The 72,089-nt window shown below is 42.1% G+C and overlaps 2 protein-coding genes across 2 annotated transcripts in view; both read left to right on the forward strand.

Moving 5' to 3' along the window:
- Nucleotides 1-3,162: 3,162 nt before the first annotated feature.
- On the forward strand, nucleotides 3,163-52,522 carry rcor1 (REST corepressor 1). The gene is made up of 13 exons (XM_042389469.1): nucleotides 3,163-4,640; nucleotides 4,747-4,806; nucleotides 46,478-46,558; nucleotides 46,737-46,789; nucleotides 46,866-47,027; nucleotides 47,142-47,260; nucleotides 49,132-49,210; nucleotides 49,318-49,368; nucleotides 49,842-49,988; nucleotides 50,504-50,581; nucleotides 50,680-50,737; nucleotides 51,855-52,114; nucleotides 52,202-52,522. The coding sequence occupies exons 1-13, from the start codon at nucleotides 4,442-4,444 to the stop codon at nucleotides 52,250-52,252; spliced, it is 1,398 nt and encodes a 465-aa protein (XP_042245403.1). The 5' UTR covers nucleotides 3,163-4,441; the 3' UTR covers nucleotides 52,253-52,522.
- Nucleotides 52,523-61,682: 9,160 nt separating this feature from the next.
- traf3 (TNF receptor-associated factor 3) overlaps nucleotides 61,683-72,089 on the forward strand; it is a 12,267-nt gene continuing 1,860 nt past the window's right edge. Inside the window, exons 1-13 of the mRNA XM_042388491.1 lie at nucleotides 61,683-62,047; nucleotides 63,843-64,005; nucleotides 64,535-64,700; nucleotides 65,600-65,651; nucleotides 65,740-65,844; nucleotides 66,064-66,228; nucleotides 66,343-66,423; nucleotides 66,508-66,582; nucleotides 66,700-66,792; nucleotides 66,888-67,028; nucleotides 67,131-67,308; nucleotides 67,623-67,966; nucleotides 68,089-68,280. Of these exons, the coding sequence (XP_042244425.1) occupies nucleotides 63,846-64,005; nucleotides 64,535-64,700; nucleotides 65,600-65,651; nucleotides 65,740-65,844; nucleotides 66,064-66,228; nucleotides 66,343-66,423; nucleotides 66,508-66,582; nucleotides 66,700-66,792; nucleotides 66,888-67,028; nucleotides 67,131-67,308; nucleotides 67,623-67,966; nucleotides 68,089-68,280 (1,752 nt within the window). The 5' untranslated portion in view covers nucleotides 61,683-62,047; nucleotides 63,843-63,845. The remainder of the gene's footprint in view (nucleotides 62,048-63,842; nucleotides 64,006-64,534; nucleotides 64,701-65,599; nucleotides 65,652-65,739; nucleotides 65,845-66,063; nucleotides 66,229-66,342; nucleotides 66,424-66,507; nucleotides 66,583-66,699; nucleotides 66,793-66,887; nucleotides 67,029-67,130; nucleotides 67,309-67,622; nucleotides 67,967-68,088; nucleotides 68,281-72,089) is intronic.

The following is a 72,089-nucleotide window of genomic DNA, read 5'->3' on the forward strand; positions in this document are numbered from 1 at the left end:
AGGGTTTGTAGCACTAACCCTGTACTGTGTGAAGGATCAGTGTTTATACTGTAAAGGGTTTGTAGCACTAACCCTGTACTGTGTGAAGGATCAGTGTTTATACTGTAAAGGGTTTGGTAACACTAACCCTGTACTGTGTGAAGGATCAGTGTTTATACAGTAAAAGGTTTGGTAGCACTAACCCTGTACTGTGTGAAGGATCAGTGTTTATACTGTAAAGGGTTTGTAGCACTAACCCTGTACTGTGTGAAGGATCAGTGATTATACTGTAAAGGGTTTGTAGCACTAACCCTGTACTGTGTGAAGGATCAGTGATTATACTGTAAAGGGTTTGTAGCACTAACCCGACATCTCTGATGTGAGTTTGTTGTCAGAGCTGCTAAAAAGCCGACAGCTGAGTTAAAGAAGGACTCTGCTGAGGGTGATGATGATGATGATGATGATGATGATGATGATGATGATGATGATGATACAGTGATGAAGGTGCTGCTATGATTTGGTGGTAACTGAAGCCTGGTCCACTGATAAGGAGAGTTTTTAAGGGCCAAAACTAAATTTAAAATACATAAATAATTATATAATTAATATATTAATATATAATTATACATTTAAATGGTCATTTATCCCCATAAATAAATCACAAATTAAATGAGACATTAAATATATACTGTTTAATTTATGTGTATTTATTTATATATTTATACATTTGTATATTTATGTATTTATTCGTATATTAATTTATTTCCTTCTGCATTTATTCACAGTGTAACTTGCTGCAGCGAAATAAATAAGTCAGTTATTTATTTAAGCATTTTATTATATAATTATTTATGTGTTTATAAATATTTAGTTTTGGCCCTTAATACCCTCCATACAAAGCAGGCACACATTTAAATACACTCATACTGGTACCAGTACTGATACCTTGACTTCCATACTGGTTCCTAAATGATACTTTTTTCAAAACCAATTTTATAAAATCCGTTTTAACAAAAAGAAAATTACATTGAAGTACAAATCTTAAGTTTCATTTTTCAGCTCCTCGGCATTTCTACACTCTAACTAAACCTATTTACTACAATCACTTTATATACTGTTGATGCCATCAAGCTAATGTTAGCACGACAACCGTAATGGTGCTTTAATCCCACTCTGACAGCTACTGTACATCCTCCACAGGTTCCCATTCCTGTCCAGCAGCTGAACAACAGACCATCTGTGTGTTTTCATCCAGTTTCAAATATATAAACATTTCTCTCTAAACACAAATGTGGTGTTTTAAACAGGAAAACTGTGATTCCTAATCAATCAACAGTCTGTTCATGAAAGGACACAAGTTAAATTAATTAATTGTTTTTTTTAACATAGTAGTCACAATATAAAATGTAATTCACACCAACACTACATTAAAAAATACCCCTTAACTGCACTAAAAATGTTGCCATTCATCAGAGAAGATCTTAACCAGTGTCCCCCCCCCCCCCCCCACTTAACGTACAACAGGTTTCCATTTGTGCTGTGATACTGCCATCCAGTGGGCACTTAAACAAACACACCACTTTAAATTAATATGTCAAGTATGATATTGTATACAAGCTATACATCCAGTAGCCTACAAAAAATCCAGATGTTTATAATGTCACCGTAAACACAAAGTGGGTCACGTGGAGAATCGTTTTCTCTCTTCAACGTCCCTTAAAAAGCACAAACTGGACGTGTTAATAGAGTATAACCCTAACAGAGTATTTTCTGTCATCTTAAGACGTACAAATTTGACATTTTAATACAAACGGCGAACTAGACGTATTGGTCCATATGGCTTGCCATATTCTGTTATAACCCAAACAGGTCATATTTATACAGTAAAGCAAAATCAACCATAACGTGAATAAACCTAAAAACCTCTCGCTTCAGTCTTTTAGTAACCAAACGGAAATAAATGAGGCTCAGTTTCAGGATGTGCAGAGAAAAAACAACACAATACATAAATCTATGAAGGAAATGTTTTACAGGGCAGAATTAGTGTCTAAGCTTGAAGGACACCTCCTTTATCTTACTGTCAAACCAAGTCGAGTCCATTTATTTATGGAGCACATTTAAAAACAACAGTTACAGAGAGATTCACATCATGGGCTCATTTGATTGATGGTTACAGTCGAACGAAAACTCAGGATCAACAAAAACAGCACAGTCACAAATAAAATCAGGTAAAATTACAACACAAACAGTGTTACACAAACAAGAAATAAATACAAACCAGTAAAAGCCAGAATGCAGTCAGACATGACGTCATGAAGATCATTAAGAGGCTAAAGAGAAGAGACTTCTTATAAAACCACTGACAACATTACTGGAACAGAAATACTGTTGAAATAAAGAACATACAGCTTCAGATGGTACAGAATGTGATGAGAAATCATCAGGCTCCGCTCTCATCACCAGCTGATATTCTTCAGTCCTTATTGGAAAATTAAAATGTAACTCATGTTGTGCAAGTTGAGCAGCTGAACCGCCAAAACAATGATCCTATCAAACCAACTCTTTAAAAAGACAGATCTGTTGTTGTATGAAACGTCATCCTTGTTATAAATATAACATGTGTATGATATATACAGTATATAATATGTCATAACAATGAGGGTTAAAATTGTGACTTGAAGCCTTCAGTGAACAAACACTGAGAAGTGACTTTACAGCAGCAGCAGGAAAACTTCACGGTGTTTTCACACCAAACGCGAGAAAACAAACAAAGTCAAAGTGCATCTATTTGCACCAGGAAACGTCAATTACGTGACACGAATGATGCGAAAACACAAAATTAGCAAGGCGAACATGCGAAATGTGAGTCATTTGCGTATTCACACGCGTTGAAAATATTCAACTGAGCAAAAAAACTGCACGTATCGCAGAGCTGGAGAGTCTGCAACACACCGGACCAACACACCGGACCACCACACCACACCGGACCAACACACCGGACCAACACACCGGTCTCTGCTCTAATCCAGAGCCGTTTACTGGCATGAAGAGTTTGTTTTTTAAAGCTCTGGGATTAAAAATTGATTTATCTTCACTTTTGCTTCTCAACTTAATTTAGCAGGAGCTAACAGTGGAGTCCCCCCCCCCCCCCCCCCCCCCCCCCCCCAGCTGCTGTCATCAACATCTTAAATTTTAAAGTTACACGGTATGTAGATATCTGTGTGTGTATCTGCTGTATTTATACTTTTACATCATGTTATTATGAGTGCTGATGGAGCAGCTGCCATGTTAGCACTTCTGATCTGAACTCCATTCAGAAAAGAAGCATTTTAACAGTTGTTTACTTGTCGTCTTGCTGACAAAAGATGAATTCAGACTTTTTACAAATTGGCATTATGATGTAGTTATTTCATCCTTTCCATTCGTTTATTGCAAATAAATCAGAGCAAAATCTGAGTTTATTTTGGGTTCATCCCACTTTAAGGTCTGTGGTTGTTGTCTGGGAAGTGCAGTAAATCAACAGATGTTTGGGGGGAGTTTTGTGTGAGGGGTTAATGCAGTTTATCAGCAAAACTAACAGAGAAGAGTAAATAATGTGTCTCTGAGTGTTTACAGATAAGTGTAGGTGTGACTTGTCAGCAGGAGGACTGAGCTTCAGTAACATCACTGTGCTGAATGTTAAACCTAAACCCAGTCAAACTCCAAGTGACACAAGGTGAAAATTCACTTCGGGTTCGGTGTGAACACACCGTTACAAACCTACCAACGAGATCATTTAACTGTTTTGTGGAAAAACTATATCAGACATGAATTATTATTCAAAATGGAGTACTTTATATACAAGTTAAACTATGTCTGAAAGAGTCTCTCTCTGTCACACACACACACACACACACACACACATACACACACACACACATACACACAAGTTTGCTTAAGTCACTTTTGGGGTATTTACATAGACTTGCATTCATTTCCTGGAGACTTACCTTAAGCCTAACCATAATCACCGACCCAACAGTCAGCCTTTTACCAATTGGAGACACAGCTTTTGTCCCCAATTGGACAAACGATCCCCAGTTAACTGGTCTTCAGTCTGGTTTGTGTCCCTGAAAGTGACTTAAGTCACAATCACACACACACACACACACACACACACACACACACACACACACCACACCACACACACGCACTGAGCCGCTGATCGATCACCGTCAGTCTGTTTGATCAGCTTCAGTCCAGCTGGTTCTGGTTGGTTCTGGTTCCGGGTTGGTTGTTCCGGAACTTTTGTGACTCGGTGTGAAGCTTGAATCCCGGGTTAACAGTTAGCTTAGCTTCGGTTAGCTGCAGGTCACGGGTCATTCCCGGAACAGAGTCTGCTGTCCGGAACACACAGTTAGCTTCCGTTAGCTTAGCTCCGCGGCTGCTAGCAGGTAGTTAGCAGTTAGCAGTTAGCCTCGGCATGCCGGCGATGCTGGACAGAAACCCGGAGGTCCCGGGGAAACGGAGGGGCAGAGCTCCAGCGGGCGGCGGCGGCGGCGGCGGCACCGGCCCTGGACCAGCAGCTCACCCCGGCGGGAAGAGCCTGTCCGGTAATGGAACCAGCACAAACAGCTGCTGGGAAGAAGGAAGTTCAGGCTCAAGCAGCGACGAGGAACATGGTGGGTAGCCTCGGACACTGAAGTACTACTGTGTACCGTGTACACTCCGAGTACTCTGAGTACTGGTACTAAGTACTGTTTTGTGTGTGTGTGTGCACGTGTGCAGGTGGAGGTGGGATGCGGGTCGGACCGCAGTATCAAGCCGTGGTTCCGGACTTTGACCCGGGTAAGAAACTACACACGAAGTGGTAGCCTCGAGCAACCCAAGCTAACTTCACGATAGTGAAACAGACCCGATCCCAGACTGTTCCCAGACCCGGTCCCAGACCCCAGTAAGGCTGTAGGTTAATAACAGTAGAACGGATTCTGGTTCTGTGATTGTAGGTTAATAACAGTAGAACGGACTCTGGTTCTGTGACTGTAGGTTAATAACAGTAGAACGGACTCTGGTTCTAAGACTGTAGGTTAATAACAGTAGAACGGACTCTGGTTCTAAGACTGTAGGTTAATAACAGTAGAACGGACTCTGGTTCTGTGACTGTAGGTTAATAACAGTAGAACGGACTCTGGTTCTGTGACTGTAGGTTAATAACAGTAGAACGGACTCTGGTTCTAAGACTGTAGGTTAATAACAGTAGAACGGACTCTGGTTCTGTGACTGTAGGTTAATAACAGTAGAACGGACTCTGGTTCTAAGACTGTAGGTTAATAACAGTAGAACGGACTCTGGTTCTGTGACTGTAGGTTAATAACAGTAGAACGGACTCTGGTTCTGTGACTGTAGGTTAATAACAGTAGAACGGACTCTGGTTCTAAGACTGTAGGTTAATAATAGTAGAACGGATTCTGGTTCTAAGACTGTAGGTTAATAACAGTAGAACGGACTCTGGTTCTAAGACTGTAGGTTAATAACAGTAGAACGGATTCTGGTTCTAAGACTGTAGGTTAATAACAGTAGAACGGACTCTGGTTCTGTGACTGTAGGTTAATAACAGTAGAACGGACTCTGGTTCTAAGACTGTAGGTTAATAATAGTAGAACGGATTCTGGTTCTAAGACTGTAGGTTAATAACAGTAGAACGGACTCTGGTTCTAAGACTGTAGGTTAATAATAGTAGAACGGATTCTGGTTCTAAGACTGTAGGTTAATAACAGTAGAACGGATTCTGGTTCTGTGACTGTAGGTTAATAATAGTAGAACGGATTCTGGTTCTGTGACTGTAGGTTAATAACAGTAGAACGGACTCTGGTTCTAAGACTGTAGGTTAATAATAGTAGAACGGATTCTGGTTCTAAGACTGTAGGTTAATAACAGTAGAACGGACTCTGGTTCTAAGACTGTAGGTTAATAACAGTAGAACGGACTCTGGTTCTAAGACTGTAGGTTAATAACAGTAGAACGGACTCTGGTTCTGTGACTGTAGGTTAATAACAGTAGAACGGACTCTGGTTCTAAGACTGTAGGTTAATAACAGTAGAACGGATTCTGGTTCTAAGACTGTAGGTTAATAACAGTAGAACGGACTCTGGTTCTAAGACTGTAGGTTAATAACAGTAGAACGGATTCTGGTTCTAAGACTGTAGGTTAATAACAGTAGAACGGACTCTGGTTCTAAGACTGTAGGTTAATAACAGTAGAACGGACTCTGGTTCTAAGACTGTAGGTTAATAACAGTAGAACGGACTCTGGTTCTGTGACTGTAGGTTAATAACAGTAGAACGGACTCTGGTTCTAAGACTGTAGGTTAATAACAGTAGAACGGACTCTGGTTCTGTGACTGTAGGTTAATAACAGTAGAACGGACTCTGGTTCTAAGACTGTAGGTTAATAACAGTAGAACGGCCTCTTGTTCTAAGACTGTAGGTTAATAACAATAGAACGGACTCTGGTTCTGTGACTGTAGGTTAATAACAGTAGAACGGATTCTGGTTCTAAGACTGTAGGTTAATAACAGTAGAACGGACTCTGGTTCTAAGACTGTAGGTTAATAACAGTAGAACGGATTCTGGTTCTAAGACTGTAGGTTAATAACAGTAGAACGGACTCTGGTTCTGTGACTGTAGGTTAATAACAGTAGAACGGACTCTGGTTCTGTGACTGTAGGTTAATAACAGTAGAACGGATTCTGGTTCTAAGACTGTAGGTTAATAACAGTAGAACGGACTCTGGTTCTAAGACTGTAGGTTAATAACAGTAGAACGGATTCTGGTTCTAAGACTGTAGGTTAATAACAGTAGAACGGACTCTGGTTCTGTGACTGTAGGTTAATAACAGTAGAACGGATTCTGGTTCTGTGACTGTAGGTTAATAACAGTAGAACGGACTCTGGTTCTAAGACTGTAGGTTAATAACAGTAGAACGGACTCTGGTTCTGTGACTGTAGGTTAATAACAGTAGAACGGATTCTGGTTCTAAGACTGTAGGTTAATAATAGTAGAACGGATTCTGGTTCTGTGACTGTAGGTTAATAACAGTAGAACGGATTCTGGTTCTGTGACTGTAGGTTAATAACAGTAGAACGGATTCTGGTTCTGTGACTGTAGGTTAATAACAGTAGAACGAACTCTGGTTCTGTGACTGTAGGTTAATAACAGTAGAACGGACTCTGGTTCTAAGACTGTAGGTTAATAACAGTAGAACGGACTCTGGTTCTAAGACTGTAGGTTAATAACAGTAGAACGGATTCTGGTTCTAAGACTGTAGGTTAATAACAGTAGAATGGACTCTGGTTCTGTGACTGTAGGTTAATAACAGTAGAACGGACTCTGGTTCTGTGACTGTAGGGTAATAACAGTAGAACGGACTCTGGTTCTAAGACTGTAGGTTAATAACAGTAGAACGGACTCTGGTTCTAAGACTGTAGGTTAATAACAGTAGAATGTACTCTGGTTCTGTGACTGTAGGTTAATAACAGTAGAACGGACTCTGGTTCTGTGACTGTAGGTTAATAACAGTGGAACGGACTCTGGTTCTGTGACTGTAGGTTAATAACAGTAGAACGGACTCTAGTTCTAAGACTGTAGGTTAATAACAGTAGAACGAACTCTGGTTCTGTGACTGTAGGTTAATGACAGTAGAACGGATTCTGGTTCTAAGACTGTAGGTTTAATAACAGTAGAACGGACTCTGGTTCTGTGACTGTAGGTTAATAACAGTAGAACGGATTCTGGTTCTAAGACTGTAGGTTAATAACAGTAGAACGGATTCTGGTTCTAAGACTGTAGGTTTAATAACAGTAGAACGGATTCTGGTTCTAAGACTGTAGGTTAATAACAGTAGAACGGACTCTGGTTCTGTGACTGTAGGTTAATAACAGTAGAACGGACTCTGGTTCTAAGACTGTAGGTTAATAACAGTAGAACGGACTCTGGTTCTAAGACTGTAGGTTAATAACAGTAGAACGGATTCTGGTTCTGTGACTGTAGGTTAATAACAGTAGAACAAACTCTGGTTCTAAGACTGTAGGTTAATAACAGTAGAACGGACTCTGGTTCTGTGACTGTAGGTTAATAACAGTAGAACGGACTCTGGTTCTATGACTGTAGGTTAATAACAGTAGAACGGATTCTGGTTCTAAGACTGTAGGTTAATAACAGTAGAACGGATTCTGGTTCTAAGACTGTAGGTTAATAACAGTAGAACGGATTCTGGTTCTGTGACTGTAGGTTAATAACAGTAGAAGGGATTCTGGTTCTGTGACTGTAGGTTAATAACAGTAGAACGGATTCTGGTTCTAAGACTGTAGGTTAATAACAGTAGAACGGATTCTGGTTCTGTGACTGTAGGTTAATAACAGTAGAACGGACTCTGGTTCTAAGACTGTAGGTTAATAACAGTAGAACAAACTCTGGTTCTGTGACTGTAGGTTAATAACAGTAGAACAAACTCTGGTTCTGTGACTGTAGGTTAATAACAGTAGAACGGACTCTGGTTCTGTGACTGTAGGTTAATAACAGTAGAACGGATTCTGGTTCTAAGACTGTAGGTTAATAACAGGAGAACGGATTCTGGTTCTGTGACTGTAGGTTAATAACAGTAGAACGGATTCTGGTTCTAAGACTGTAGGTTAATAACAGTAGAACGGATTCTGGTTCTGTGACTGTAGGTTAATAACAGTAGAACGGATTCTGGTTCTAAGACTGTAGGTTAATAACAGTAGAACATACTCTGGTTCTAAGACTGTAGGTTAATAACAGTAGAACGGACTCTGGTTCTGTGACTGTAGGTTAATAACAGTAGAACGGACTCTGGTTCTAAGACTGTAGGTTAATAACAGTAGAACGGATTCTGGTTCTAAGACTGTAGGTTAATAACAGTAGAACGAACTCTGGTTCTAAGACTGTAGGTTAATAACAGTAGAACGGATTCTGGTTCTGTGACTGTAGGTTAATAACAGTAGAACGGACTCTGGTTCTGTGACTGTAGGTTAATAACAGTAGAACGGATTCTGGTTCTGTGACTGTAGGTTAATAACAGTAGAACGGATTCTGGTTCTAAGACTGTAGGTTAATAACAGTAGAACGAACTCTGGTTCTAAGACTGTAGGTTAATAACAGTAGAACGGATTCTGGTTCTAAGACTGTAGGTTAATAACAGTAGAACGAACTCTGGTTCTTTGACTGTAGGTTAATAACAGTAGAACGGACTCTGGTTCTGTGACTGTAGGTTAATAACAGTAGAACGAACTCTGGTTCTAAGACTGTAGGTTAATAACAGTAGAACGGACTCTAGTTCTAAGACTGTAGGTTAATAACAGTAGAACGGACTCTGGTTCTAAGACTGTAGGTTAATAACAGTAGAACAAACTCTGGTTCTGTGACTGTAGGTTAATAACAGTAGAACGGACTCTGGTTCTAAGACTGTAAGTTAATAACAGTAGAACAAACTCTGGTTCTGTGACTGTAGGTTAATAACAGTAGAACGGACTCTGGTTCTGTGACTGTAGGTTAATAACAGTAGAACGGACTCTGGTTCTAAGACTGTAGGTTAATAACAGTAGAACGGACTCTCGTTCTAAGACTGTAGGTTAATAACAGTAGAACAAACTCTGGTTCTGTGACTGTAGGTTAATAACAGTAGAACGGACTCTGGTTCTAAGACTGTAGGTTAATAACAGTAGAACGGATTCTGGTTCTGTGACTGTAGGTTAACAACAGTAGAACGGACTCTGGTTCTGTGACTGTAGGTTAATAACAGTAGAACGGACTCTGGTTCTAAGGCTGTAGGTTAATAACAGTAGAACGGATTCTGGTTCTGTGACTGTAGGTTAATAACAGTAGAACGAACTCTGATTCTGTGACTGTAGGTTAATAACAGTAGAACGGATTCTGGTTCTAAGACTGTAGGTTAATAACAGTAGAACGGACTCTGGTTCTGTGACTGTAGGTTAATAACAGTAGAACGAACTCTGGTTCTGTGACTGTAGGTTAATAACAGTAGAACGAACTCTGGTTCTGTGACTGTAGGTTAATAACAGTAGAACGAGCTCTGGTTCTGTGACTGTAGGTTAATAACAGTAGAACGAACTCTGGTTCTAAGACTGTAGGTTAATAACAGTAGAACGGACTCTGGTTCTAAGACTGTAGGTTAATAACAGTAGAACGGACTCTGGTTCTTAGACTGTAAGTTAATAACAGTAGAACAAACTCTGGTTCTGTGACTGTAGGTTAGTAACAGTAGAACGGACTCTGGTTCTGTGACTGTAGGTTAATAACAGTAGAACGGACTCTGGTTCTGTGACTGTAGGTTAATAACAGTAGAACGGATTCTGGTTCTAAGACTGTAGGTTAATAATAGTAGAACGGATTCTGGTTCTGTGACTGTAGGTTAATAACAGTAGAACGGACTCTGGTTCTAAGACTGTAGGTTAATAACAGTAGAACGGATTCTGGTTCTAAGACTGTAGGTTAATAACAGTAGAACGGATTCTGGTTCTAAGACTGTAGGTTAATAACAGTAGAACGGATTCTGGTTCTGTGACTGTAGGTTAATAACAGTAGAACGGATTCTGGTTCTGTGACTGTAGGTTAATAACAGTAGAAGGGATTCTGGTTCTGTGACTGTAGGTTAATAACAGTAGAACGGATTCTGGTTCTAAGACTGTAGGTTAATAACAGTAGAACGGATTCTGGTTCTGTGACTGTAGGTTAATAACAGTAGAACGGACTCTGGTTCTAAGACTGTAGGTTAATAACAGTAGAACAAACTCTGGTTCTGTGACTGTAGGTTAATAACAGTAGAACAAACTCTGGTTCTGTGACTGTAGGTTAATAACAGTAGAACGGATTCTGGTTCTAAGACTGTAGGTTAATAACAGTAGAACGGATTCTGGTTCTAAGACTGTAGGTGTAATAACAGTAGAACGGATTCTGGTTCTAAGACTGTAGGTTAATAACAGTAGAACGGACTCTGGTTCTGTGACTGTAGGTTAATAACAGTAGAACGGATTCTGGTTCTGTGACTGTAGGTTAATAACAGTAGAACGAACTCTGATTCTGTGACTGTAGGTTAATAACAGTAGAACGGATTCTGGTTCTAAGACTGTAGGTTAATAACAGTAGAACGGACTCTGGTTCTGTGACTGTAGGTTAATAACAGTAGAACGAACTCTGGTTCTGTGACTGTAGGTTAATAACAGTAGAACGAACTCTGGTTCTGTGACTGTAGGTTAATAACAGTAGAACGAGCTCTGGTTCTGTGACTGTAGGTTAATAACAGTAGAACGAACTCTGGTTCTAAGACTGTAGGTTAATAACAGTAGAACGGACTCTGGTTCTAAGACTGTAGGTTAATAACAGTAGAACGGACTCTGGTTCTTAGACTGTAAGTTAATAACAGTAGAACAAACTCTGGTTCTGTGACTGTAGGTTAGTAACAGTAGAACGGACTCTGGTTCTGTGACTGTAGGTTAATAACAGTAGAACGGACTCTGGTTCTGTGACTGTAGGTTAATAACAGTAGAACGGATTCTGGTTCTAAGACTGTAGGTTAATAATAGTAGAACGGATTCTGGTTCTGTGACTGTAGGTTAATAACAGTAGAACGGACTCTGGTTCTAAGACTGTAGGTTAATAACAGTAGAACGGATTCTGGTTCTAAGACTGTAGGTTAATAACAGTAGAACGGATTCTGGTTCTAAGACTGTAGGTTAATAACAGTAGAACGGATTCTGGTTCTGTGACTGTAGGTTAATAACAGTAGAACGGATTCTGGTTCTGTGACTGTAGGTTAATAACAGTAGAAGGGATTCTGGTTCTGTGACTGTAGGTTAATAACAGTAGAACGGATTCTGGTTCTAAGACTGTAGGTTAATAACAGTAGAACGGATTCTGGTTCTGTGACTGTAGGTTAATAACAGTAGAACGGACTCTGGTTCTAAGACTGTAGGTTAATAACAGTAGAACAAACTCTGGTTCTGTGACTGTAGGTTAATAACAGTAGAACGAACTCTGGTTCTGTGACTGTAGGTTAATAACAGTAGAACGGATTCTGGTTCTAAGACTGTAGGTTAATAACAGTAGAACGGATTCTGGTTCTAAGACTGTAGGTGTAATAACAGTAGAACGGATTCTGGTTCTAAGACTGTAGGTTAATAACAGTAGAACGGACTCTGGTTCTGTGACTGTAGGTTAATAACAGTAGAACGGACTCTGGTTCTAAGACTGTAGGTTAATAACAGTAGAACGGACTCTGGTTCTAAGACTGTAGGTTAATAACAGTAGAACGGACTCTGGTTCTGTGACTGTAGGTTAATAACAGTAGAACGGACTCTGGTTCTATGACTGTAGGTTAATAACAGTAGAACGGATTCTGGTTCTGTGACTGTAGGTTAATAACAGTAGAACAAACTCTGGTTCTAAGACTGTAGGTTAATAACAGTAGAACGGACTCTGGTTCTGTGACTGTAGGTTAATAACAGTAGAACGGACTCTGGTTCTATGACTGTAGGTTAATAACAGTAGAACGGATTCTGGTTCTAAGACTGTAGGTTAATAACAGTAGAACGGATTCTGGTTCTAAGACTGTAGGTTAATAACAGTAGAACGGATTCTGGTTCTGTGACTGTAGGTTAATAACAGTAGAAGGGATTCTGGTTCTGTGACTGTAGGTTAATAACAGTAGAACGGATTCTGGTTCTAAGACTGTAGGTTAATAACAGTAGAACGGATTCTGGTTCTGTGACTGTAGGTTAATAACAGTAGAACGGACTCTGGTTCTAAGACTGTAGGTTAATAACAGTAGAACAAACTCTGGTTCTGTGACTGTAGGTTAATAACAGTAGAACAAACTCTGGTTCTGTGACTGTAGGTTAATAACAGTAGAACGGACTCTGGTTCTGTGACTGTAGGTTAATAACAGTAGAACGGATTCTGGTTCTAAGACTGTAGGTTAATAACAGGAGAACAAACTCTGGTTCTGTGACTGTAGGTTAATAACAGTAGAACGGACTCTGGTTCTAAGACTGTAGGTTAATAACAGTAGAACGGACTCTGGTTCTGTGACTGTAGGTTAATAACAGTAGAACGGACTCTGGTTCTGTGACTGTAGGTTAATAACAGTAGAACAAACTCTGGTTCTGTGACTGTAGGTTAATAACAGTAGAACAAACTCTGGTTCTAAGACTGTAGGTTAATAACAGTAGAACGGATTCTGGTTCTAAGACTGTAGGTTAATAATAGTAGAACAAACTCTGGTTCTGTGACTGTAGGTTAATAACAGTAGAACAAACTCTGGTTCTGTGACTGTAGGTTAATAACAGTAGAACAAACTCTGGTTCTAAGACTGTAGGTTAATAACAGTAGAACGGACTCTGGTTCTAAGACTGTAGGTTAATAACAGTAGAACGGACTCTGGTTCTAAGACTGTAGGTTAATAATAGTAGAACAAACTCTGGTTCTGTGACTGTAGGTTAATAACAGTCGAACGGATTCTGGTTCTGTGACTGTAGGTTAATAACAGTAGAACGGACTCTGGTTCTGTGACTGTAGGTTAATAACAGTAGAACGAACTCTGGTTCTGTGACTGTAGGTTAATAACAGTAGAACGGACTCTGGTTCTGTGACTGTAGGTTAATAACAGTAGAACGGATTCTGGTTCTGTGACTGTAGGTTAATAACAGTAGAACGAACTCTGGTTCTGTGACTGTAGGTTAATAACAGTAGAACGGATTCTGGTTCTGTGACTGTAGGTTAATAACAGTAGAACGGACTCTGGTTCTGTGACTGTAGGTTAATAACAGTAGAACGGATTCTGGTTCTAAGACTGTAGGTTAATAACAGTGGAACGAACTCTGGTTCTTTGACTGTAGGTTAATAACAGTAGAACGAACTCTGGTTCTGTGACTGTAGGTTAATAACAGTAGAACGAACTCTGGTTCTGTGACTGTAGGTTAATAACAGTAGAACGAGCTCTGGTTCTGTGACTGTAGGTTAATAACAGTAGAACGAACTCTGGTTCTAAGACTGTAGGTTAATAACAGTAGAACGGACTCTGGTTCTAAGACTGTAGGTTAATAACAGTAGAACGGACTCTGGTTCTTAGACTGTAAGTTAATAACAGTAGAACAAACTCTGGTTCTGTGACTGTAGGTTAGTAACAGTAGAACGGACTCTGGTTCTGTGACTGTAGGTTAATAACAGTAGAACGGACTCTGGTTCTGTGACTGTAGGTTAATAACAGTAGAACGGATTCTGGTTCTAAGACTGTAGGTTAATAATAGTAGAACGGATTCTGGTTCTGTGACTGTAGGTTAATAACAGTAGAACGGACTCTGGTTCTAAGACTGTAGGTTAATAACAGTAGAACGGATTCTGGTTCTAAGACTGTAGGTTAATAACAGTAGAACGGATTCTGGTTCTAAGACTGTAGGTTAATAACAGTAGAACGGATTCTGGTTCTGTGACTGTAGGTTAATAACAGTAGAACGGATTCTGGTTCTGTGACTGTAGGTTAATAACAGTAGAAGGGATTCTGGTTCTGTGACTGTAGGTTAATAACAGTAGAACGGATTCTGGTTCTAAGACTGTAGGTTAATAACAGTAGAACGGATTCTGGTTCTGTGACTGTAGGTTAATAACAGTAGAACGGACTCTGGTTCTAAGACTGTAGGTTAATAACAGTAGAACAAACTCTGGTTCTGTGACTGTAGGTTAATAACAGTAGAACAAACTCTGGTTCTGTGACTGTAGGTTAATAACAGTAGAACGGATTCTGGTTCTAAGACTGTAGGTTAATAACAGTAGAACGGATTCTGGTTCTAAGACTGTAGGTGTAATAACAGTAGAACGGATTCTGGTTCTAAGACTGTAGGTTAATAACAGTAGAACGGACTCTGGTTCTGTGACTGTAGGTTAATAACAGTAGAACGGACTCTGGTTCTAAGACTGTAGGTTAATAACAGTAGAACGGACTCTGGTTCTAAGACTGTAGGTTAATAACAGTAGAACGGACTCTGGTTCTGTGACTGTAGGTTAATAACAGTAGAACGGACTCTGGTTCTATGACTGTAGGTTAATAACAGTAGAACGGATTCTGGTTCTAAGACTGTAGGTTAATAACAGTAGAACGGATTCTGGTTCTGTGACTGTAGGTTAATAACAGTAGAACAAACTCTGGTTCTAAGACTGTAGGTTAATAACAGTAGAACGGACTCTGGTTCTGTGACTGTAGGTTAATAACAGTAGAACGGACTCTGGTTCTATGACTGTAGGTTAATAACAGTAGAACGGATTCTGGTTCTAAGACTGTAGGTTAATAACAGTAGAACGGATTCTGGTTCTAAGACTGTAGGTTAATAACAGTAGAACGGATTCTGGTTCTGTGACTGTAGGTTAATAACAGTAGAAGGGATTCTGGTTCTGTGACTGTAGGTTAATAACAGTAGAACGGATTCTGGTTCTAAGACTGTAGGTTAATAACAGTAGAACGGATTCTGGTTCTGTGACTGTAGGTTAATAACAGTAGAACGGACTCTGGTTCTAAGACTGTAGGTTAATAACAGTAGAACAAACTCTGGTTCTGTGACTGTAGGTTAATAACAGTAGAACAAACTCTGGTTCTGTGACTGTAGGTTAATAACAGTAGAACGGACTCTGGTTCTGTGACTGTAGGTTAATAACAGTAGAACGGATTCTGGTTCTAAGACTGTAGGTTAATAACAGGAGAACAAACTCTGGTTCTGTGACTGTAGGTTAATAACAGTAGAACGGACTCTGGTTCTAAGACTGTAGGTTAATAACAGTAGAACGGACTCTGGTTCTGTGACTGTAGGTTAATAACAGTAGAACGGACTCTGGTTCTGTGACTGTAGGTTAATAACAGTAGAACAAACTCTGGTTCTGTGACTGTAGGTTAATAACAGTAGAACAAACTCTGGTTCTAAGACTGTAGGTTAATAACAGTAGAACGGATTCTGGTTCTAAGACTGTAGGTTAATAATAGTAGAACAAACTCTGGTTCTGTGACTGTAGGTTAATAACAGTAGAACAAACTCTGGTTCTGTGACTGTAGGTTAATAACAGTAGAACAAACTCTGGTTCTAAGACTGTAGGTTAATAACAGTAGAACGGACTCTGGTTCTAAGACTGTAGGTTAATAACAGTAGAACGGACTCTGGTTCTAAGACTGTAGGTTAATAATAGTAGAACAAACTCTGGTTCTGTGACTGTAGGTTAATAACAGTCGAACGGATTCTGGTTCTGTGACTGTAGGTTAATAACAGTAGAACGGACTCTGGTTCTGTGACTGTAGGTTAATAACAGTAGAACGAACTCTGGTTCTGTGACTGTAGGTTAATAACAGTAGAACGGACTCTGGTTCTGTGACTGTAGGTTAATAACAGTAGAACGGATTCTGGTTCTGTGACTGTAGGTTAATAACAGTAGAACGAACTCTGGTTCTGTGACTGTAGGTTAATAACAGTAGAACGGATTCTGGTTCTGTGACTGTAGGTTAATAACAGTAGAACGGACTCTGGTTCTGTGACTGTAGGTTAATAACAGTAGAACGGATTCTGGTTCTAAGACTGTAGGTTAATAACAGTGGAACGAACTCTGGTTCTTTGACTGTAGGTTAATAACAGTAGAACGGACTCTGGTTCTGTGACTGTAGGTTAATAACAGTAGAACGAACTCTGGTTCTAAGACTGTAGGTTAATAACAATAGAACGGACTCTGGTTCTAAGACTGTAGGTTAATAACAGTAGAACAAACTCTGGTTCTGTGACTGTAGGTTAATAACAGTAGAACGGACTCTGGTTCTAAGACTGTAGGTTAATAACAGTAGAACAAACTCTGGTTCTAAGACTGTAGGTTAAAAACAGTAGAACGGATTCTGGTTCTAAGACTGTAGGTTAATAACAGTAGAACGGATTCTGGTTCTGTGACTGTAGGTTAATAACAGTAGAACGGATTCTGGTTCTGTGACTGTAGGTTAATAACAGTAGAACGAACTCTGGTTCTGTGACTGTAGGTTAATAACAGTAGAACGGACTCTGGTTCTAAGGCTGTAGGTTAATAACAGTAGAACGGATTCTGGTTCTGTGACTGTAGGTTAATAACAGTAGAACGAACTCTGATTCTGTGACTGTAGGTTAATAACAGTAGAACGGATTCTGGTTCTAAGACTGTAGGTTAATAACAGTAGAACGGACTCTGGTTCTGTGACTGTAGGTTAATAACAGTAGAACGAACTCTGGTTCTGTGACTGTAGGTTAATAACAGTAGAACGAACTCTGGTTCTGTGACTGTAGGTTAATAACAGTAGAACGGACTCTGGTTCTGTGACTGTAGGTTAATAACAGTAGAACGGATTCTGGTTCTAAGACTGTAGGTTAATAACAGTAGAACGGATTCTGGTTCTAAGACTGTAGGTTAATAACAGTAGAACGGATTCTGGTTCTAAGACTGTAGGTTAATAACAGTAGAACGGATTCTGGTTCTAAGACTGTAGGTTAATAACAGTAGAACGGATTCTGGTTCTGTGACTGTAGGTTAATAACAGTAGAACGGATTCTGGTTCTGTGACTGTAGGTTAATAACAGTAGAACGAACTCTGGTTCTGTGACTGTAGGTTAATAACAGTAGAACGGACTCTGGTTCTAAGACTGTAGGTTAATAACAGTAGAACGGACTCTGGTTCTAAGACTGTAGGTTAATAATAGTAGAACAAACTCTGGTTCTGTGACTGTAGATTAATAACAGTAGAACGGATTCTGGTTCTAAGACTGTAGGTTAATAACAGTAGAACGGACTCTGGTTCTGTGACTGTAGGTTAATAACAGTAGAACGAACTCTGGTTCTGTGACTGTAGGTTAATAACAGTAGAACGGACTCTGGTTCTGTGACTGTAGGTTAATAACAGTAGAACGGATTCTGGTTCTGTGACTGTAGGTTAATAACAGTAGAACGGATTCTGGTTCTAAGACTGTAGGTTAATAACAGTAGAACGGACTCTGGTTCTGTGACTGTAGGTTAATAACAGTAGAACGGATTCTTGTTCTAAGACTGTAGGTTAATAACAGTAGAACGGACTCTGGTTCTAAGACTGTAGGTTAATAATAGTAGAACAAACTCTGGTTCTGTGACTGTAGGTTAATAACAGTAGAACGGATTCTGGTTCTGTGACTGTAGGTTAATAACAGTAGAACGGATTCTGGTTCTGTGACTGTAGGTTAATAACAGTAGAACGGACTCTGGTTCTGTGACTGTAGGTTAATAACAGTAGAACGAACTCTGGTTCTGTGACTGTAGGTTAATAACAGTAGAACGGATTCTGGTTCTAAGACTGTAGGTTAATAACAGTAGAACGGATTCTGGTTCTGTGACTGTAGGTTAATAACAGTAGAACGAACTCTGATTCTGTGACTGTAGGTTAATAACAGTAGAACGGACTCTGGTTCTAAGGCTGTAGGTTAATAACAGTAGAACGGATTCTGGTTCTAAGACTGTAGGTTAATAACAGTAGAACGGATTCTGGTTCTAAGACTGTAGGTTAATAACAGTAGAACGGATTCTGGTTCTAAGACTGTAGGTTAATAACAGTAGAACGGATTCTGGTTCTAAGACTGTAGGTTAATAACAGTAGAACGGACTCTGGTTCTGTGACTGTAGGTTAATAACAGTAGAACGGATTCTGTCTCTGTGACTGTAGGTTAATAACAGTAGAACGGATTCTGGTTCTAAGACTGTAGGTTAATAACAGTAGAACGGATTCTGGTTCTAAGACTGTAGGTTAATAACAGTAGAACGGATTCTGGTTCTGTGACTGTAGGTTAATAACAGTAGAACGGACTCTGGTTCTGTGACTGTAGGTTAATAACAGTAGAACGGATTCTGGTTCTGTGACTGTAGGTTAATAACAGTAGAACGAACTCTGGTTCTGTGACTGTAGGTTAATAACAGTAGAACGAACTCTGGTTCTGTGACTGTAGGTTAATAACAGTAGAACAGACTCTGGTTCTGTGACTGTAGGTTAATAACAGTAGAACGGATTCTGGTTCTAAGACTGTAGGTTAATAACAGTAGAACGGATTCTGGTTCTAAGACTGTAGGTTAATAACAGTAGAACGGATTCTGGTTCTGTGACTGTAGGTTAATAACAGTAGAACGGATTCTGGTTCTAAGACTGTAGGTTAATAACAGTAGAACATACTCTGGTTCTAAGACTGTAGGTTAATAACAGTAGAACGGATTCTGGTTCTGTGACTGTAGGTTAATAACAGTAGAACGAACTCTGGTTCTAAGACTGTAGGTTAATAACAGTAGAACGGACTCTGGTTCTGTGACTGTAGGTTAATAACAGTAGAACGGACTCTGGTTCTAAGACTGTAGGTTAATAACAGTAGAACGGACTCTGGTTCTGTGACTGTAGGTTAATAACAGTGGAACGAACTCTGGTTCTTTGACTGTAGGTTAATAACAGTAGAACGGACTCTGGTTCTGTGACTGTAGGTTAATAGTAGAACGAACTCTGGTTCTAAGACTGTAGGTTAATAACAGTAGAACGGACTCTGGTTCTAAGACTGTAGGTTAATAACAGTAGAACGGACTCTGGTTCTAAGACTGTAGGTTAATAACAGTAGAACAAACTCTGGTTCTGTGACTGTAGGTTAATAACAGTAGAACGGACTCTGGTTCTGTGACTGTAGGTTAATAACAGTAGAACGGATTCTGGTTCTGTGACTGTAGGTTAATAACAGTAGAACGAACTCTGGTTCTGTGACTGTAGGTTAATAACAGTAGAACGGACTCTGGTTCTAAGGCTGTAGGTTAATAACAGTAGAACGGATTCTGGTTCTGTGACTGTAGGTTAATAACAGTAGAACGAACTCTGATTCTGTGACTGTAGGTTAATAACAGTAGAACGGATTCTGGTTCTAAGACTGTAGGTTAATAACAGTAGAACGGACTCTGGTTCTGTGACTGTAGGTTAATAACAGTAGAACGAACTCTGGTTCTGTGACTGTAGGTTAATAACAGTAGAACGAACTCTGGTTCTGTGACTGTAGGTTAATAACAGTAGAACGGACTCTGGTTCTGTGACTGTAGGTTAATAACAGTAGAACGGATTCTGGTTCTAAGACTGTAGGTTAATAACAGTAGAACGGATTCTGGTTCTAAGACTGTAGGTTAATAACAGTAGAACAGATTCTGGTTCTGTGACTGTAGGTTAATAACAGTAGAACGGATTCTGGTTCTGTGACTGTAGGTTAATAACAGTAGAACGAACTCTGGTTCTGTGACTGTAGGTTAATAACAGTAGAACGGACTCTGGTTCTAAGACTGTAGGTTAATAACAGTAGAACGGACTCTGGTTCTAAGACTGTAGGTTAATAATAGTAGAACAAACTCTGGTTCTGTGACTGTAGGTTAATAACAGTAGAACGGATTCTGGTTCTAAGACTGTAGGTTAATAACAGTAGAACGGACTCTGGTTCTGTGACTGTAGGTTAATAACAGTAGAACGAACTCTGGTTCTGTGACTGTAGGTTAATAACAGTAGAACGGACTCTGGTTCTGTGACTGTAGGTTAATAACAGTAGAACGGATTCTGGTTCTGTGACTGTAGGTTAATAACAGTAGAACGGATTCTGGTTCTAAGACTGTAGGTTAATAACAGTAGAACGGACTCTGGTTCTCTGACTGTAGGTTAATAACAGTAGAACGGATTCTTGTTCTAAGACTGTAGGTTAATAACAGTAGAACGGACTCTGGTTCTAAGACTGTAGGTTAATAATAGTAGAACAAACTCTGGTTCTGTGACTGTAGGTTAATAACAGTAGAACGGATTCTGGTTCTGTGACTGTAGGTTAATAACAGTAGAACGGATTCTGGTTCTGTGACTGTAGGTTAATAACAGTAGAACGGACTCTGGTTCTGTGACTGTAGGTTAATAACAGTAGAACGAACTCTGGTTCTGTGACTGTAGGTTAATAACAGTAGAACGGATTCTGGTTCTAAGACTGTAGGTTAATAACAGTAGAACGGATTCTGGTTCTGTGACTGTAGGTTAATAACAGTAGAACGAACTCTGATTCTGTGACTGTAGGTTAATAACAGTAGAACGGACTCTGGTTCTAAGGCTGTAGGTTAATAACAGTAGAACGGATTCTGGTTCTAAGACTGTAGGTTAATAACAGTAGAACGGATTCTGGTTCTAAGACTGTAGGTTAATAACAGTAGAACGGACTCTGGTTCTAAGACTGTAGGTTAATAACAGTAGAACGGATTCTGGTTCTAAGACTGTAGGTTAATAACAGTAGAACGGACTCTGGTTCTGTGACTGTAGGTTAATAACAGTAGAACGGATTCTGTCTCTGTGACTGTAGGTTAATAACAGTAGAACGGATTCTGGTTCTAAGACTGTAGGTTAATAACAGTAGAACGGATTCTGGTTCTAAGACTGTAGGTTAATAACAGTAGAACGGATTCTGGTTCTGTGACTGTAGGTTAATAACAGTAGAACGGACTCTGGTTCTGTGACTGTAGGTTAATAACAGTAGAACGGACTCTGGTTCTGTGACTGTAGGTTAATAACAGTAGAACGGATTCTGGTTCTAAGACTGTAGGTTAATAACAGTAGAACGGACTCTGGTTCTGTGACTGTAGGTTAATAACAGTAGAACGAACTCTGGTTCTGTGACTGTAGGTTAATAACAGTAGAACGAACTCTGGTTCTGTGACTGTAGGTTAATAACAGTAGAACGGACTCTGGTTCTGTGACTGTAGGTTAATAACAGTAGAACGGATTCTGGTTCTAAGACTGTAGGTTAATAACAGTAGAACGGATTCTGGTTCTAAGACTGTAGGTTAATAACAGTAGAACGGATTCTGGTTCTGTGACTGTAGGTTAATAACAGTAGAACGGATTCTGGTTCTGTGACTGTAGGTTAATAACAGTAGAACGAACTCTGGTTCTGTGACTGTAGGTTAATAACAGTAGAACGGACTCTGGTTCTAAGACTGTAGGTTAATAACAGTAGAACGGACTCTGGTTCTGTGACTGTAGGTTAATAATAGTAGAACAAACTCTGGTTCTGTGACTGTAGGTTAATAACAGTAGAACGGATTCTGGTTCTAAGACTGTAGGTTAATAACAGTAGAACGGACTCTGGTTCTGTGACTGTAGGTTAATAACAGTAGAACGAACTCTGGTTCTGTGACTGTAGGTTAATAACAGTAGAACGGACTCTGGTTCTGTGACTGTAGGTTAATAACAGTAGAACGGATTCTGGTTCTGTGACGGTAGGTTAATAACAGTCGAACGAACTCTGGTTCTGTGACTGTAGGTTAATAACAGTAGAACGGATTCTGGTTCTGTGACTGTATGTTAATAACAGTAGAACGGACTCTGGTTCTGTGACTGTAGGTTAATAACAGTAGAACGGATTCTGGTTCTAAGACTGTAGGTTAATAACAGTAGAACGGATTCTGGTTCTGTGACTGTAGGTTAATAACAGTAGAACGGATTCTGGTTCTAAGACTGTAGGTTAATAACAGTAGAACATACTCTGGTTCTAAGACTGTAGGTTAATAACAGTAGAACGGACTCTGGTTCTGTGACTGTAGGTTAATAACAGTAGAACGGATTCTGGTTCTAAGACTGTAGGTTAGTAACAGTAGAACGAACTCTGGTTCTAAGACTGTAGGTTAATAACAGTAGAACGGATTCTGGTTCTAAGACTGTAGGTTAATAACAGTAGAACGAACTCTGGTTCTAAGACTGTAGGTTAATAACAGTAGAACGGATTCTGGTTCTGTGACTGTAGGTTAATAACAGTAGAACGAACTCTGGTTCTGTGACTGTAGGTTAATAACAGTAGAACGGATTCTGGTTCTGTGACTGTAGGTTAATAACAGTAGAACGGACTCTGGTTCTGTGACTGTAGGTTAATAACAGTAGAACGGATTCTGGTTCTAAGACTAGGTTAATAACAGTAGAACGGACTCTGGTTCTAAGACTGTAGGTTTATAACAGTAGAACGGACTCTGGTTCTGTGACTGTAGGTTAATAACAGTAGAACGGACTCTGGTTCTAAGGCTGTAGGTTAATAACAGTAGAACGAACTCTGGTTCTGTGACTGTAGGTTAATAACAGTAGAACGGACTCTGGTTCTGTGACTGTAGGTTAATAACAGTAGAACGGACTCTGGTTCTGTGACTGTAGGTTAATAACAGTAGAACGGACTCTGGTTCTAAGGCTGTAGGTTAATAACAGTAGAACGGACTCTGGTTCTGTGACTGTAGGTTAATAACAGTAGAACGGATTCTGGTTCTGTGACTGTAGGTTAATAACAGTAGAACGAACTCTGGTTCTGTGACTGTAGGTTAATAACAGTAGAACGAACTCTGGTTCTGTGACTGTAGGTTAATAACAGTAGAACAGACTCTGGTTCTGTGACTGTAGGTTAATAACAGTAGAACGGATTCTGGTTCTAAGACTGTAGGTTAATAACAGTAGAACGGATTCTGGTTCTAAGACTGTAGGTTAATAACAGTAGAACGGATTCTGGTTCTGTGACTGTAGGTTAATAACAGTAGAACGGATTCTGGTTCTAAGACTGTAGGTTAATAACAGTAGAACATACTCTGGTTCTAAGACTGTAGGTTAATAACAGTAGAACGGATTCTGGTTCTGTGACTGTAGGTTAATAACAGTAGAACGAACTCTGGTTCTAAGACTGTAGGTTAATAACAGTAGAACGGACTCTGGTTCTGTGACTGTAGGTTAATAACAGTAGAACGGACTCTGGTTCTAAGACTGTAGGTTAATAACAGTAGAACGGACTCTGGTTCTGTGACTGTAGGTTAATAACAGTGGAACGAACTCTGGTTCTTTGACTGTAGGTTAATAACAGTAGAACGGACTCTGGTTCTGTGACTGTAGGTTAATAGTAGAACGAACTCTGGTTCTAAGACTGTAGGTTAATAACAGTAGAACGGACTCTGGTTCTAAGACTGTAGGTTAATAACAGTAGAACGGACTCTGGTTCTAAGACTGTAGGTTAATAACAGTAGAACAAACTCTGGTTCTGTGACTGTAGGTTAATAACAGTAGAACGGATTCTGGTTCTGTGACTGTAGGTTAATAACAGTAGAACGAACTCTGGTTCTGTGACTGTAGGTTAATAACAGTAGAACGGACTCTGGTTCTAAGGCTGTAGGTTAATAACAGTAGAACGGATTCTGGTTCTGTGACTGTAGGTTAATAACAGTAGAACGAACTCTGATTCTGTGACTGTAGGTTAATAACAGTAGAACGGATTCTGGTTCTAAGACTGTAGGTTAATAACAGTAGAACGGACTCTGGTTCTGTGACTGTAGGTTAATAACAGTAGAACGAACTCTGGTTCTGTGACTGTAGGTTAATAACAGTAGAACGAACTCTGGTTCTGTGACTGTAGGTTAATAACAGTAGAACGGACTCTGGTTCTGTGACTGTAGGTTAATAACAGTAGAACGGATTCTGGTTCTAAGACTGTAGGTTAATAACAGTAGAACGGATTCTGGTTCTAAGACTGTAGGTTAATAACAGTAGAACAGATTCTGGTTCTGTGACTGTAGGTTAATAACAGTAGAACGGATTCTGGTTCTGTGACTGTAGGTTAATAACAGTAGAACGAACTCTGGTTCTGTGACTGTAGGTTAATAACAGTAGAACGGACTCTGGTTCTAAGACTGTAGGTTAATAACAGTAGAACGGACTCTGGTTCTAAGACTGTAGGTTAATAATAGTAGAACAAACTCTGGTTCTGTGACTGTAGGTTAATAACAGTAGAACGGATTCTGGTTCTAAGACTGTAGGTTAATAACAGTAGAACGGACTCTGGTTCTGTGACTGTAGGTTAATAACAGTAGAACGGACTCTGGTTCTGTGACTGTAGGTTAATAACAGTAGAACGGACTCTGGTTCTGTGACTGTAGGTTAATAACAGTAGAACGGATTCTGGTTCTGTGACTGTAGGTTAATAACAGTAGAACGGATTCTGGTTCTAAGACTGTAGGTTAATAACAGTAGAACGGACTCTGGTTCTCTGACTGTAGGTTAATAACAGTAGAACGGATTCTTGTTCTAAGACTGTAGGTTAATAACAGTAGAACGGACTCTGGTTCTAAGACTGTAGGTTAATAATAGTAGAACAAACTCTGGTTCTGTGACTGTAGGTTAATAACAGTAGAACGGATTCTGGTTCTGTGACTGTAGGTTAATAACAGTAGAACGGATTCTGGTTCTGTGACTGTAGGTTAATAACAGTAGAACGGACTCTGGTTCTAAGACTGTAGGTTAATAACAGTAGAACGAACTCTGGTTCTGTGACTGTAGGTTAATAACAGTAGAACGGATTCTGGTTCTAAGACTGTAGGTTAATAACAGTAGAACGGATTCTGGTTCTGTGACTGTAGGTTAATAACAGTAGAACGAACTCTGATTCTGTGACTGTAGGTTAATAACAGTAGAACGGACTCTGGTTCTAAGGCTGTAGGTTAATAACAGTAGAACGGATTCTGGTTCTAAGACTGTAGGTTAATAACAGTAGAACGGATTCTGGTTCTAAGACTGTAGGTTAATAACAGTAGAACGGACTCTGGTTCTAAGACTGTAGGTTAATAACAGTAGAACGGATTCTGGTTCTAAGACTGTAGGTTAATAACAGTAGAACGGACTCTGGTTCTGTGACTGTAGGTTAATAACAGTAGAACGGATTCTGTCTCTGTGACTGTAGGTTAATAACAGTAGAACGGATTCTGGTTCTAAGACTGTAGGTTAATAACAGTAGAACGGATTCTGGTTCTAAGACTGTAGGTTAATAACAGTAGAACGGATTCTGGTTCTGTGACTGTAGGTTAATAACAGTAGAACGGACTCTGGTTCTGTGACTGTAGGTTAATAACAGTAGAACGGATTCTGGTTCTGTGACTGTAGGTTAATAACAGTAGAACGGATTCTGGTTCTAAGACTGTAGGTTAATAACAGTAGAACGGACTCTGGTTCTGTGACTGTAGGTTAATAACAGTAGAACGAACTCTGGTTCTGTGACTGTAGGTTAATAACAGTAGAACGAACTCTGGTTCTGTGACTGTAGGTTAATAACAGTAGAACGGACTCTGGTTCTGTGACTGTAGGTTAATAACAGTAGAACGGATTCTGGTTCTAAGACTGTAGGTTAATAACAGTAGAACGGATTCTGGTTCTAAGACTGTAGGTTAATAACAGTAGAACGGATTCTGGTTCTGTGACTGTAGGTTAATAACAGTAGAACGGATTCTGGTTCTGTGACTGTAGGTTAATAACAGTAGAACGGACTCTGGTTCTGTGACTGTAGGTTAATAACAGTAGAACGGACTCTGGTTCTAAGACTGTAGGTTAATAACAGTAGAACGGACTCTGGTTCTGTGACTGTAGGTTAATAATAGTAGAACAAACTCTGGTTCTGTGACTGTAGGTTAATAACAGTAGAACGGATTCTGGTTCTAAGACTGTAGGTTAATAACAGTAGAACGGACTCTGGTTCTGTGACTGTAGGTTAATAACAGTAGAACGAACTCTGGTTCTGTGACTGTAGGTTAATAACAGTAGAACGGACTCTGGTTCTGTGACTGTAGGTTAATAACAGTAGAACGGATTCTGGTTCTGTGACGGTAGGTTAATAACAGTCGAACGAACTCTGGTTCTGTGACTGTAGGTTAATAACAGTAGAACGGATTCTGGTTCTGTGACTGTATGTTAATAACAGTAGAACGGACTCTGGTTCTGTGACTGTAGGTTAATAACAGTAGAACGGATTCTGGTTCTAAGACTGTAGGTTAATAACAGTAGAACGGATTCTGGTTCTGTGACTGTAGGTTAATAACAGTAGAACGGATTCTGGTTCTAAGACTGTAGGTTAATAACAGTAGAACATACTCTGGTTCTAAGACTGTAGGTTAATAACAGTAGAACGGACTCTGGTTCTGTGACTGTAGGTTAATAACAGTAGAACGGATTCTGGTTCTGTGACTGTAGGTTAATAACAGTAGAACGGATTCTAGTTCTAAGACTGTAGGTTAATAACAGTAGAACGAACTCTGGTTCTAAGACTGTAGGTTAATAACAGTAGAACGGATTCTGGTTCTGTGACTGTAGGTTAATAACAGTAGAACGAACTCTGGTTCTGTGACTGTAGGTTAATAACAGTAGAACGGATTCTGGTTCTGTGACTGTAGGTTAATAACAGTAGAACGGACTCTGGTTCTGTGACTGTAGGTTAATAACAGTAGAACGGATTCTGGTTCTAAGACTAGGTTAATAACAGTAGAACGGACTCTGGTTCTAAGACTGTAGGTTTATAACAGTAGAACGGACTCTGGTTCTGTGACTGTAGGTTAATAACAGTAGAACGGATTCTGGTTCTAAGGCTGTAGGTTAATAACAGTAGAACGAACTCTGGTTCTGTGACTGTAGGTTAATAACAGTAGAACGGACTCTGGTTCTGTGACTGTAGGTTAATAACAGTAGAACGGACTCTGGTTCTGTGACTGTAGGTTAATAACAGTAGAACGGACTCTGGTTCTAAGGCTGTAGGTTAATAACAGTAGAACGGATTCTGGTTCTGTGACTGTAGGTTAATAACAGTAGAACGAACTCTGATTCTGTGACTGTAGGTTAATAACAGTAGAACGGATTCTGGTTCTAAGACTGTAGGTTAATAACAGTAGAACGGACTCTGGTTCTGTGACTGTAGGTTAATAACAGTAGAACGAACTCTGGTTCTGTGACTGTAGGTTAATAACAGTAGAACGAACTCTGGTTCTGTGACTGTAGGTTAATAACAGTAGAACGGACTTTGGTTCTGTGACTGTAGGTTAATAACAGTAGAACGAACTCTGGTTCTAAGACTGTAGGTTAATAACAGTAGAACAGACTCTGGTTCTAAGACTGTAGGTTAATAACAGTAGAACGGACTCTGGTTCTAAGACTGTAGGTTAATAACAGTAGAACAAACTCTGGTTCTGTGACTGTAGGTTAATAACAGTAGAACGGACTCTGGTTCTAAGACTGTAAGTTAATAACAGTAGAACAAACTCTGGCTCTGTGACTGTAGGTTAATAACAGTAGAACAAACTCTGGTTCTGTGACTGTAGGTTAATAACAGTAGAACGGACTCTGGTTCTAAGACTGTAGGTTAATAACAGTAGAACAAACTCTGGTTCTGTGACTGTAGGTTAATAACAGTAGAACGGATTCTGGTTCTGTGACTGTAGGTTAATAACAGTAGAACAAACTCTGGTTCTGTGACTGTAGGTTAATAACAGTAGAACGGACTCTGGTTCTAAGACTGTAGGTTAATAACAGTAGAACGGACTCTGGTTCTGTGACTGTAGGTTAATAATAGTAGAACAAACTCTGGTTCTGTGACTGTAGGTTAATAACAGTAGAACGGATTCTGGTTCTAAGACTGTAGGTTAATAACAGTAGAACGGACTCTGGTTCTGTGACTGTAGGTTAATAACAGTAGAACGAACTCTGGTTCTGTGACTGTAGGTTAATAACAGTAGAACGGACTCTGGTTCTGTGACTGTAGGTTAATAACAGTAGAACGGATTCTGGTTCTGTGACTGTAGGTTAATAACAGTAGAACGAACTCTGGTTCTGTGACTGTAGGTTAATAACAGTAGAACGGATTCTGGTTCTGTGACTGTATGTTAATAACAGTAGAACGGACTCTGGTTCTGTGACTGTAGGTTAATAACAGTAGAACGGATTCTGGTTCTAAGACTGTAGGTTAATAACAGTAGAACGGATTCTGGTTCTGTGACTGTAGGTTAATAACAGTAGAACGGATTCTGGTTCTAAGACTGTAGGTTAATAACAGTAGAACATACTCTGGTTCTAAGACTGTAGGTTAATAACAGTAGAACGGACTCTGGTTCTGTGACTGTAGGTTAATAACAGTAGAACGGATTCTGGTTCTGTGACTGTAGGTTAATAACAGTAGAACGGATTCTGGTTCTAAGACTGTAGGTTAATAACAGTAGAACATACTCTGGTTCTAAGACTGTAGGTTAATAACAGTAGAACGGATTCTGGTTCTGTGACTGTAGGTTAATAACAGTAGAACGGATTCTGGTTCTAAGACTGTAGGTTAATAACAGTAGAACGAACTCTGGTTCTAAGACTGTAGGTTAATAACAGTAGAACGGATTCTGGTTCTGTGACTGTAGGTTAATAACAGTAGAACGAACTCTGGTTCTGTGACTGTAGGTTAATAACAGTAGAACGGATTCTGGTTCTGTGACTGTAGGTTAATAACAGTAGAACGGACTCTGGTTCTGTGACTGTAGGTTAATAACAGTAGAACGGATTCTGGTTCTAAGACTAGGTTAATAACAGTAGAACGGACTCTGGTTCTAAGACTGTAGGTTTATAACAGTAGAACGGACTCTGGTTCTGTGACTGTAGGTTAATAACAGTAGAACGGATTCTGGTTCTAAGGCTGTAGGTTAATAACAGTAGAACGAACTCTGGTTCTGTGACTGTAGGTTAATAACAGTAGAACGGACTCTGGTTCTGTGACTGTAGGTTAATAACAGTAGAACGGACTCTGGTTCTGTGACTGTAGGTTAATAACAGTAGAACGGACTCTGGTTCTAAGGCTGTAGGTTAATAACAGTAGAACGGATTCTGGTTCTGTGACTGTAGGTTAATAACAGTAGAACGAACTCTGATTCTGTGACTGTAGGTTAATAACAGTAGAACGGATTCTGGTTCTAAGACTGTAGGTTAATAACAGTAGAACGGACTCTGGTTCTGTGACTGTAGGTTAATAACAGTAGAACGAACTCTGGTTCTAAGACTGTAGGTTAATAACAGTAGAACGGATTCTGGTTCTGTGACTGTAGGTTAATAACAGTAGAACGAACTCTGGTTCTGTGACTGTAGGTTAATAACAGTAGAACGGATTCTGGTTCTGTGACTGTAGGTTAATAACAGTAGAACGGACTCTGGTTCTGTGACTGTAGGTTAATAACAGTAGAACGAACTCTGGTTCTGTGACTGTAGGTTAATAACAGTAGAACGGATTCTGGTTCTGTGACTGTAGGTTAATAACAGTAGAACGGACTCTGGTTCTGTGACTGTAGGTTAATAACAGTAGAACGGATTCTGGTTCTAAGACTAGGTTAATAACAGTAGAACGGACTCTGGTTCTAAGACTGTAGGTTTATAACAGTAGAACGGACTCTGGTTCTGTGACTGTAGGTTAATAACAGTAGAACGGATTCTGGTTCTAAGGCTGTAGGTTAATAACAGTAGAACGAACTCTGGTTCTGTGACTGTAGGTTAATAACAGTAGAACGGACTCTGGTTCTGTGACTGTAGGTTAATAACAGTAGAACGGACTCTGGTTCTGTGACTGTAGGTTAATAACAGTAGAACGGACTCTGGTTCTAAGGCTGTAGGTTAATAACAGTAGAACGGATTCTGGTTCTGTGACTGTAGGTTAATAACAGTAGAACGAACTCTGATTCTGTGACTGTAGGTTAATAACAGTAGAACGGATTCTGGTTCTAAGACTGTAGGTTAATAACAGTAGAACGGACTCTGGTTCTGTGACTGTAGGTTAATAACAGTAGAACGAACTCTGGTTCTGTGACTGTAGGTTAATAACAGTAGAACGAACTCTGGTTCTGTGACTGTAGGTTAATAACAGTAGAACGGACTTTGGTTCTGTGACTGTAGGTTAATAACAGTAGAACGAACTCTGGTTCTAAGACTGTAGGTTAATAACAGTAGAACAGACTCTGGTTCTAAGACTGTAGGTTAATAACAGTAGAACAGACTCTGGTTCTAAGACTGTAGGTTAATAACAGTAGAACGGACTCTGGTTCTAAGACTGTAGGTTAATAACAGTAGAACAAACTCTGGTTCTGTGACTGTAGGTTAATAACAGTAGAACGGACTCTGGTTCTAAGACTGTAAGTTAATAACAGTAGAACAAACTCTGGCTCTGTGACTGTAGGTTAATAACAGTAGAACAAACTCTGGTTCTGTGACTGTAGGTTAATAACAGTAGAACGGATTCTGGTTCTGTGACTGTAGGTTAATAACAGTAGAACAAACTCTGGTTCTGTGACTGTAGGTTAATAACAGTAGAACGGACTCTGGTTCTAAGACTGTAGGTTAATAACAGTAGAACGGACTCTGGTTCTGTGACTGTAGGTTAATAATAGTAGAACAAACTCTGGTTCTGTGACTGTAGGTTAATAACAGTAGAACGGATTCTGGTTCTAAGACTGTAGGTTAATAACAGTAGAACGGACTCTGGTTCTGTGACTGTAGGTTAATAACAGTAGAACGAACTCTGGTTCTGTGACTGTAGGTTAATAACAGTAGAACGGACTCTGGTTCTGTGACTGTAGGTTAATAACAGTAGAACGGATTCTGGTTCTGTGACTGTAGGTTAATAACAGTAGAACGAACTCTGGTTCTGTGACTGTAGGTTAATAACAGTAGAACGGATTCTGGTTCTGTGACTGTATGTTAATAACAGTAGAACGGACTCTGGTTCTGTGACTGTAGGTTAATAACAGTAGAACGGATTCTGGTTCTAAGACTGTAGGTTAATAACAGTAGAACGGATTCTGGTTCTGTGACTGTAGGTTAATAACAGTAGAACGGATTCTGGTTCTAAGACTGTAGGTTAATAACAGTAGAACATACTCTGGTTCTAAGACTGTAGGTTAATAACAGTAGAACGGACTCTGGTTCTGTGACTGTAGGTTAATAACAGTAGAACGGATTCTGGTTCTGTGACTGTAGGTTAATAACAGTAGAACGGATTCTGGTTCTAAGACTGTAGGTTAATAACAGTAGAACGAACTCTGGTTCTAAGACTGTAGGTTAATAACAGTAGAACGGATTCTGGTTCTGTGACTGTAGGTTAATAACAGTAGAACGGATTCTGGTTCTAAGACTGTAGGTTAATAACAGTAGAACGAACTCTGGTTCTAAGACTGTAGGTTAATAACAGTAGAACGGATTCTGGTTCTGTGACTGTAGGTTAATAACAGTAGAACGAACTCTGGTTCTGTGACTGTAGGTTAATAACAGTAGAACGGATTCTGGTTCTGTGACTGTAGGTTAATAACAGTAGAACGGACTCTGGTTCTGTGACTGTAGGTTAATAACAGTAGAACGGATTCTGGTTCTAAGACTAGGTTAATAACAGTAGAACGGACTCTGGTTCTAAGACTGTAGGTTTATAACAGTAGAACGGACTCTGGTTCTGTGACTGTAGGTTAATAACAGTAGAACGGATTCTGGTTCTAAGGCTGTAGGTTAATAACAGTAGAACGAACTCTGGTTCTGTGACTGTAGGTTAATAACAGTAGAACGGACTCTGGTTCTGTGACTGTAGGTTAATAACAGTAGAACGGACTCTGGTTCTGTGACTGTAGGTTAATAACAGTAGAACGGACTCTGGTTCTAAGGCTGTAGGTTAATAACAGTAGAACGGATTCTGGTTCTGTGACTGTAGGTTAATAACAGTAGAACGAACTCTGATTCTGTGACTGTAGGTTAATAACAGTAGAACGGATTCTGGTTCTAAGACTGTAGGTTAATAACAGTAGAACGGACTCTGGTTCTGTGACTGTAGGTTAATAACAGTAGAACGAACTCTGGTTCTAAGACTGTAGGTTTATAACAGTAGAACGGACTCTGGTTCTGTGACTGTAGGTTAATAACAGTAGAACGGATTCTGGTTCTAAGGCTGTAGGTTAATAACAGTAGAACGAACTCTGGTTCTGTGACTGTAGGTTAATAACAGTAGAACGGATTCTGGTTCTGTGACTGTATGTTAATAACAGTAGAACGGACTCTGGTTCTGTGACTGTAGGTTAATAACAGTAGAACGGATTCTGGTTCTAAGACTGTAGGTTAATAACAGTAGAACGGATTCTGGTTCTGTGACTGTAGGTTAATAACAGTAGAACGGATTCTGGTTCTAAGACTGTAGGTTAATAACAGTAGAACATACTCTGGTTCTAAGACTGTAGGTTAATAACAGTAGAACGGACTCTGGTTCTGTGACTGTAGGTTAATAACAGTAGAACGGATTCTGGTTCTGTGACTGTAGGTTAATAACAGTAGAACGGATTCTGGTTCTAAGACTGTAGGTTAATAACAGTAGAACGAACTCTGGTTCTAAGACTGTAGGTTAATAACAGTAGAACGGATTCTGGTTCTGTGACTGTAGGTTAATAACAGTAGAACGGATTCTGGTTCTAAGACTGTAGGTTAATAACAGTAGAACGAACTCTGGTTCTAAGACTGTAGGTTAATAACAGTAGAACGGATTCTGGTTCTGTGACTGTAGGTTAATAACAGTAGAACGAACTCTGGTTCTGTGACTGTAGGTTAATAACAGTAGAACGGATTCTGGTTCTGTGACTGTAGGTTAATAACAGTAGAACGGACTCTGGTTCTGTGACTGTAGGTTAATAACAGTAGAACGGATTCTGGTTCTAAGACTAGGTTAATAACAGTAGAACGGACTCTGGTTCTAAGACTGTAGGTTTATAACAGTAGAACGGACTCTGGTTCTGTGACTGTAGGTTAATAACAGTAGAACGGATTCTGGTTCTAAGGCTGTAGGTTAATAACAGTAGAACGAACTCTGGTTCTGTGACTGTAGGTTAATAACAGTAGAACGGACTCTGGTTCTGTGACTGTAGGTTAATAACAGTAGAACGGACTCTGGTTCTGTGACTGTAGGTTAATAACAGTAGAACGGACTCTGGTTCTAAGGCTGTAGGTTAATAACAGTAGAACGGATTCTGGTTCTGTGACTGTAGGTTAATAACAGTAGAACGAACTCTGATTCTGTGACTGTAGGTTAATAACAGTAGAACGGATTCTGGTTCTAAGACTGTAGGTTAATAACAGTAGAACGGACTCTGGTTCTGTGACTGTAGGTTAATAACAGTAGAACGAACTCTGGTTCTGTGACTGTAGGTTAATAACAGTAGAACAAACTCTGGTTCTGTGACTGTAGGTTAATAACAGTAGAACGGACTCTGGTTCTAAGACTGTAGGTTAATAACAGTAGAACAAACTCTGGTTCTGTGACTGTAGGTTAATAACAGTAGAACGGATTCTGGTTCTGTGACTGTAGGTTAATAACAGTAGAACAAACTCTGGTTCTGTGACTGTAGGTTAATAACAGTAGAACGGACTCTGGTTCTAAGACTGTAGGTTAATAACAGTAGAACGGACTCTGGTTCTGTGACTGTAGGTTAATAATAGTAGAACAAACTCTGGTTCTGTGACTGTAGGTTAATAACAGTAGAACGGATTCTGGTTCTAAGACTGTAGGTTAATAACAGTAGAACGGACTCTGGTTCTGTGACTGTAGGTTAATAACAGTAGAACGGATTCTGGTTCTGTGACTGTAGGTTAATAACAGTAGAACGGATTCTGGTTCTAAGACTGTAGGTTAATAACAGTAGAACATACTCTGGTTCTAAGACTGTAGGTTAATAACAGTAGAACGGACTCTGGTTCTGTGACTGTAGGTTAATAACAGTAGAACGGATTCTGGTTCTGTGACTGTAGGTTAATAACAGTAGAACGGATTCTGGTTCTAAGACTGTAGGTTAATAACAGTAGAACGAACTCTGGTTCTAAGACTGTAGGTTAATAACAGTAGAACGGATTCTGGTTCTGTGACTGTAGGTTAATAACAGTAGAACGGATTCTGGTTCTAAGACTGTAGGTTAATAACAGTAGAACGAACTCTGGTTCTAAGACTGTAGGTTAATAACAGTAGAACGGATTCTGGTTCTGTGACTGTAGGTTAATAACAGTAGAACGAACTCTGGTTCTGTGACTGTAGGTTAATAACAGTAGAACGGATTCTGGTTCTGTGACTGTAGGTTAATAACAGTAGAACGGACTCTGGTTCTGTGACTGTAGGTTAATAACAGTAGAACGGATTCTGGTTCTAAGACTAGGTTAATAACAGTAGAACGGACTCTGGTTCTAAGACTGTAGGTTTATAACAGTAGAACGGACTCTGGTTCTGTGACTGTAGGTTAATAACAGTAGAACGGATTCTGGTTCTAAGGCTGTAGGTTAATAACAGTAGAACGAACTCTGGTTCTGTGACTGTAGGTTAATAACAGTAGAACGGACTCTGGTTCTGTGACTGTAGGTTAATAACAGTAGAACGGACTCTGGTTCTGTGACTGTAGGTTAATAACAGTAGAACGGACTCTGGTTCTAAGGCTGTAGGTTAATAACAGTAGAACGGATTCTGGTTCTGTGACTGTAGGTTAATAACAGTAGAACGAACTCTGATTCTGTGACTGTAGGTTAATAACAGTAGAACGGATTCTGGTTCTAAGACTGTAGGTTAATAACAGTAGAACGGACTCTGGTTCTGTGACTGTAGGTTAATAACAGTAGAACGAACTCTGGTTCTGTGACTGTAGGTTAATAACAGTAGAACGAACTCTGGTTCTGTGACTGTAGGTTAATAACAGTAGAACGGACTTTGGTTCTGTGACTGTAGGTTAATAACAGTAGAACGAACTCTGGTTCTAAGACTGTAGGTTAATAACAGTAGAACAGACTCTGGTTCTAAGACTGTAGGTTAATAACAGTAGAACGGACTCTGGTTCTAAGACTGTAGGTTAATAACAGTAGAACAAACTCTGGTTCTGTGACTGTAGGTTAATAACAGTAGAACGGACTCTGGTTCTAAGACTGTAAGTTAATAACAGTAGAACAAACTCTGGCTCTGTGACTGTAGGTTAATAACAGTAGAACAAACTCTGGTTCTGTGACTGTAGGTTAATAACAGTAGAACGGACTCTGGTTCTAAGACTGTAGGTTAATAACAGTAGAACAAACTCTGGTTCTGTGACTGTAGGTTAATAACAGTACAACGGATTCTGGTTCTGTGACTGTAGGTTAATAACAGTAGAACGGACTCTGGTTCTGTGACTGTAGGTTAATAACAGTAGAACGGACTCTGGTTCTAAGGCTGTAGGTTAATAACAGTAGAACGGATTCTGGTTCTGTGACTGTAGGTTAATAACAGTAGAACGAACTCTGATTCTAAGACTGTAGGTTAATAACAGTAGAACGGATTCTGGTTCTAAGACTGTAGGTTAATAACCATAGAACGGATTCTGGTTCTGTGACTGTAGGTTAATAACAGTAGAACGGATTCTGGTTCTGTGACTGTAGGTTAATAACAGTAGAACGGATTCTGGTTCTGTGACTGTAGGTTAATAACAGTAGAACAAACTCTGGTTCTGTGACTGTAGGTTAATAACAGTAGAACGGATTCTGGTTCTGTGACTGTAGGTTAATAACAGTAGAACAAACTCTGGTTCTAAGACTGTAGGTTAATAACAGTAGAACGGATTCTGGTTCTGTGACTGTAGGTTAATAACAGTAGAACGGATTCTGGTTCTAAGACTGTAGGTTAATAACAGTAGAACGGATTCTGGTTCTGTGACTGTAGGTTAATAACAGTAGAACGGATTCTGGTTCTAAGACTGTAGGTTAATAACAGTAGAACATACTCTGGTTCTAAGACTGTAGGTTAATAACAGTAGAACGGATTCTGGTTCTGTGACTGTAGGTTAATAACAGTAGAACGGACTCTGGTTCTGTGACTATAGGTTAATAACAGTAGAACGGACTCTGGTTCTAAGGCTGTAGGTTAATAACAGTAGAACGGATTCTGGTTCTGTGACTGTAGGTTAATAACAGTAGAACAAACTCTGGTTCTGTGACTGTAGGTTAATAACAGTAGAACGGATTCTGGTTCTGTGACTGTAGGTTAATAACAGTAGAACAAACTCTGGTTCTAAGACTGTAGGTTAATAACAGTAGAACGGATTCTGGTTCTGTGACTGTAGGTTAATAACAGTAGAACGGATTCTGGTTCTAAGACTGTAGGTTAATAACAGTAGAACGGATTCTGGTTCTGTGACTGTAGGTTAATAACAGTAGAACGGATTCTGGTTCTAAGACTGTAGGTTAATAACAGTAGAACATACTCTGGTTCTAAGACTGTAGGTTAATAACAGTAGAACGGATTCTGGTTCTGTGACTGTAGGTTAATAACAGTAGAACGGACTCTGGTTCTGTGACTATAGGTTAATAACAGTAGAACGGACTCTGGTTCTAAGGCTGTAGGTTAATAACAGTAGAACGGATTCTGGTTCTGTGACAGTAGGTTAATAACAGTAGAACGAACTCTGATTCTGTGACTGTAGGTTAATAACAGTAGAACGGATTCTGGTTTTAAGACTGTAGGTTAATAACAGTAGAACGGACTCTGGTTCTGTGACTGTAGGTTAATAACAGTAGAACGAACTCTGGTTCTGTGACTGTAGGTTAATAACAGTAGAATGAACTCTGGTTCTGTGACTGTAGGTTAATAACAGTAGAACGGACTCTGGTTCTGTGACTGTAGGTTAATAACAGTAGAACGGATTCTGGTTCTAAGACTGTAGGTTAATAACAGTAGAACGGATTCTGGTTCTAAGACTGTAGGTTAATAACAGTAGAACGGATTCTGGTTCTGTGACTGTAGGTTAATAACAGTAGAACGGATTCTGGTTCTGTGACTGTAGGTTAATAACAGTAGAACGGATTCTGGTTCTGTGACTGTAGGTTAATAACAGTAGAACGAACTCTGGTTCTGTGACTGTAGGTTAATAACAGTAGAACGGACTCTGGTTCTAAGACTGTAGGTTAATAACAGTAGAACAAACTCTGGTTCTGTGACTGTAGGTTAATAACAGTAGAACGGATTCTGGTTCTGTGACTGTAGGTTAATAACAGTAGAACGAACTCTGGTTCTGTGACTGTAGGTTAATAACAGTAGAACGGATTCTGGTTCTAAGACTGTAGGTTAATAACAGTAGAACGGACTCTGGTTCTAAGACTGTAGGTTAATAACAGTAGAACGGACTCTGGTTCTGTGACTGTAGGTTAATAACAGTAGAACGGATTCTGGTTCTAAGGCTGTAGGTTAATAACAGTAGAACGAACTCTGGTTCTGTGACTGTAGGTTAATAACAGTAGAACGGATTCTGGTTCTAAGACTGTAGGTTAATAACAGTAGAACGGATTCTGGTTCTGTGACTGTAGGTTAATAACAGTAGAACGGATTCTGGTTCTAAGACTGTAGGTTAATAACAGTAGAACATACTCTGGTTCTAAGACTGTAGGTTAATAACAGTAGAACGGACTCTGGTTCTGTGACTGTAGGTTAATAACAGTAGAACGGATTCTGGTTCTGTGACTGTAGGTTAATAACAGTAGAACGGATTCTGGTTCTAAGACTGTAGGTTAATAACAGTAGAACGAACTCTGGTTCTAAGACTGTAGGTTAATAACAGTAGAACGGATTCTGGTTCTGTGACTGTAGGTTAATAACAGTAGAACGGATTCTGGTTCTAAGACTGTAGGTTAATAACAGTAGAACGAACTCTGGTTCTAAGACTGTAGGTTAATAACAGTAGAACGGACTCTGGTTCTGTGACTGTAGGTTAATAACAGTAGAACGGACTCTGGTTCTGTGACTGTAGGTTAATAACAGTAGAACGGATTCTGGTTCTGTGACTGTAGGTTAATAACAGTAGAACGGACTCTGGTTCTGTGACTGTAGGTTAATAACAGTAGAACGGATTCTGGTTCTAAGACTAGGTTAATAACAGTAGAACGGACTCTGGTTCTAAGACTGTAGGTTTATAACAGTAGAACGGACTCTGGTTCTGTGACTGTAGGTTAATAACAGTAGAACGGATTCTGGTTCTAAGGCTGTAGGTTAATAACAGTAGAACGAACTCTGGTTCTGTGACTGTAGGTTAATAACAGTAGAACGGACTCTGGTTCTGTGACTGTAGGTTAATAACAGTAGAACGGACTCTGGTTCTAAGACTGTAGGTTAATAACAGTAGAACGGACTCTGGTTCTGTGACTGTAGGTTAATAATAGTAGAACAAACTCTGGTTCTGTGACTGTAGGTTAATAACAGTAGAACGGATTCTGGTTCTAAGACTGTAGGTTAATAACAGTAGAACGGACTCTGGTTCTGTGACTGTAGGTTAATAACAGTAGAACGGATTCTGGTTCTGTGACTGTAGGTTAATAACAGTAGAACGGATTCTGGTTCTAAGACTGTAGGTTAATAACAGTAGAACATACTCTGGTTCTAAGACTGTAGGTTAATAACAGTAGAACGGACTCTGGTTCTGTGACTGTAGGTTAATAACAGTAGAACGGATTCTGGTTCTGTGACTGTAGGTTAATAACAGTAGAACGGATTCTGGTTCTAAGACTGTAGGTTAATAACAGTAGAACGGACTCTGGTTCTAAGACTGTAGGTTAATAACAGTAGAACAAACTCTGGTTCTGTGACTGTAGGTTAATAACAGTAGAACGGATTCTGGTTCTGTGACTGTAGGTTAATAACAGTAGAACGAACTCTGGTTCTGTGACTGTAGGTTAATAACAGTAGAACGGATTCTGGTTCTAAGACTGTAGGTTAATAACAGTAGAACGGACTCTGGTTCTAAGACTGTAGGTTAATAACAGTAGAACGGACTCTGGTTCTGTGACTGTAGGTTAATAACAGTAGAACGGATTCTGGTTCTAAGGCTGTAGGTTAATAACAGTAGAACGAACTCTGGTTCTGTGACTGTAGGTTAATAACAGTAGAACGGATTCTGGTTCTAAGACTGTAGGTTAATAACAGTAGAACGGATTCTGGTTCTGTGACTGTAGGTTAATAACAGTAGAACGGACTCTGGTTCTAAGACTGTAGGTTAATAACAGTAGAACATACTCTGGTTCTAAGACTGTAGGTTAATAACAGTAGAACGGACTCTGGTTCTGTGACTGTAGGTTAATAACAGTAGAACGGATTCTGGTTCTGTGACTGTAGGTTAATAACAGTAGAACGGATTCTGGTTCTAAGACTGTAGGTTAATAACAGTAGAACGAACTCTGGTTCTAAGACTGTAGGTTAATAACAGTAGAACGGATTCTGGTTCTGTGACTGTAGGTTAATAACAGTAGAACGGATTCTGGTTCTAAGACTGTAGGTTAATAACAGTAGAACGAACTCTGGTTCTAAGACTGTAGGTTAATAACAGTAGAACGGATTCTGGTTCTGTGACTGTAGGTTAATAACAGTAGAACGAACTCTGGTTCTGTGACTGTAGGTTAATAACAGTAGAACGGATTCTGGTTCTGTGACTGTAGGTTAATAACAGTAGAACGGACTCTGGTTCTGTGACTGTAGGTTAATAACAGTAGAACGGATTCTGGTTCTAAGACTAGGTTAATAACAGTAGAACGGACTCTGGTTCTAAGACTGTAGGTTTATAACAGTAGAACGGACTCTGGTTCTGTGACTGTAGGTTAATAACAGTAGAACGGATTCTGGTTCTAAGGCTGTAGGTTAATAACAGTAGAACGAACTCTGGTTCTGTGACTGTAGGTTAATAACAGTAGAACGGACTCTGGTTCTGTGACTGTAGGTTAATAACAGTAGAACGGACTCTGGTTCTAAGACTGTAGGTTAATAACAGTAGAACGGACTCTGGTTCTGTGACTGTAGGTTAATAATAGTAGAACAAACTCTGGTTCTGTGACTGTAGGTTAATAACAGTAGAACGGATTCTGGTTCTAAGACTGTAGGTTAATAACAGTAGAACGGACTCTGGTTCTGTGACTGTAGGTTAATAACAGTAGAACGGATTCTGGTTCTGTGACTGTAGGTTAATAACAGTAGAACGGATTCTGGTTCTAAGACTGTAGGTTAATAACAGTAGAACATACTCTGGTTCTAAGACTGTAGGTTAATAACAGTAGAACGGACTCTGGTTCTGTGACTGTAGGTTAATAACAGTAGAACGGATTCTGGTTCTGTGACTGTAGGTTAATAACAGTAGAACGGATTCTGGTTCTAAGACTGTAGGTTAATAACAGTAGAACGAACTCTGGTTCTAAGACTGTAGGTTAATAACAGTAGAACGGATTCTGGTTCTGTGACTGTAGGTTAATAACAGTAGAACGGATTCTGGTTCTAAGACTGTAGGTTAATAACAGTAGAACATACTCTGGTTCTAAGACTGTAGGTTAATAACAGTAGAACGGACTCTGGTTCTGTGACTGTAGGTTAATAACAGTAGAACGGATTCTGGTTCTAAGGCTGTAGGTTAATAACAGTAGAACGAACTCTGGTTCTGTGACTGTAGGTTAATAACAGTAGAACGGACTCTGGTTCTGTGACTGTAGGTTAATAACAGTAGAACGGACTCTGGTTCTGTGACTGTAGGTTAATAACAGTAGAACGGACTCTGGTTCTAAGGCTGTAGGTTAATAACAGTAGAACGGATTCTGGTTCTGTGACTGTAGGTTAATAACAGTAGAACGAACTCTGATTCTGTGACTGTAGGTTAATAACAGTAGAACGGATTCTGGTTCTAAGACTGTAGGTTAATAACAGTAGAACGGACTCTGGTTCTGTGACTGTAGGTTAATAACAGTAGAACGAACTCTGGTTCTGTGACTGTAGGTTAATAACAGTAGAACGAACTCTGGTTCTGTGACTGTAGGTTAATAACAGTAGAACGGACTTTGGTTCTGTGACTGTAGGTTAATAACAGTAGAACGAACTCTGGTTCTAAGACTGTAGGTTAATAACAGTAGAACAGACTCTGGTTCTAAGACTGTAGGTTAATAACAGTAGAACAGACTCTGGTTCTAAGACTGTAGGTTAATAACAGTAGAACAAACTCTGGTTCTGTGACTGTAGGTTAATAACAGTAGAACGGACTCTGGTTCTAAGACTGTAAGTTAATAACAGTAGAACAAACTCTGGCTCTGTGACTGTAGGTTAATAACAGTAGAACAAACTCTGGTTCTGTGACTGTAGGTTAATAACAGTAGAACGGACTCTGGTTCTAAGACTGTAGGTTAATAACAGTAGAACAAACTCTGGTTCTGTGACTGTAGGTTAATAACAGTACAACGGATTCTGGTTCTGTGACTGTAGGTTAATAACAGTAGAACGGACTCTGGTTCTGTGACTGTAGGTTAATAACAGTAGAACGGACTCTGGTTCTAAGGCTGTAGGTTAATAACAGTAGAACGGATTCTGGTTCTGTGACTGTAGGTTAATAACAGTAGAACAAACTCTGGTTCTAAGACTGTAGGTTAATAACAGTAGAACGGATTCTGGTTCTGTGACTGTAGGTTAATAACAGTAGAACGGATTCTGGTTCTAAGACTGTAGGTTAATAACAGTAGAACGGATTCTGGTTCTGTGACTGTAGGTTAATAACAGTAGAACGGACTCTGGTTCTAAGACTGTAGGTTAATAACAGTAGAACAAACTCTGGTTCTGTGACTGTAGGTTAATAACAGTACAACGGATTCTGGTTCTGTGACTGTAGGTTAATAACAGTAGAACGGACTCTGGTTCTAAGGCTGTAGGTTAATAACAGTAGAACGGATTCTGGTTCTGTGACTGTAGGTTAATAACAGTAGAACGAACTCTGATTCTAAGACTGTAGGTTAATAACAGTAGAACGGATTCTGGTTCTAAGACTGTAGGTTAATAACCATAGAACGGATTCTGGTTCTGTGACTGTAGGTTAATAACAGTAGAACGGATTCTGGTTCTGTGACTGTAGGTTAATAACAGTAGAACGGATTCTGGTTCTGTGACTGTAGGTTAATAACAGTAGAACAAACTCTGGTTCTGTGACTGTAGGTTAATAACAGTAGAACGGATTCTGGTTCTGTGACTGTAGGTTAATAACAGTAGAACAAACTCTGGTTCTAAGACTGTAGGTTAATAACAGTAGAACGGATTCTGGTTCTGTGACTGTAGGTTAATAACAGTAGAACGGATTCTGGTTCTAAGACTGTAGGTTAATAACAGTAGAACGGATTCTGGTTCTGTGACTGTAGGTTAATAACAGTAGAACGGATTCTGGTTCTAAGACTGTAGGTTGATAACAGTAGAACATACTCTGGTTCTAAGACTGTAGGTTAATAACAGTAGAACGGATTCTGGTTCTGTGACTGTAGGTTAATAACAGTAGAACGGACTCTGGTTCTAAGGCTGTAGGTTAATAACAGTAGAACGGATTCTGGTTCTGTGACTGTAGGTTAATAACAGTAGAACAAACTCTGGTTCTGTGACTGTAGGTTAATAACAGTAGAACGGATTCTGGTTCTGTGACTGTAGGTTAATAACAGTAGAACAAACTCTGGTTCTAAGACTGTAGGTTAATAACAGTAGAACGGATTCTGGTTCTGTGACTGTAGGTTAATAACAGTAGAACGGATTCTGGTTCTAAGACTGTAGGTTAATAACAGTAGAACGGATTCTGGTTCTGTGACTGTAGGTTAATAACAGTAGAACGGATTCTGGTTCTAAGACTGTAGGTTAATAACAGTAGAACATACTCTGGTTCTAAGACTGTAGGTTAATAACAGTAGAACGGATTCTGGTTCTGTGACTGTAGGTTAATAACAGTAGAACGGACTCTGGTTCTGTGACTATAGGTTAATAACAGTAGAACGGACTCTGGTTCTAAGGCTGTAGGTTAATAACAGTAGAACGGATTCTGGTTCTGTGACAGTAGGTTAATAACAGTAGAACGAACTCTGATTCTGTGACTGTAGGTTAATAACAGTAGAACGGATTCTGGTTTTAAGACTGTAGGTTAATAACAGTAGAACGGACTCTGGTTCTGTGACTGTAGGTTAATAACAGTAGAACGAACTCTGGTTCTGTGACTGTAGGTTAATAACAGTAGAATGAACTCTGGTTCTGTGACTGTAGGTTAATAACAGTAGAACGGACTCTGGTTCTGTGACTGTAGGTTAATAACAGTAGAACGGATTCTGGTTCTAAGACTGTAGGTTAATAACAGTAGAACGGATTCTGGTTCTAAGACTGTAGGTTAATAACAGTAGAACGGATTCTGGTTCTGTGACTGTAGGTTAATAACAGTAGAACGGATTCTGGTTCTGTGACTGTAGGTTAATAACAGTAGAACGGATTCTGGTTCTGTGACTGTAGGTTAATAACAGTAGAACGAACTCTGGTTCTGTGACTGTAGGTTAATAACAGTAGAACGGACTCTGGTTCTAAGACTGTAGGTTAATAACAGTAGAACAAACTCTGGTTCTGTGACTGTAGGTTAATAACAGTAGAACGGATTCTGGTTCTGTGACTGTAGGTTAATAACAGTAGAACGAACTCTGGTTCTGTGACTGTAGGTTAATAACAGTAGAACGGATTCTGGTTCTAAGACTGTAGGTTAATAACAGTAGAACGGACTCTGGTTCTGTGACTGTAGGTTAATAACAGTAGAACGGACTCTGGTTCTGTGACTGTAGGTTAATAACAGTAGAACGGATTCTGGTTCTAAGGCTGTAGGTTAATAACAGTAGAACGAACTCTGGTTCTGTGACTGTAGGTTAATAACAGTAGAACGGACTCTGGTTCTGTGACTGTAGGTTAATAACAGTAGAACGGATTCTGGTTCTGTGACTGTAGGTTAATAACAGTAGAACGGATTCTGGTTCTAAGGCTGTAGGTTAATAACAGTAGAACGGATTCTGGTTCTGTGACTGTAGGTTAATAACAGTAGAACAAACTCTGGTTCTGTGACTGTAGGTTAATAACAGTAGAACGGACTCTGGTTCTAAGACTGTAGGTTAATAACAGTAGAACGGATTCTGGTTCTGTGACTGTAGGTTAATAACAGTAGAACAAACTCTGGTTCTGTGACTGTAGGTTAATAACAGTAGAACGGACTCTGGTTCTAAGACTGTAGGTTAATAACAGTAGAACGGACTCTGGTTCTGTGACTGTAGGTTAATAACAGTAGAACGGACTCTGGTTCTGTGACTGTAGGTTAATAACAGTAGAACGGACTCTGGTTCTGTGACTGTAGGTTAATAACAGTAGAACAAACTCTGGTTCTGTGACTGTAGGTTAATAACAGTAGAACAAACTCTGGTTCTGTGACTGTAGGTTAATAACAGTAGAACGGACTCTGGTTCTAAGACTGTAGATTAATAACAGTAGAACAAACTCTGGTTCTGTGACTGTAGGTTAATAACAGTAGAACAAACTCTGGTTCTGTGACTGTAGGTTAATAACAGTAGAACGGATTCTGGTTCTGTGACTGTAGGTCAATAACAGTAGAACAAACTCTGGTTCTGTGACTGTAGGTTAATAACAGTAGAACGGATTCTGGTTCTAAGACTGTAGGTTAATAACAGTAGAACGGACTCTGGTTCTAAGACTGTAGGTTAATAACAGTAGAACGGATTCTGGTTCTGTGACTGTAGGTTAATAACAGTAGAACGGACTCTGGTTCTAAGACTGTAGGTTAATAACAGTAGAACGAACTCTGGTTCTGTGACTGTAGGTTAATAACAGTAGAACGGATTCTGGTTCTAAGACTGTAGGTTAATAACAGTAGAACGGACTCTGGTTCTGTGACTGTAGGTTAATAACAGTAGAACGGATTCTGGTTCTGTGACTGTAGGTTAATAACAGTAGAACGGACTCTGGTTCTGTGACTGTAGGTTAATAACAGTAGAACGGACTCTGGTTCTAAGACTGTAGGTTAATAACAGTAGAACGGATTCTGGTTCTGTGACTGTAGGTTAATAACAGTAGAACGAACTCTGGTTCTGTGACTGTAGGTTAATAACAGTAGAACGGACTCTGGTTCTGTGACTGTAGGTTAATAACAGTAGAACGAACTCTGGTTCTGTGACTGTAGGTTAATAACAGTAGAACGGATTCTGGTTCTAAGACTGTAGGTTAATAACAGTAGAACGGACTCTGGTTCTGTGACTGTAGGTTAATAACAGTAGAACGAACTCTGGTTCTGTGACTGTAGGTTAATAACAGTAGAACGAACTCTGGTTCTGTGACTGTAGGTTAATAACAGTAGAACGGACTCTGGTTCTGTGACTGTAGGTTAATAACAGTAGAACGGATTCTGGTTCTAAGACTGTAGGTTAATAACAGTAGAACGGATTCTGGTTCTGTGACTGTAGGTTAATAACAGTAGAACGGACTCTGGTTCTAAGACTGTAGGTTAATAACAGTAGAACGGACTCTGGTTCTGTGACTGTAGGTTAATAACAGTAGAACGGACTCTGGTTCTGTGACTGTAGGTTAATAACAGTAGAACGGATTCTGGTTCTGTGACTGTAGGTTAATAACAGTAGAACGGACTCTGGTTCTAAGACTGTAGGTTAATAACAGTGTGCTACAATTACACAGTTACTGTGTGTTTCTGTGTACAAATGTGTTACTGTGTTTAAATGTGCTACTGTGTGTTATCAGACGTGGCCCAGGCAGCTCAGCTCCGAGAGAACCTCGGCATGTTGGTGTGGATCCCCAGCAGCTGTCTGAACCAGACTCAGTGTAAGAAAATTAATATACTGATATCAACCTTATAATGTTATATCAACTTCATATCAACATGAAGAGGACGTTTGTTTCAATGTCATGAATAGTGTAAATACCTGATAAATTTAACATCTCATAACAGTTTAATAACAGTAGTAGTTTTTAACAGTTTTAGGTGTTTTTTCTATTCCAGTGGACGAGTACATCGCCATCGCCAAAGAGAAACATGGTTACAACATGGAGCAGGTCAGTCAGACCGCTGTCAGTGATAATGTTAACGACTGTCAGTGATAATGTTACTGACAGTGTAATGGTTCTTCAGGCTCTCGGCATGCTTTTCTGGCACAAACACAACATTGAGAAATCTCTGGCTGACCTGCCAAACTTCACTCCCTTCCCTGACGAGTGGACGGTGGAGGACAGAGTCCTGTTCGAACAGGCCTTCAGCTTCCACGGAAAGAGCTTCCACCGCATCCAGCAGATGGTCTGTTCCCAGTCTCACCAGTGTTTCCACCTTTTTTGAAACCAGTACAGAGTTTATGTACTGCCATTTAATCCAGAAGACTCACATGATCATTAATCCTGTCTGTGTTTGTAGTTACCTGATAAATCAATGGCCAGTTTGGTTCGGTTTTATTACTCCTGGAAGAAAAGTCGCAGTAAAACCAGTCTGATGGACCGACAGACCCGCAAACACAAAAGAGAGAGAGATGACAGGTGAGCTTCAACCTCCACAGGTATCACCACATCACAGGTATCACCACATCACAGGTAACACCACATCACAGGTATCACCACACCACAGGTATCACCACACCACAGGTATCACCACATCACAGGTAACACCACATCACAGGTATCACCACACCACAGGTATCACCACATCACAGGTATCACCACATCACAGGTAACACCACACCACAGGTATCACCACATCACAGGTAACACCACATCACAGGTATCAACACATCACAGGTATCACCACATCACAGGTAACACCACACCACAGGTATCACCACACCACAGGTATCACCACATCACAGGTAACACCACACCACAGGTATCACCACACCACAGGTATCACCACATCACAGGTATCACCACATCACAGGTATCACCACATCACAGGTAACACCACACCACAGGTATCACCACACCACAGGTATCACCACACCACAGGTATCACCACACCACAGGTAACACCACACCACAGGTAACACCACATCACAGGTATCACCACATCACAGGTAACACAACACCACAGGTATCACCACACCACAGGTATCACCACATCACAGGTAACACAACACCACAGGTATCACCACATCACAGGTAACACCACACTACCGGTAACACCACATCACAGGTATCACCACACCACACCACAGGTATCACCACACCACAGGTATCACCACATCACAGGTAACACCACATCACAGGTATCACCACATCACAGGTATCACCACATCACAGGTAACACCACACCACAGGTATCACCACACCACAGGTATCACCACATCACAGGTAACACCACATCACAGGTATCACCACACCACAGGTATCACCACATCACAGGTAACACAACACCACAGGTATCACCACATCACAGGTAACACCACACTACCGGTAACACCACATCACAGGTAACACCACACTACCGGTAACACCACATCACAGGTATCACCACACTACCGGTAACACCACATCACAGGTAACACCACACTACCGGTAACACCACATCACAGGTAACACCACACCACCGGTATCACCACATCACAGGTAACACTACACTACCGGTATCACCACATCACAGGTAACACCACACCACAGGTATCACCACACCACAGGTAACACCACACCACCGGTATCACCACACCACAGGTAACACCACACCACCGGTATCACCACATCACAGGTAACACTACACTACCGGTAACACCACATCACAGGTATCACCACATCACAGGTATCACCACACCACAGGTATCACCACACCACAGGTAACACCACACCACCGGTAACACCACATCACAGGTATCACCACATCACAGGTAACACCACACCACCGGTATCACCACACCACAGGTATCACCACATCACAGGTAACACCACACCACAGGTATCACCACACCACAGGTAACACCACACCACCGGTATCACCACATCACAGGTAACACTACACTACTGGTAACACCACATCACAGGTATCACCACATCACAGGTATCACCACACCACAGGTATCACCACACCACAGGTATCACCACACCACCGGTAATTAACTATGGCTTTAAAATATAAATATAAATAAATATGGTTTCTTCTAACCTTTTTCTTTGTCAACTTTTATGTATAAGGCATATTCAATTATTTTAATTTATTGAAGTGTCACAGTTAAGGAAGGCTGTGTTAAGTTGAGTTAAATTCTTTTTTTGTTGTTTTTACATAAGTTTACATTTTGGCCACCAAAAATGTACTTTTGCCACCAAATTTAGGGACTTGGCCCGTAGATTCAATGCTTCAAATATTAGCATCTATCCCTGCAATAGGTGTATGTAATATAAACTGTATAATTTAAACTGTGTTGCAGTGATGATGAGGTGGAGGACAGTAATGGAAATCCTCCCAGTGACTCTGAGTTCAACCCAACTAAAGACGACAAGAAGGAGGTAAACTACTGTTTACTGACTATCTACAGTTTGTTTACTGTTTACTGACTGTTCACTGTTTATTGACTGTTTAGTATTTACTGATTGTTTACTGACTGGTGTTTCAGGTTAGCTCTGGATCAGAGAGGTCAGAGGTCAAACCAGCTATTGGACTGAAGGTAAGAACCGTGGATACAGCGTTGGAGGCGGAGCTCTATTCACTCTTGTGAAAGTTTCTCAGTGGCCCATGAAGGCAAAAGAGCAACTTCCTGCTGTAAAGAAATCGCCCGGATGCATGCATACTGAGCATGCTCAGTAGAAACTTCTGCTGGCTGAGCTGGCTACCTATAGTTTAGCCCTTTGATAACTTGAGTGGGGATAAAAAGATTTAATCATAGGGCTCCTCTAGAATTTCCAAATGTTATTGAACTGAATGGATCAAATTCTGAGTCATTTCTCAGGTTGTGGTGTTCAAAAAATGTATCTACCGTTTTACAGCTGCTCTTTTTTTGTGCTGGAAAAATGCCTTTTTGGCCCCTGTCAAACCCATAAGTTGTAATTACACAGTTTTGCCACAATGTCAAACTGGCTTCACAGCCCGATGCTCTTCCTGGGAGCTTGGTAAGAACACCTCTACCTTTCTGTCTCTCAGTCAGGAGGGAAGGCGTCTCAGCGGGTGAAGAAACGTCCTCCAAGAGGAATGTTCCTGAATCAGCAGGACGTTGTCTCGCTGTCCTCCAGTTCTGCTCAGGGACTCATCCGCCAGCTGGACGTTCAGCTGGTCTCCATCAAGAGACAGGTCTGTCTACCTGTCTGTCTGTAATGGTGTGTGTGTATTTGTCCCGAAACCATCACGGTACAGACATTATGGTTCGGCGCATGCAGTCGTATGAAGAATATGCTTTGTGACCCAAACAGTTATTGTCAAATAGTTTAATAATCCACTTACTTAAACGTGCAGAACAATAATTGTAAAGTGCAAGTTCCACCTTGAATGTTTTGGTAGCGCACGACTTAGATGTAGCATGCTCATGGATGTAAGCTAGCTAGCTTAGCCAAGGTAGCCTGGTTAACTTGGTTACCCTGTAGTGTCGCTGCCGTCAGAATGACTAAGGAGGGGACACATAGCACTGAAAGAGTGCAACATTACTATTAAAATATGCTCCGTTCTCCATAGTGAAACATGGAGTGTAAAGTCATTAATACCAAACCCGTGAACTTTGTGTACCATTACACACCCACTGTCAGCTGGTCTCCATCAAGAGACAGGTCTGTCTACCTGTGTCTGCTCACCTGTCTGTCTCTCTGTTTCAGATTCAGACCATCAAACAGTCGAACAGCACTCTGAAGGAGAAGCTCAGCTCAGGAGTTGAGGAGTTCAGGCAACCAGAGGTAACCATGGCAACACAGCAACACACTCCAACTGGTTGTCTGTTGATGTTGCTGGTTGTAGTTGCTAATCTTCGTGTTGTCATGTTGCTGTTTTTCAGGTGAATCAGAAGTTTAACAGTCGTTGGACCACTGAGGAGCAACTGCTGGCTGTACAAGGTAATCGCCGACTGTCCCCCTGAAACCACCTGTAACCACCTGATTGTCTCCCTGTAACTAGGGTTGGGAATCGAGAACTGGTTCCACATTAGAACTGGTTCCATAATTCTAATTCCAAAGGAATCATCGAGAAATTTTCATTTCAATTCTGCTTTTTGGTTCCTAAACGCGCTACATATCTTCTGTCTGCCAGGATCTGTCTCCGTTATCCATCAACGCAACAGCATGTCGATTTTTTTACATACGAGCATGCATGGCTAACATCACAACAGTACTGGGTGAAAGATCGACTGCGGTAAACGCTCTTAAGTGTGTAACATCAAATCTGACCAAACATTTAAGGCAGCATGGCGTCGGTCTCCTAGCCTGAGTGTGTCATCAGCCAGCGTTAGCACCTAGCCAGCACCTCCACTAGAGCCAGGGATACCAAGCTGTGACACACCATATATGTTTATAAGTTACTGTTTTCCTGTTGTCATTAAGCTGTCACTTTGCTTTTTCAACTTTTTCTTCTTGCTCATTAACGTAAAGGAACTCATCAGCTGCATTCAGACTGAAAACATTGCTGCATGTGTAAAACAATACAAGGGTGAGACAATGAAATATGATCCAGCAGTCCGGTTGGAGTAACAGATTATTGTGTTTAAAGGTTGAGCAGAAAACACTGCACAGTAGTATTCACAGACTGGATTTTACAGCTCTGGAAAGTTATGCTGCAACCCCGTTCACTGGTGTGCATGTCTGTGTGCAGGTCCAAGAATTGGTCTTTACACTGACAAGACACTGAGGACTTAAAAAGACTTTGAATTTACTTCTTTTAATGAAACAATAAAAGTCAAAGTAAAGACTTTAAAGAATAAAGATAATTTTGTTATCTAAACATTTGACCTCTTTTTTTTACCATATTGGAATCGAAACTGGGAATCAATTAGCAGAAGCGGAAATCGGAATCAGAATTGATAAAATTCAAACAATACCCAACCCTACCTGTAACCACCTGACTGTCTACCCTTACCCAGGTGACAGACCTGGATTAATTAAACCTTAAATAACTTGATTAAAACCCTTCAGTCCGTGACCACTCCTAACCTTTTCCCTCTTGTCCAATGACGTGCAGCCATCAGAAAGTATGGACGGGACTTCCAGGCGATCTCCGATGTGATTGGTAACAAGTCTGTGGTGCAGGTGAAGAACTTCCTGGTGAACTACAGACGCAGGTTTAACCTGGACGAGGTCCTGCTGGAGTGGGAGGCGGAGCACGGTGTGGAGGGCGGAGCCACCGGGGACGATGACAAGATGGAGGTCGGTCCTGCCGAGGAGGAGGAGGAGACTGTTGTCAGGGAGACGAAGGAGGCTGTCATCAGAGAGACGAAGGAGGTGAGGAAGGAGTTCTCATGTTACTATAATACAATACTACTGTGTTCTACTGTGTTCTACTGAGTTCTACTTGTTCTCTCTCTGCAGGAGTCGTCCTCTCCGGCGGACTTGGACTCCCAGAAGCCTTTGCCCTCCTGAGGATCTCTGACTCCGCCCCTCTGTTTTTTATGATGTCATCATTTTTTAAAATTTTACTTCCTGGTTATCAATTAGAATGTTGGACTTTTATTGATCAATCAATTGATCAGGTATGTGTGATCTGATGAACTGTCATCACTGTTCTGGACCAATCAGGAAATAGAAATGACCTGTCAATCAAAGTGGGTGGGGCCTGTTTTATTGATATTTTATGTTTTTAAAGGTATAATATGCAGGATTTGTCAGTTGGTGTTTGTAAACACACAGCATTCAAAGTTGGCCCCTCCTCCCCCGAGTGAGCGAGAGGGGAGAGAGGGAAAGAGAGAGAAGGAGGGAGTGAGGGGGAGAGCGAGGAAGGGGGAAAGAGGGAGGGTTTGAAAGCACAAATGAACACGGCCACACCTCCGCACAGCCCTGCAGGAAGCATGCAGAGCTTCATCTTGTCCGCTGTGGTCTCTCTGCTCTGTGTGTGTGTAGCTCAGCCGCCCTCGGTCAGCAGACACACAGACCCGCTGCTCTTCATACATCCCCGACACAGAGAAAGAGAGCAAAGCGGAGCAGAGGAGAGACACAGAAAAAGCTATGTAACCTGGTCGCTACGCTACGAGTCCCGACCTCACACCCTGTGCTGTTATCGGCTGGGGGTGACACACCCACTGCCCAAAGGTTGAAGCCAAGAAACGCCCCAAACACAACAATGTAATAAGAAAATACAGGCAGAGGGCAGAGTCTCTGCAGATACATACAGACACACTTCTAGTGGGTCATAAGTGATGACTGAGAGGGATCACTGTTGTATGAGTCTGTACATTGTTTTTTAGGAAAATCCTGCGCAGTATACCTTTAAACAGTTTTTGTTGATTTAATCTTTTTTTCTTGTATGTGTGTGTGGCTGTATGGCGGGGTAGGGGGGTTGGGGGTCATCTTGGATGATGTCACTCAGTTAGGGGGTGTGTCCTAACCTGATGATGTCATCCAGTGTAGGTGAGAAGTGAAAATAAACCAAAGTTCATCAATAAATGAGTGTTTCTTCACATTCTTTTCTCTGAAACATTAAACATAATATATATATATATATATATATATATATATATATATATATATATATATATATATATATATGTATATAATATTTTTCTCTGTCGACATCAACATGTTTTATACTGACAGGAAGTAACATCACACTGACTGTGACATCACTATGGACACATCCTGAGGTTTCATCTCTTTATTTCCTGTCAGCTGTTTAATAAAAACTTCAAGAAGAAAGTTTAAAGATTTAATTATTTATTTTTGTTTCTTAACAGCACCTCCTCCATTTCCTTTGTACATTGCATTGTGGGAGAAGAACAGATTGTTTGATTAAACTTTATTTAATCTTTAAAACTAAACCTGCTGTTACCTATCCAGTCTCTCAGCCCTGAACTGTAGTTGGGTGGCCACTGGCGTGACACTAGCCCACTTAGCCTGGCTCAAAGCTGGTAACAAGTTTTACAAAGAGTCCGGACCAACTCTGCGGTGGAGAATGGGGCGCTGTATTCCAGCACTGCAGCATATTGGCATACAGCTATTTTCTGTGGCTGGGGCTAAAAAACACACACACAATTCCAACTGCCAGTGTTTTTGCACTATGTCGCACACACAGATTACCCACAAAGCCACCTCCTTAAAGGAGCAGGCTTGGCTTGCACCACTACCCCCACTCTGGGTGATGATCAGTTACATACATTGGAAAGGGAAAACAAACATTTTACAAAGGAACATTTCCCACAACAACACATTTCCCACAGTCCTTGAATAGGTCCTCCCCCAGTGGAAGGCAACAGAAAACAGAGGGGGTAATGTCCACAAAATGTCTCTTAAGTGCCTACTGCATGTCCTTCTCGCAGAAATGTAACACTATATTCACACTCTCACAACTGAATAAAGGGGCAGTCTTCTCAATAGAGACATGTAATCCTAACATATTTGTTCCCTACTAGGATAAAGACAAACCACATCTTCCTGAGGCAAGGCAAACAAAAATATGTAAAATAGGACATTAACTCTCAACATAGGACTTTACGGGAGAAAGAAAAAAGATTAGACACCTGTAAACATAGTAAACCACCTGCTTTAACTTACTCATAGGAGTTCTCAACAGTGGGTCACATGTCAAGGGTGCTAAAATAATGAAGTGCAGCCACAGTGTGTATATTACAAAGTATTAGCATGTCACATTTACACCCAGACAAGGCCTATGCATTTTCAGTGTGCTCTCAAATATGAACAGTGCTTAATGTATCTCACTACTTAGTGCAACTTACAAAAATACAGTTCTGGAGCTCTTTTCTTACAAAATTAACACTCTGGAATACTTGGTTTTTTTGTTTTTTTTTAAACAAGGGAGCTCCGGGTAGACTACCATTACTCCCAGTGAGACTGGGGCACATTCTTGCCCTCTCCCAGGACAATGATCTCACCACTAGCTAACTCAGATAAAGTCTCTCCAGTTCTTAGCAATGCTCAGTGACTACCCAGTCACCAAGCTTGTTCGAAGCCCTGTGGACCATCCAGGGTCTCTGAAGTGGAGTGAAGGTAGGAGGGAGACACTGGACATGTCCCCCACCAGGAGGGCCTCCACGGCAGTAACCACAGTCTCTGGTGGAGTGTCCTGCAGGTTGAGGGGACTGATGTCCGGGTCATTGGAGCTTCTGTCTGATGCTGGAGGGAGGACCTCCATTGGTGCCCACTTGTCAAGGCTTTGGAAGACCCAGCTGTTGTCCAGTGGAGTCCTGGAATGGTTAGGCTTGAGTTTGTCATGATGGACCACCTTGACCTTTGCCCTCTGGCTCCTCTGGATATGGTAGACCAAGTCATCCAGCTGGCCCACGATGAAATAGGGGCCCTCATAAGAAGGCAAGAATTTCTGTACCTTGATCTTCACTCTCTTGGTGCCCTTAATCAGGTACCATACTGCAACTCCTACTAGGTAATGGACTTGGTGAATGTTTTTGTCATACTGTCGTTTTGGGATGCTCAGCAGACCTCCCCAGAGCTTCCCGTGCCAGCTGGTGAGAAAGTTCCAACCACTCTCTGATTTGCAAGACATAGAGCAGAGGGAAACTGACAGTATCGTTGTCGGGCAGCGTACAAGCCATCAAGTCGCCTGTGGAGTCTTCCTAGGGCGAGCCTTGGCAGCACAGCTGATGCAAGTGCAGCACCACAGTGTGACATCGATTTTCATGTCATATCAAAAGTACCTGGTCTTAAGGCCCCAAAGTGACCACCCACTGGCCCTCCATGCATCTGTGCCATTACAAAGGTACGGTATGGATGCTGCAGCAGGATTTGTGGGTAAAACACCTTTCTCTTGGCCCAGTAAAACTTCCTCAGTATGACCCATCCCTCTGATAGAGCCATTTCCACTGTGCCCAGCAAGCTTTGGTGGCGGAGCTCCAGGGTGCTCAGTCTATGTCGGTCGGTTCCACCCTTCCTCAAATCACTTGCACACGGGCGCTATGTCCAGGTCAGTTGTTTCTGCCACTTTCAGCTGCTCTTGGGTCCAACCCCTGAACAAATCAGTCTGAGGTGACTCACTCAGCCGTTTGACACTTGAGTGAAATAGGAGGTGGTCATAACTGTTATTGCTGAGAATGTCGACTACCCCCACTAGGGTTTGCTCTGGGGTTGTTGTGAGGAGGACCCCTTCTGCTGGACAGTCTGTCAGACTACACTGTACCTCCTTGTGCTGGTGCTGGTTGCTGCTGGAGTCGGGCTTGGGCATGGTGCAGGGACATGAGCTCCTGCACAGTCTCCTGGACAAGGCGTCAGCTTTTTTGGTGAAGCCTGCCTGGCAAGTGGAGCACTGGAAGTCATATTCCGTTAGTTTCTCCAACCAGTGGGCAAATTGTCCCTCTGGCTCCCTCAGCTTGGCTAACCAGCACAGGCTGCTGTGGTCGGTTCGAACAGTGAACGATCTCCTGAGCAGATATTGTCTGAAGCGAGAAGTGAACTCCACTAACGCCAGGAGCTCCTGTCTGGTGGTGCAGTAGTTTTGCTCCATAGAGGACAATCTCCTACTCCCAGAAGCCAGCTCTCTCTCCTTATCTCCCTGCATTTAGGAGAGGACTGCCCCAATCCCCCAGTCACTAGCATCAGTGTCCAAGAAGAATTCACCACTGTGAAAGGGCACTGCACAGGCACTGATGTGAGCCAGGCTTTCAGTTCCTCGAATGCCTCCTGGCACTCGGCTGTTAAGTTAAAATGTGCATGCTTTTTAGTGAGTACATGGAGCAGTTTAGCCCATGTGGCAAAATCCTCAACGAAATGTCGGTAGTAGGACGCCAAGCCAACAAACTGGCGCACCTCTGAGATGCTCTGGGGGGTAGGCCACTCAACCACCTTTTGCACCTTCTGGGGGTCGGTAGCAATGCCTTTGGCCAAGACAACGTGCCCCAGGTAGGAAACCTGCTCCTGGAGCAAACAGCGCTTGGATGGTTTCAACTTTAGGTTGGCTCCATACAGCCTGTGGAACACCTGACTTAGCCACTCCAGCATTTGCGTGATGTCCTGCCCCAGGACTATGATGTCATCAAGATACACCAGGCACGTCTCCCACTGTAATCTGACCAGGACATGGTCCATAAGCCACTAGAACGTGGTCAGCACATTACAGAGTCCAAAAGGCATCACGTTCCACTCAAAAAGTCTCTTACGGGTACAGAAAGCAGGGGTCTGTAGTCCACAAATAGACGTGGGCTCTGGTCCTTCTTCTGCAGAATCACGATCGGTGCAGCACAGCTGCTGTATCAATCTGTTTGTCTCTGGCCATTTTGCGGGGTTGCTGCCTCATCGGTGGCCCAGGGGTAGTCAGGATGTCGTGTTGCACAAGGCGGATGGGGCCGAAGTTGGTGGGCCCGGTAAAGAAGACATCATCAGGCTCATACAGCTTTCCGAGTACAGGACCTGCAGGTGGAGAGTACAGAAGCAGCGGCGTGGTTAACAAGTTCAGGAGCTGTTGGGACTTTGAGAGACTGAGGCGCTGCCACTTCCAGCACCTTCGCTAGCTGAAGGACCCCGGCAAGGCCCCCTTCTTCAAGGTGACAGAGGTGGCACCAGGGTTGAAGACTCTGATGGAAATGTGGGCAGACTGTCGTGCCTGCACAACGACCCGGGCCATCAGGTCACAGTGTCCTCCAATGAAACACTTGATTGGGCTCAACAACAGGTCTCCATCAGTGGCAGGCCAGAGGTACACGGTGCCAGGCACTACATACTCACTGCCCAGTCCCAGCACTGTCCAGCATGCCACCCTGACAAAGTGCACCTCTGGTTCCGAGCCAACATTGCAGCAGGGTACTTTTTCCCCAAAGAGGGTTATTTCTCTGCAGCCGTAGTCCAAGCAGGCCCATGCTTGCAGCAGAAAAGGGTGCCCCAGGGTGACTTCGGTGCCCCCGTTGGTGTCGGCTACAATGAAGTTCACAGTGGCAACGTGGCTCCCAATGTGTACTGGGATATCAACTTCTCCCAAGACTGGCAGGCTTTCTGACCTGAGGGCCTGAAGGGTTCAAGTGATTAATGGTTGTATGGGGGTTCTGGCCTCGACAGAGAAAGCACTGACGTAGTGGAGGGGCAGCACACTCCTTTGAGCACCAGAGTCTAGCAAGACACAAATCTCCAGCCTGTATATCATTACATGAACATGTCTCCTCTTCCTGGCCTTTAGCGCAGACGATGACTGTGCCCAGGTTAGATGCTGGTGTTGGCCCAGCACTCACAGTGTGCTGCTTAGGGCAGTGAGGAGAAGGGCAATTTCTCTGAATATGTCCAATACCTGAGCAGTTGTGGCAGACGAGCTCTCCAAAGTTCTTTTTCCCCTGCCTATTATTTCCCTTGAGCTGCCATTGCTGGTTAGCATTGTCATGTACCATAGCCGCTCTGGCTCTTTACTCTGCTGAACTGTGTGCACCTGCCTGCATCAGCTGTATGACTGCTTTGGCAGCCCTTCTGGTTGTCTCATACCAGTGGGCTATGTAGGCACCTGCCAGTGTGCGTGGCTGCTCCTCCAAGAGCTTTTGTATCATCTCTGCATCAGCCAGGGCATTAGTGAAAGTCTCCACACCGATGGCCTTCAGCTCCCGCTCTGTACAATCAGCGTACATGATAGAAACCTTTTCATTGATGTCGTCTTGCATGCTGGGTTTCCCCTGGCAACCTGATCTTTGTTTCAGTTCAATGCCGATGGCTGCTGCATGCTCTGAGCATGGCCCATAGGCGGCCTCTATCTCATCCACAATCCGCTGATAGCTCCACCGACCAGATCTTGGGTTCTTATGAACAATAGCCCCAGCTGCTCCAGTCAAATCTAACCTAAGCTGCACCACCATTGGTTTCTCTGACCAGCGGTTGGCCTGTGCGCAGCTTTCAAACTGGCAAACAGTCTTTCCATGCACCGGACCCATCAACTGTCCTGGCCGCAGTGTGGGAATCCTTTCCTGTTGTCCATAGAGTTCATTGTCACTACTGTTTGCAACACCATCACAGTGCATTGAATGTAATGAGCAGCTGCGTGCTGCAGACTTAGCCTGTCTCAGGTTATGTTAGCCATAATCACACAGCTTTTTTATCCACTCCTTGGTGGCAGTGCATCCCTGGACAGAGTGTAGTCGCAGCCCACGGCTTGCACTCAATAACTTGGTCCCACATGCTGGGGCTTACATGGGATGAATGGTGACACTGTCAATGGTGGGAACGGCGCTTGAGCCAGGGCACCTGGGGTGCTGCTGTCACAATAGTTACAGTTCATGGGGGTGAATGGGTTAACTAGCTGGTCACCGACAGTGAAAGCATAGGCTGTTGTTGAGTCATTTCCAATGCTATATAATGCTGGGCCAGGGTCTAAGGCTGTACCTCTGGTTGAGCTGTAATTCAGCTGAGATAAAGTCACAGACTCACCACATGCTGCTATTTGCTGGGCTGGCGGTGTGGTGAGGGTGTTAGTATGCAGTGAGGACCGTGGAGTGAGCGGCCACACCACATTTGGCTGCGATGTTGTTGTATGGGCTGCCATTTCATGTGTGGCTAATGTTAGCTCCATGCTAGTCACAAAGGGGTTGGTGTTATATACATTGTTGGTGTGTCCGCCAAAACGGGTGTGTGCTGATATTTGGGCTTATTACCTCGATGTGCTTCTTAACGGTACCGTCATCCCTGCATGCTGCCATTTCCTCTCGCTTGGCCCACTGCAGATTTTATTTTATTTTCCTCCCAAAGAATGAGATGTCCCTCGTTTCTCTTACTTGCAGAGTAGATCTCGGACGAGCCCCCAGTGTTACCTATCCAGTCTCACAGCCCCGAGCCGTAGTTGGGCGGCCACTGGTGTGACACTAGCTCACTTAGCATAACCTGGCTCAAAGCTGGTAACAAGCTTTGCAAAGAGTCCGGACCAACTGTGCGGTGGAGAATGGGGCGCTTTATTCCCGCGCCGCAGCAGACTTGATATATAACCTCTCTGTGATGCATCTGACTCTTTCTTCACTAACAGTTTTCTTCTCCATCGGCGTACAGCTATTTTCTGTTGCTATGGCTAAAAACACACACACACATTTTTCTGACTGGCAGTGTTTTCACACCACGTCACACACACAGATTACCCACAAAGCCACCTCTTTATAAGCGCAGCTTGGCTGCAACGCTGCTGAGAATCTGCTGATGTTCATGTTGAGATCTGAAACCTGAGTACAGATTTCCAGTGTGATGGTTTGAAACAAAAACTGAACTCAGGATGAAAAACTTTATGTTTTAAGTTCTCTGAATCAGAAACTGAGTGGAGACACCTACTGGTCAACCTGTGCTACTGCATCCAGTCTGAGTCAGTAAAGTTTCATGTAAACGTATTTTCTCTCTGACTGATGGACAAAGATCGACCTTTAAAATAACAAAATGAAGAAGTTTCAAGGACGGAAAACTTAATTATTTTGAATATTAACCTTTGAGACTTTGAGAGAGGGAACACAATTATGTCAGTAAAAAGTCACCAAATCTGTTTGAATAAGTGGGAAATAAAGTTATTTATTATTCTTTAGTCATGCTGCTCACATCTCTGTTTCAGGAAACTCAACTTCTCACAATTAATAATATTAACATTTTCCAAATATGTACTTTTATATATTATACAGTTAAAGGAGTGTCTGAATTCGTGAACACAATAATATCAATAAAATAAAATAAGTTTCTAACTTTGCAGCAGCTGAAATGACCTGCATATTCAAAATCAATTGAACTCAAATTATGTAATCATTCCTCCTGTTCATACTGACCATTAGAAGATCCTTCATAATGACCTTACAATGGAAGTGATGGAGGACAAAATCCACAGTCTGAAGCTAATATTAAGCTTCAGCGTCCAAATGAGTCAAATCAAGTAGATATCTTTCAACGTTACAGTCTTTTTAGTGCCAAAGTTCCTCTTTTTGTTACTATACTTCCACCTGCAGCTCAACAGGGAAACACTGTCCGAGGAAACACAAAGAGGGAATTTGATGCTAAAAAGACTGTAAATGTGTCAGATATCCACTTGATATGACTAACTCAGACTGCTGAAGCTGAATAGAAGCTTCACACAGACTTTAAATGACTGTGTGGACACACTGTGGATTTTGGCCTCCATCACTTCCATTAAAGCACATTTGAAGGATCTTTTAATATCCAGTATGAACAGGAGGAATGATTACAGCGAGGAAAACCTCTTTCACTGTTACTATGGACACCTGACTGCTGGTTTAACACACTAGACATGGTGAACTGTGGTTTGATGCTGGTATATACTCCAACTGCCCTATGTTTAAGGTGTGACACAGACTCTATTCCATGAGAATAAATAAATATATTGTTATCTAAGCTGAAAGAAAACATGATGACTGGATTTTATTAGTTTTAACATTTTATCACAAATAGACTCAAAGTCTGTGATGAGAATCAAGTCGATTTAAAATATTTAAAAAAAGATCTTTTAAGTGCAATTCAGTATTTTGCCTGTAGAAAACAAAGGCTGATCATTTTATGATTATTTCATTTTTAATTTCTTATCATCAGGAAAGAGGCCCAGCATGTGGAGGCTCAGTTACCCCAACTTTACTCTGATGAACTGATGAAGAAAGGAAGTTCATGTATGACAGTCTGCTGAACTAAACAACTATATATCAATTATTTTTCTTTCTGTTTTTTCTCTCCCTGTTTTGACCTACTTTTTATGTCTTTGTTGTATAAGTAAAATATGAGAACAATAAATATATTTTAAAAAGATCAGCACGAGGTGATCAGCGCCCCCCGGCGGCCTGGCTCTCTCCCCGGGTAACAGCGCCCCCCGGCGGCCTGGCTCTCCCCGGGTAACAGCGCCCCCCGGCGGCCTGGCTCTCTCCCCGGGTAACAGCGCCCCCCGGCGGCCTGGCTCTCTCCCCGGGTAACAGCGCCCCCCAGCGGCCTGGCTCTCCCCGGGTAACAGCGCCCCCCGGCGGCCTGGCTCTCCCCGGGCAGTGGGGGATTTCCTGGGCGGAAGAAGCAGAGGGGGTTTCCAGTGTGATCAGCTCAGTCTCCCCGCTGGATCTCTGCTCTGGATCCCGGATTTCTCTCTCCCAGGACTGGACCGACAGAACCCGCAGAACCCGGAGAACCCGGAGAACCCTGAACCCGGACCATGAGGAGTCCGCCTGCGGCCCGGAGGCTCCGAGGCAGCGGCAGGGTGACGGTTTGAATCCCGGAGAGAGCCGCCGAGCCGCCGAGCCGAGTGAGCTGTGGCCTGCGGAGGAGATTCATGTGAGTCCAACACTCAGCAGAACCCGATAGAACCTCAATAGAACCTCAGTAGAACCTGAAGCTGTTATTAAGATGATTGAATGTAAAATGAGCTTTATTGAACAAACCGCTAAGAAACAAGAAGCTAACGTTGTTAGCATGATCAGTGTTTACATCAAAGATGGTTTCAGACAAGAAGAAGCGAAAACACGGAGAACACATGATACATACATGATTCATACATGACACATACGTGATCAATAAATGTTTGTAAGATGAATAAACGACTGTAATTTGATGGAAACAGTAAAACTACAGTCAGACCTGAATAATCGATCTCAGACAGAAAGTGAAAGAAGATCAGACCTCATTTCAATCTAAACAAACAGCTGTGTCACAAACAATCACAAGTTGTTTTCATTGAAAGACACAACTTCCTTTTTAATTTGGTACCAAATATGTAAATCAAGTCCTTCTCAGTATAAAGCTGCACTCTGTTGCCCCCCCAACATGACAGTTATTTATGTGATGATCAGTTTCTGCAGGATGACACATGACAATATAACTTCACAATTTTTCCTCTCTCTCTCTCTCTCTCTCACACACACACACACACACACACACTCACAGCATTTTCTTTTGGAAGAAACTTTATTATCGTAACTGTAAAAGTCGCTACAAACTGTACAAGCAGAGTTACGACAAGTTAAATCTCGAAGTCAGCAAATAGAAGCCTATTTATTTATTATCTATGTTTACATAATATGACATGAATAACTAATGATGCCAAACAATCAGAATAGTCAATAAGAGATGCGTCTACCTAAAGGCTCATAAAGAGTATCTGACCCACTACATCCTTCACTGGATAACACTCTGCTTTCAAAATACAAGAGAAAACACCTGCACTTTGCACAGTATATGGAAAAAAACTTCAAATTTAAAATTTATTCGGGGAAAAGTTGCCACAGTCCGGTCAGTCCTCCGTACCGACTCCAGCAACTGTCTCCCTCAGCGAGAGCCAGGTAGGTCCTGCTGGTTAGTGACACAGATTTATGGGATTTAACCTCATGATGTCTCTGTGGCTCCTGACGGCGATCTGATGGCTTCCATCAGATTGATTAGTCTGCAGAGCCATTCCTAGATCTGCAAGAGGAAACCCACGAAAAAATCACATATTTCAACATTAGCATGTACACTTTCCAGCTCTGGTTCATCAATGACAAAAAGAACCTGATTGGTGTCAGTTATTGATGACGACTGTTCAGCGTTCAGAGAGCAGCTGTTTCTCTTTAAATGTTTATAAAACCAGATCAGCTGCTGAGGAAAACCTCTCCTCTGGAAACACTGAGAGCTGTAGGTGTGTTTGTGTGTTTTTGTTACCTCATGGAGACCTTTTCTGTTATAAACACCTATCTTGTTGGGACCAGTAGTCCTCATGGGGACCAAAGCCTGGTCCTAATGAGGCAAAACGTCATCTACGATCTCCTGGTGAAGGTTTGGCTTTAGGATAGCTAGGCAAGCTTATGTGTGTGTGTAGATGATGTTTTCATACTTTGAAATAGAAACTTTGTTCAAACTCTGATGTTGTTCTTTATGATGGAAGTCTGGTGAGAATATTCAGCCTCTGTTGAGCCTCGTTCAGCTTGTTAAATGTCAGTTTCAGTTCAAAGCTTTTTACTGACTTTATAAACAATTTCAGCCACACAAACACATTAAACACATTTAATATGTTAAAACATATTTTTAACATATTTAAATGTTTGGTGTCTCATCTTGGGACTCTTGTTTTAGCTGTTAATTATCTCATTAACAGGTCATGTCAGCGGGGAGGAGTGCTGACGGGAGGGAGGTGCAGATTCCCCTCCAGCAGGTGGCGCCCTCCCTGGCCCCGCCCTTATCCGTGGCTCCTCCTATCACCCCACCTCCTCACAGACCAGCCAATCCCTGGCCTCCTAGTGATTCTGCTCCTCCACAAGGTAAACACCTCCTCCATCATCGTCAGCTGGACCCTGCACTGTGATTGGCTGAGAGTTCTGTTGATTCATTGGCTATATTCAAGAGCCTGATGTGTTCTAACCAATCAGCAGCTTCATTTGTTCTAACCAATCAGCAGCTTCATTTGTTCTAACCAATCAGCAGCTTCATGTGTTCTAACCAATCAGCAGCTTGCAAAGATAAGTGGGCGTGGCTATTCTCAGAGTCAGGAATCTGTGTAATTGAAGTTTGTTTTACAGATTTCCTCCTCTATTACTGAAACTCTGAAGGCCAAACACACTGGAAGCGTCTCTCTGTTGTACGTCTGTTACGCACTAAAAGCATTATGAGGCCCGTCAAACTGTCTTGACGCCCCAACTCCGACCTTGTTTCCATTTTGGAGCATCAAATGAGGAACCAGCGACCAAAGCCGTCACTAACAATAATAAATACCATCAGTATGACTTCCAGATGGATTCCAGCAGGTGTGCAGTTGATGACTGACGTCAGATCTGCTGTTTGTGTGTCCAGGTGTGCCTGCAGGTTTCCTGCCTCTTCACGGAGGATTCAGAGATCACTTTGTAGAGACTCCAGAGGCCAAATACTGCTGTGAGGCCTGCAGGCTGGTCCTGTGTCAGCCCCGCCAGACTGAGTGCGGACACCGCTTCTGTCAGAGCTGCATCAACGACATCCTCAGGTGAGCCAGACAGGTGGACATGTGGAGAGAGACGGACACACCTGGACAACACCATCTGTCTGTCCTACATCATCTGTCAGTTGGTAGAATAAACCCGACTCTCTTTATGTTCTGGTGTTTCTGCTGCCGTGTGATCACCTGTACAGGTGTATACAGGTACACTAACCGATAAATACTGCCAGTCAATCAGGTCACACCTGGTTCTCCTCAGCCTGCGCAACCACTGCTACAGTAAGTCCACCTGGACACATGAAGGTGCGACAGGTGTAGACCAGGTGTCACAGGTCCAGCAGGTGTCACAGGTCTGACAGGTGTAGAGCAGATGTCACAGGTGTAGAGCAGGTGTCACAGGTCCAGCAGGTGTCACAGGTGTCACAGGTGTAGAGCAGGTGTCACAGGTGTCACAGGTGTCACAGGTGTCACAGGTGTAGAGCAGGTGTCACAGGTCTGACAGGTGTAGAGCAGGTGTAGAGCAGGTGTAGAGCAGATGTCACAGGTGTAGAGCAGATGTCACAGGTGTAGAGCAGATGTCACAGGTGTAGAGCAGATGTCACAGGTGTAGAGCAGGTGTAGAGCAGATGTCACAGGTGTAGAGCAGATGTCACAGGTGTAGAGCAGATGTCACAGGTGTAGAGCAGGTGTCACAGGTGTAGAGCAGATGTCACAGGTGTAGAGCAGATGTCACAGGTGTAGAGCAGATGTCACAGGTGTAGAGCAGGTGTAGAGCAGATGTCACAGGTGTAGAGCAGGTGTCACAGGTGTAGAGCAGGTGTAGAGCAGATGTCACAGGTGTAGAGCAGGTGTCACAGGTGTAGAACAGGTGTCAGACTGTTTACTCTTGAATCAGTAACTGTGTGTGTGTGTGTGTGTGTGTGTGTGTGCGTGCATGCGTCCTGCAGTCGTCCTAACCCAGTGTGTCCAGCTGACATGGAGCCGCTGTTCAATAACAAGGTGAGCAGGGAGTGACATCAGCATCAGTATTGATTGATTACTGATCAGAGAGTGAATCACAGAGTATTGATCAGTGTGTTTGTTCCAGATCTTCAGAGACGTTTGCTGTCATCGGGAAATCATGGCACTGAAGGTTTATTGTCGCAGTGAGAACAACGGCTGTCAGGAGCAGATGAGTCTGCAGCAGATACCTGTGAGCAATGACAGCATACACTGTTAACATGGCAACAGAGTCCTGCTCTCTTATTGGCTGTCAGGTGTCTCATTCAATGATTTATGTTGGACACCTCATCGTTAAAACAGCTTTCTATATCAAAAGCCAACGATCTTGACTTCATTACATTAGATTAGATTGTTCACATATATACATATATAAAACTCTATATAATTCTCTCACTTGTCTCACCTGTAGGACCACCTGAACGTGTGTCCGTTCTTTGAGGTTCCGTGTCCGTTGGGTAAATGTAAAGAGCGAATGATGAGGAAGGAAATTCCTGACCACCTGAACTGGAAATGTAAACACAGAGAGACCACCTGCGACTTCTGCATGACCAAGATGCCTCTGACTGACCTGCAGGTAACCCATGACATCACTGCTGACATCACTGCAGGTGTGGTGCAGCTGTTGTTGTGATGGAGCTACAGTATAAATAAAGTTTGAATGATGATGTTAAAGTATGTGTGTTGTCAGAAACATAAAGAGACGGTGTGCCCGGCGTTCCCGGTGTCGTGTCCAAACCTCTGCTCGTTCACCTCACTGCCGCGGAGCGAGGTACACCTTACCTGTTCACCAATCACAACACTCTCCAGGTGTTTGCTACCGTTAGTACTGATCATATTGATTGATGTGTTTCAGCTCTCCAGTCACCAACACGACTGTCCCAAAGCTCAGGTGAGCTGTCAGTTCCATCGCTATGGCTGCACCTTCAAGGTAACTCCTCCCCCTCAGTGTGAATGTACCTGTGTGTCCTGTACATACTACATAATGTGTACTCCGTTAATGTATGTACTGTGTGTACGTCATGTACTGCGGTAATGTGTGTTTCAGGGTTTGAATCAGGACATGAGGCAACATGAGTCTACCTTTGCAGCTGAACACCTAAGAATGATGGTTAACAGAAACGCCTCCTTAGAGAACAAGGTAATCATAGCAACCAGAGCAAAGAAACCACAGCAGCAGAAGGTGCAGTGTGAGTATATCTGACAGATCTGACTCGTGTGTGTGTGTCTGTCCAGGTGGAGGATGTTAAAGGTGAGCTGCTGGACAGGTATAAGGTGCTTCCTGCTCTCAGCAGTCGTCTGTCTGAACTGGAGAACCAGAACGATGAACTGAGAGAGAAGAACCGCCAGATGGAGCAGAAACTGGCCACCATGCAGGTAACAATACTACAAAGTACTTATGCTGCTACTACATACCAGTAATACTACTACATCATGCTACAGTATGCAAATGTTAGTAATATTACACTCTCTCTGCAGAAACTGATGAGCTCTCACTCAGAGAAGCTCCTGGAGGTGGAGCTGGAGCTGCGTTCTCTCCGTCTGCTCAGAGACGAGGTGGAGAACCTTCGAGGAACGCTGGAGAACGTCCGGACAAGACTGAACACTCTGGAACAAGGAGGACGCAGCGGAGCTGGATCCACGACACACACTCTGGGTGAGAACACACACACTGGGGGGGGACTAGTACTACAGGTAGAGGGACTAATTACAGCAGTTAAGGGACTAGTTACAGAGTTAGAGGTATTAGCCACAGAGGTAGACGGACTAGTTACAGCGATTGAGGGTCCAGTTACGGAGGTAGAGGGACTAGTTGCTAGTTACAGAGGTAGAGGAACTAGTTACAGAGGTCGAGGGTCTAGTTACAGAGTTAGAGGTATTAACCACAGAGGTAGAGGTCTGGGGACTCACACATAGGCACTATCAATAATTAATACAGTAAATCAATAATCAATATCTATATCTTTCCAGCATCCCTTGAGACTCAGCTGAATCGCCATGACGACATGCTGAGTGTGCATGAGATCCGATTGGCTGACATGGACCTGCGTTTCCAGGTGCTGGAAACAGCGAGCTACAACGGGACACTGATCTGGAAGATCCGTGACTACAAGAGACGGAAACAGGAAGCGGTGGCAGCAAAGACATTGTCGCTGTACTCGCAGCCATTTTACACCGGATACTTTGGATACAAGATGTGCGCTCGCGTCTACCTGAACGGAGACGGCATGGGCAAGGGGACGCACCTGTCCCTGTTCTTTGTGGTGATGAAGGGGGAGTATGACGCCCTGCTGCCGTGGCCCTTTAAACAGAAGGTACCCAGAGTTTATTGACTGATTACTGAATGGTATATCATATCGTAAGTGGATCTTTTTCTTGTTCTGGAGCCACAGTGATGTTGACAGACCTGACACTTGTGTCTCTGTCTCTCCATCAGGTGACTCTGATGCTGATGGATCAGGGTCCATCCAGGAAACACCTGGGTGATGCCTTTAAGCCGGATCCAAACAGCAGCAGCTTCAGACGTCCAGCAGCAGAAATGAACATTGCCTCTGGCTGTCCTCTCTTTGTGTCCCAGAGCGTCCTGGAGACCGGCAGCTATATCAAAGACGACACCATCTTTATCAAGGTAGGCACACGCAACATCTTCTTCTCCTTCTATTCAGTTTCATTTTACATTAAATTCATTTGACTTTGTTTTTGTCCAATATCACTAATATATGCATCCAAACTCAAAAGGAAGAAAGGTTACAAGTCATCAAAAATTGTAAGTGTAACAGTGCAGAGGTAGAGTAACTAGTAACAGAGGTAGAGGGACTAGTTGCAGAGGTAGAGGGACTAGTTGTAGAGGGACTAGTTGTAGAGGTACTAGTTGCAGAGGTAGAGGGACCAGTAAAAGAGGTAGAGGGACTAGTTGTAGAGGGACTAGTTGTAGAGGTAGAGTGACTAGTAACAGAGGTAGAGGGACTAGTTGTAGAGGTAGAGTGACTAGTAACAGAGGTAGAGGGACTAGTTGCAGAGGTAGAGGGACCAGTAAAAGAGGTAGAGGGACTAGTAACAGAGGTTGAGGGTCTAGTTATAGAGGTAGAGGGACGAGTTGCAGAGATAGAGAGACTAGTAACAGAGGTAGAAGGACTAATAACAGAGGTTGAGGGTCTAGTTATAGAGGTAGAGAGACTAGGTACAGAGGTGGTGGGATTAGTTGAAGAGGTAGAGGGTTTAGTTACAGAGGTAGAGTGTCTAGTTACAGAGGTAGACGGACCAGTAAAAGAGGTAGAGGGACTAGTTGTAGAGGGAATAGTAAAAGAGGTAGAGGGACTAGTTGCAGAGGTAGAGGGACTAGTTGCAGAGGTAGAGGGACTAGGTACAGAGGTAGAGGGACTAGTTGCAGAGGTAGAGGGACTAGTTACAGAGGTAGAGGGACTAGGTACAGAGGTAGAGGGACTAGTTACAGAGGTAGAGAGACTAGTTACAGAGGTACAGGGGCTAGTTGCAGAGGTAGAGAGACTAGTTACAGAGGTAGAGAGACTAGGTACAGAGGTACAGGGACTAGTTGCAGAGGTAGAGAGACTAGGTACAGAGGTACAGGGACTAGTTGCAGAGGTAGAGGGACTAGTTGCAGAGGTAGAGAGACTAGGTACAGAGGTACAGGGACTAGTTGCAGAGGTAGAGAGACTAGTTACAGAGGTAGAGGGACTAGTTACAGAGGTAGAGGGGCTAGTTACAGAGGTAGAGGGACTAGTTGCAGAGGTAGAGAGACTAGGTACAGAGGTAGAGGGACTAGTTACAGAGGTAGAGGGGCTAGTTACAGAGGTAGAGGGGCTAGTTACAGAGGTAGAGAGACTAGGTACAGAGGTAGAGGGGCTAGAGACAGAGGTAGAGGGGCTAGTTACAGAGGTAAATGGACTAGTTGCAGAGGTAGAGAGACTAGATACAGAGGTAGAGGGGCTAGTTACAGAGGTAGAGGGGCTAGTTACAGAGGTAGAGAGACTAGGTACAGAGGTAGAGGGACTAGTTGCAGAGGTAGAGGGGCTAGTTACAGAGGTAGAGAGACTAGGTACAGAGGTAGAGGGGCTAGTTACAGAGGTAGAGGGGCTAGTTACAGAGGTAGAGGGGCTAGTTACAGAGGTAGAGGGACTAGTTGCAGAGGTAGAGAGACTAGGTACAGAGGTACAGGGGCTAGTTACAGAGGTAGAGGGACTAGGTACAGAGGTAGAGTGACTAGTTGCAGAGGTAGAGAGACTAGGTACAGAGGTACAGGGGCTAGTTACAGAGGTAGAGGGACTAGGTACAGAGGTAGAGTGACTAGTTACAGAGGTAGAGAGACTAGGTACAGAGGTACAGGGGCTAGTTACAGAGGTAGAGGGACTAGGTACAGAGGTAGAGTGACTAGTTGCAGAGGTAGAGAGACTAGGTACAGAGGTACAGGGGCTAGTTACAGAGGTAGAGGGACTAGTTGCAGAGGTAGAGGGACTAGTTGCAGAGGTAGAGGGACTAGTTGCAGAGGTAGAGAGACTAGGTACAGAGGTACAGGGGCTAGTTGCAGAGGTAGAGGGACTAGTTGCAGAGGTAGAGGGACTAGTTGCAGAGGTAGAGGGACTAGTTACAGAGGTAGAGGGACTAGTTACAGAGGTAGAGGGACTAGTTGCAGAGGTAGAGAGACTAGGTACAGAGGTAGAGGGGCTAGTTACAGAGGTAAATGGACTAGTTGCAGAGGTAGAGGGACTAGTTGCAGAGGTAGAGAGACTAGGTACAGAGGTAGAGGGACGAGTTGCAGAGGTAGAGGGACTAGTTGCAGAGGTAGAGGGACGAGTTGCAGAGGTAGAGGGACTAGTTACAGAGGTAGAGGGACTAGTTGCAGAGGTAGAGAGACTAGTTGCAGAGGTAGAGGGACGAGTTGCAGAGGTAGAGGGACTAGTTACAGAGGTAGAGAGACTAGTTGCAGAGGTAGAGGGACGAGTTGCAGAGGTAGAGGGACTAGGTACAGAGGTAGAGGGGCTAGTTACAGAGGTAGAGGGGCTAGTTATAGAGACTAGGTACAGAGGTAAAGAGACTAGGTACAGAGGTAGAGGGACTAGTTGCAGAGGTAGAGGGACTAGTTGCAGAGGTAGAGGGACTAGGTACAGAGGTAGAGGGGCTAGTTACAGAGGTAGAGGGGCTAGTTATAGAGACTAGGTACAGAGGTAAAGAGACTAGGTACAGAGGTAGAGGGACTAGTTGCAGAGGTAGAGAGACTAGGTACAGAGGTAGAGGGGCTAGTTACAGAGGTAGAGGGGCTAGTTACAGAGGTAGAGAGACTAGGTACAGAGGTAGAGGGACTAGTTGCAGAGGTAGAGGGGCTAGTTACAGAGGTAGAGAGACTAGGTACAGAGGTAGAGGGGCTAGTTACAGAGGTAGAGGGGCTAGTTACAGAGGTAGAGGGGCTAGTTACAGAGGTAGAGGGACTAGTTGCAGAGGTAGAGAGACTAGGTACAGAGGTACAGGGGCTAGTTACAGAGGTAGAGGGACTAGGTACAGAGGTAGAGTGACTAGTTGCAGAGGTAGAGAGACTAGGTACAGAGGTACAGGGGCTAGTTACAGAGGTAGAGGGACTAGGTACAGAGGTAGAGTGACTAGTTACAGAGGTAGAGAGACTAGGTACAGAGGTACAGGGGCTAGTTACAGAGGTAGAGGGACTAGGTACAGAGGTAGAGTGACTAGTTGCAGAGGTAGAGAGACTAGGTACAGAGGTACAGGGGCTAGTTACAGAGGTACAGGGGCTAGTTACAGAGGTAGAGGGACTAGTTGCAGAGGTAGAGGGACTAGTTGCAGAGGTAGAGGGACTAGTTGCAGAGGTAGAGAGACTAGGTACAGAGGTACAGGGGCTAGTTGCAGAGGTAGAGGGACTAGTTGCAGAGGTAGAGGGACTAGTTGCAGAGGTAGAGGGACTAGTTGCAGAGGTAGAGGGACTAGTTGCAGAGGTAGAGAGACTAGGTACAGAGGTAGAGGGGCTAGTTACAGAGGTAAATGGACTAGTTGCAGAGGTAGAGGGACTAGTTGCAGAGGTAGAGAGACTAGGTACAGAGGTAGAGGGACGAGTTGCAGAGGTAGAGGGACTAGTTGCAGAGGTAGAGGGACGAGTTGCAGAGGTAGAGGGACTAGTTACAGAGGTAGAGGGACTAGTTGCAGAGGTAGAGAGACTAGTTGCAGAGGTAGAGGGACGAGTTGCAGAGGTAGAGGGACTAGTTACAGAGGTAGAGAGACTAGTTGCAGAGGTAGAGGGACGAGTTGCAGAGGTAGAGGGACTAGGTACAGAGGTAGAGGGGCTAGTTACAGAGGTAGAGGGGCTAGTTATAGAGACTAGGTACAGAGGTAAAGAGACTAGGTACAGAGGTAGAGGGACTAGTTGCAGAGGTAGAGGGACTAGTTGCAGAGGTAGAGGGACTAGGTACAGAGGTA

The sequence above is a fragment of the Thunnus maccoyii genome, chromosome 16 (assembly GCF_910596095.1).
Source record: "Thunnus maccoyii chromosome 16, fThuMac1.1, whole genome shotgun sequence".
Lineage (NCBI taxonomy): Eukaryota > Metazoa > Chordata > Actinopteri > Scombriformes > Scombridae > Thunnus > Thunnus maccoyii.

Bases quoted from the DNA above. Each gene is read 5' to 3' on its own strand.
- rcor1 (XM_042389469.1), top strand. From the start codon at position 4,442: ATGCCGGCGATGCTGGACAGAAACCCGGAGGTCCCGGGGAAACGGAGG. The intron at 46,559-46,736 runs GTAAGAAAATTA...TTTCTATTCCAG, and splicing joins CTGTCTGAACCAGACTCAGT to TGGACGAGTACATCGCCATC. The intron at 49,989-50,503 runs GTCTGTCTACCT...TCTCTGTTTCAG, and splicing joins TGGTCTCCATCAAGAGACAG to ATTCAGACCATCAAACAGTC.